General features: G+C 38.9%; 2 protein-coding genes across 2 annotated transcripts; one reads left to right on the forward strand and one right to left on the reverse strand.

The window, feature by feature from the left end:
* Nucleotides 1-3767: 3767 nt before the first annotated feature.
* On the forward strand, nt 3768-28625 carry LOC122439642 (hepatitis A virus cellular receptor 1-like). The gene is made up of 8 exons (XM_043464866.1): nt 3768-4060; nt 6081-6413; nt 13813-13992; nt 16670-16768; nt 22320-22375; nt 24884-24992; nt 25862-25898; nt 28137-28625. Exons 1-8 carry the CDS (start codon nt 4015-4017, stop codon nt 28237-28239), a joined length of 963 nt encoding a protein of 320 aa, XP_043320801.1. The 5' UTR covers nt 3768-4014; the 3' UTR covers nt 28240-28625.
* LOC122439643 (40S ribosomal protein S15a-like) lies at nt 18749-19181 on the reverse strand. Its single transcript, XM_043464868.1, has one exon. It carries the CDS (start codon nt 19169-19171, stop codon nt 18779-18781), a length of 393 nt encoding a protein of 130 aa, XP_043320803.1. The 5' UTR covers nt 19172-19181; the 3' UTR covers nt 18749-18778.
* Nucleotides 28626-68483: the final 39858 nt, after the last annotated feature.

Consider the following 68483-nt stretch of genomic DNA (forward strand, 5'->3'; position numbering starts at 1 on the left):
ACAAAAAAAAAATTCTCATGGTAGTCATACTTGACTCACTATTACAATAAATCTGAGTTTCTGAAAGCTCCACTGACTCCTTTTTACATGGCTCTACAGAACTCTCGGTTTTGTTTCTCTCTAGGTTTTATTCCTCCGGATGGACATCTTTAATCATCTGATGCCCTTCAGTTGTTTTGTCCTTCTCACATCACTCAATAGAGAGGCTCCATTCTATAATTTAGGCTCAGAAACTGGTTTGTTTGTTTTGTTTTGTTTTAAGAGCTATGGTCAAGTATGCCATGCAAGGGCTTCCTGACTTGTATTATTTATTTTATAAGACATCTCAAAGATGGATCTCCTGCTACAGGGCCCTTCTCTACTCTGAATGTGTTTGGTCTGCAGACACCATCTGAAGAAGCCCTACCCAGGCTGGCAAATCCTTACCTCCGCTCTGTGGCTGCCTAGAAATGGAGCTCAGAGACATGGTGTGACTTTCCCAAGATCACACAGCAAAGCAGAGGGAGAGCTGACTCATTCCTCGGTTTCAGATGGTTTAAATTTGGGCCCATAGACCCCTGGGGGTGATGTTGTCAGTAGGAAACTGATATTAAATTGAGGCCCAGAAAAGGCCAGTGAGGTGAGAGAGGGCTTGCAGTGAATTAGGGAGACTGCTGAGACCAGAGGCCAGTTCTTCTGATCCCATGTACAATTACTGTTTGTCCTATGACTGGCAGCAACTATCTCTCAGGAGAGCTCCCTGAGGGCAGGTTTTCCTATCTGCTCCTCAAGTATCAGTATTCACTTTTTCTCAGCCCTGAATTGGATCTTCATGCTCATCAACAGTATGAAGTCCAAGCAGTTTTTAATGCACCCCAAACGTGCATGACTTGGCTGTCAATCTAGGAAAACTGGAAATAAAGTGAACACTGCTCTGATAATAGTCACATTTTTCTTTCCTTGAGGTTCTTACAATAGGTTTTTCTTGGTCTCAGGGTTGGATGGTGGAGAAGTGGGCATGGGGAACTTTTAGGAGCATTTGTTCTCTTACATGTCTCTCTGTTTTACAAAACCAGCCGAAAATCCACAGTTTGAGCAAGCTGGCCTTTCCAGCAGATCAAGGGATTCTTAGAGGGAAAAGTGGTTGGAGATGAGATTTTATATCTTTTTCTTGGGACTTCATTTGGATAAATAGAAATATGTAGCATGATACTTGGTAAACACCTTTCAAATCTATGATGCATTAAACATGGCTTACCTGGTTGCTTCTCTATGCAGGGACCACAACATGTCAAATGAGGAAATCTTGACCTCTGTCCATAAAGGTGTGGAATACACAGTCTGGGGTGAGCAAATAACCAGTCAGTGGGCTTTGTTTGGGGGTAGAAGTATGAAGAAGTGCCCTGGGAACCCAAAGAAAGGCGAGAAGGATTCTTTTTTTTTTTTTCCCTCTGACTCTTCGCCAGGACTAAGGAGGTCACTGCTTATCTGCAACTCTCTACTGAAGGGCCTTTTTCCAGCTTGGGAGCACTTTGGGACCATAGTCAAGGCAAGTCCAAACCCCTGGATTCAACCTTCAACTGGTGATGGATGGGGAGCTGGGAGATAAATGCCCCAGTGCCTTTGTCTGTGAGTTGGAACAATTCTGTCTCCCACCACTCTAAGCAGCCAAGGTGCCTAAGCAGTAACTTGTTAACACAGTTTTCATTGGCTTCCTTCCCTCTCTGTCTCACTTCTTCACTATTTTCCTGGGATGACTTATAAAATAAACTCCTTCCACTCAAATCCTTCTCAGAGTCTGCTACCAGGGAATCTAAACTATGACACTTACCAGAAACATCCTTCTAATTACTGAAAAATATATTTACTCCCTGGAAATGGCAACCCACTCCAGTATTCTTGCCTGAAGAATCTTCATTGACAGAGGAGCCTGGCGAGCTACAGTCCATGGTGTCACAAAAAGTTGGACACAGCTGAAGTGACTTAGTATGCATGAACCCATAAAATTCCTAGCTAATACTATAAACCCTGGATTACCCCATATGGTAGCACTATCTACATGCATGACAATTTTGAGGACTTGAAATACATCTGGTCCAAATTTGAGATGTGCCATAACTATAAGATAAGATACACAATAGATTTCAAAGACAGCAAAAAACATCATTTGTCTCATTAATGATTTTTATATTGTTTACATGTTAATATAGTATTTTGGACACACTTGTGTAAAAATGTCTTACTGATATTATCTTCCTTTTAAAACGGCTACTACAAATTTACCTTTACAGATGTGGTTCACTTTACATTTCTATGGACAGGACTGCTATAACCAACGGCTCTGGCACCACAAATCTCTCACATTCAAGAAAGTGAAAGGTTGTTGCTGAACGATAAGACGCGGGATTCTTGGCCTCCGGAGGAGATGAATTCAATCCAGGGCCAGAGACGAGGCTGGATCGCTCAGAGCTTTTGTGTAATAAAGTTTTATTAAAGTATAAGGGAGATAGAGAAAGCTTCTGAGATAGGCATCAGAAGGGGGCAAAAGAGTACCCTGAGAAGGATTTTAATTGAGATAGGAGGGCCGGGATAATTTCTCTCAAAGATCCTTGAATTGGTTCTTCATGGATGAGAGCATTTCATTGAGCAGAGTGAACAGGAGGGGTAACAGTCTGAGCAGAGATAGGGGGACTTATAGGAGCATGGAATCTCTGTGATTGTTTAAGAGTCTAGTTTAATCTAATGGGGACAGGAAACTAGGAGTAGCCTAGGTTCTTAAAGGCTTTGATTGATGGACTGAGGAATTTAGATTTGACCCCAGGGTCCTAAGAAACTGTTCATGTGTTTGGAGAAGGGAATGGCACTTTCAGGTCTGTTTTTGGAGGTATTGTGCTGGCAAGACTGTGGAAGCTGTATTGGAGAGGAGGAGGCCTGGAGGCAGAGAGGCTCCCCAGGAGGCTCCTGCTGTTACTCAGACAGGAGAGGAGTTTACAAGCTAGAGTGACAGCAGCAGTAACAGCAGAGAAGGGACAGAGCCAGAGCCATTAGGACTTGGAATTGAGATGAGCTGGTGACTGGAGTAAGAAGGAAGGATGACTGATTCTCTGCACTTGGGATTGTAGGTGATGTGATGGTTTCACTGGTAAAGGAACCCCAGAAGGAAGAATGAAAAATATTTGGGTGATCTTGAGTTTGAAGTGCCCCTGGGTGACGTCTAACAGGAAGTTGGAAATGTGGGGCTGGGTGGATCTACAGATGCCTTGGTGGGGATTGGTGTCTGATGACTGGCACCTCCCTCTGATCAAATAATCATTACTGTGATGATACAGTATAAGTGCTGAATAGGGACTTGCCACTATACAGAAGCTTTTGTATGTAACATCTCATAGGGGGGCATTCCGGACTATCAATATTATTCTTGGAGTTGTTGATAATAAACAATAGTTACTGGGTGCTTATTATAGGAAAGGACTGCGTTTGATGCTTTCAGAGCATTATCTTATTGTGAACCCTTGTGCAGATGTTTGGGGTGATTCTATTATTACATTCATAATAAAGGAGAAGAAACCGATATTTGTAGAGATTAAAACATTTGCCAGAGTTGGATATGTGACATTTCAAACTGAACAACCGTCATTGTCCTGAGACCTGGAATAATTTTTCCATAGTGCCATGACAGTGCCGGATGCACCATCCAGGATCAAACATTCTCCGATCCAAGAAGACTAGCAGTGAAAAGGAAGCTGGTCTTCTCCCCTCTCTTTCTTCCTTCGGTTATACAAATGTAACCCAAAGTCCTTGAGGCAGCACAGTGGTCACCTGTCTCCTTGTAAGTCTTACAAGCATCCTATTTTAATGGATCACTTCTCATCTATCATCCCTCAGGCTCTGGCTCAATTGTTTCTGTGCTGAGGCATAAGGAACCTGAGCTATTTGGAACCCCTGGAAAGGCACCTAGTGGTGTCCAATCTGATACCATCTGCCTGGGAGCGTACAAACCAGACAGCCTTCACTCTCCTTCAGGCCAGTAGCATCATGCACCCTTGGGTAGCCATCCTGGGCCTCCTACTCCTTCTGACAGGTAGGTGAACAGGTGGGCTGTGCTTTGGAAGCCCTGAGGATGGGGGAATGTAGAGGGTATGTAGGTATGGTCAAGCAGGGTAGATTTCTAGGGCATTGTTTAAAAATAACGGGGTCAACTAGTGAGCAAAGAACAAGGCTGAAACCTTAAGCCAAAGAAATTGCTTAAACACTAAGAATTATAAAATCTAGAGCTAGATGAACAAGGCATGATACAGTGCATATGCTGCCATTTGTGTTGTTCATGAGTATGCATGAGCTACTCATGTGTATGTAGTAAACAGTAACCATTGTTATGGAATGGAAGCGAATGGGAAGAAGAAATGGGGATGGATGGGAAGGAGACGAGTCCTTTATTGTACCATTCTGTGCTTTTTGATTTTTTTTAACCATATGCAACCATTTCTTTAAAAAGAAAATATTTTACCTTCCCTCTTTTCCAGTGGCTTAAGACTCCATGCTTCCAATGTAGTGCGTGTGGGTTCCATCCCTCACTGGGGAACTAAGATTCCCCATCTGTGCTATATGGGAATTTTTTTTTAATAGATAAAATATTTTAATTCAAAACATTCTATGAGAGAAGGGAGAAAATTAGTGATAGATATATCCTAAAATTTAAAAACAATCTTTAGAGGTGGAATATGAGTAAAAGTGCAATTTAAAATTATACTTCTATAACAAACTTTTAAAATCAATATGTATTAGCTGTGTGATCCCAAAATGATATTAAGCAAAATTGAATATTATCAGAATTCCAGTGAAGAAAATACTCTTATACTATATAACAATGAGTGTCTTATTCCCAACGCACTTCCCAGATTCAGCCTAGTCCTAACTATGAAAAGTGAAAGTGAAGTTGCTCAGTCGTGTTGGACTCTTTGCAACCCCATGGACTGTAGCCTACCAGGCTCCTCCATCCATCCATGGGATTTTCCAGGCAAGAGTACTGGAGTGGGGTGCCATCGCCTTCTCCAGGGGATCTTCCTGACCCAGGGATTGAACCCAGGTCTCCCACATTGTAGGCAGACGCTTTTTTTACCATCTGAGCCACCAGGGAAGTCCTGACTGTGATTAGCTGCTAAATCTCATATTTCTTTTAGGAACTTTTTGCCAATGCAGGGTTTTTAAGCCACTGCCACAGGTGAGACTTTTCCTGCCTGTTTGTTTCTAAGAGGCAAAATTTAGTATTTTACTGAATATTCTCCAATTTTTTGGTTTTGCTTCAGTAAGTGGACTGTGATTCATTGTACATAGCTCAAGAAGGATACTTGCTTGAATATTTTGGGATGACCCTAAAGCGTATAAGACTCAATTTCTCCTGAAAGTATTATAAACCCATTTTCCTAAAAACTGACTTCTAAAGAGTTTACAAGACTTCTGCCCTGTAGTCAATGATTTTTAATGAAATATTAGACCTGTTTTTTAAAATTTAAATAAGAGAGGGTATTATGAAGTGACTATGTTCAATGGCCATTGGAAAATTCAAATAAAAACTGAAAATCAAAACTTTGAATGCAATAGAGTTTTTAAACCAGATTTTAGTTAAGACAGTGATTAAATCTAGGAGAAAGGAAAAGCCACCAGTGTGTTTTGCATATTTAATAAACAGATACCTGTCAAATACAGGATGAATATCCACATACTCTTACATTACTAGATGTCATTTGTTTCAATCAAATCTTTTGGAGAAAAGTTTGATCATATTCACCAAAAAGGCTGAACATATGTTTGAGTTTTATCCTGATATTTCTCTAGAAAATCTGTCCTATTGTGAAGTATAGGATGTTTTCATCAAGCAAGAAAAATGTTTCTATGATCTTTCATCTTCAATCACGTCTAGTAAATAGTGATGCTGCTGAAGAACATGTTAACATGGAAATTTGCTTATACTAAATTCTAAAAACTCAAGATACAGTCACATAATTTCAAACCAAATAAGCTATATGAAAAAAATTAAACTTATTAAAATTAAAATATTGAGACCGCATGTTCTCAATGCTCTGGTTTCTCTTTATTTACAGATGGTGTAACCTCTTACCATCGAGTGACTGGAGTAAAGGGTCAGTCTGTCAGGCTACCCTGCTCATATACTGGAGAAATCACAACCGCATGCTGGGGCCGAGGGGCATGTTCTTTGCTGAGCTGCGGAAGTAACATCATCTGGACTGATGGATACAAAGTCAGTTTTCAGAAGGACAGACGTTATCAACTAAAAGGAAATATTGGTGAAAGGGATTTGTCTTTGACCATAGAGAATGCTGTCCCATCTGACAGTGGCTTGTATTGCTGCCGTATTGAGAAAAGAGGGTGGTTCAATGATATAAAAATCATTCAAGAGTTGAGTATAAGGCCAGGTGAGTTTGTGTTCCTACTTCCTTTGATCACTTTCTGTAGGTTCCCAGAGATAAGAGTTTTCTGTTTGATATTAACTCCCTCTTCCTTTAATAGAGAAACAGGAGGTTCTTATAGTTTTGTTTTCTAATAAATCTTCAGTAGAATAACTTGTATTTGTGTGGAGTGAAATATTAAGACTAATCTTGATTCAGGATCATAGGCTAGAGGACCTTTCTAGTCAGCGTCTCCTAAAGCCGTTCTTCAGGAGCTCTAGTTGCTTAATGAAAATGCATTCACTGTTCCACATTGAGGTATAGTGAACATTTCTATGGAGCTAAATTTATTCCACTTGAAGAACTGCCCTTTTCTCTAGATCATATCTTAAAAGAATTTTTAAATGTTCTTTCTTAACATTTTAAGACTTACAGAGAATTTCACATATATAAAATAGATATTTTGAAAACAGTCAACACAGTCTTATTGTATATACATTGTTCAGTTCAGTTCAGTCGCTCAGTCGTGTCCAACTCTTTGCCACCCCATGGACTGCAGCACGCCAGGCCTCCCTGTTTAACACCAACTATAGGAGTTTACTCAAACTCCTGTCCATTGACTAGGTGATGCCATCCAACCATCTCATCCTCTGTCGTCCCCTTTTCCTCCCACCTTCAATACTTCCCAGCATCAGGGTCTTTTCAAATGAATCAGCTCTTCGCATCAGGTGGCCAAAGTATTGAAGTTTCAGCTCCAGCATCAGTCCTTCCAATGAATATTCAGGATTGATTTCTTTTAGGATGGACTGGTTGGATCTCCTTGAAGTCCAAGGGATTCTCTAGAGTCTTTGCCAATACCACAGTTCAAAAGCATCAATTCTTCAGTGCTCAGCTTTCTTATTAGTCCAACTCTCATATCCATACATGACTACTGGAAAAACCATAGCTTTGACTAGACAGATCTTTGTTGGCAAAGTAATGTCTCTGCTTTTTAATATGCTGTCTTGGTTGGTCATAAATTTTCTTCCAAGGAGCAAGCGTCTTGTAATTTCATGAATGACTGCAGTCACCATCTGCAGTGATTTTGGAGCCCCCCAAAATAAAGTCTGCCACTGTTTCCACTGTTTCCCCATCTATTTGCCATGAAGTTATGGGATCGGATGCCTTGATCTTAGTTTTCTGAATGTTGAGTTTTAAGACAACTTTTTCACTCTCCTCTTTCAATTTCATCAAGAGGCTCTTTAGTTCTTCTTCGCTTTCTGCCATAAGGGTGGTGTTATCTGCATATCTGAGGTTATTAATATTTCTCCCAGCAATCTTGATTCCAGCTTGTGCTTCATCCAGCCCAGCATTTCTCATGATGTACTCTGCATATAAATTAAATAAACAGGGTAACAATATACAACCTTGACCTACTCCTTTTCCTATTTGGAACCAGTCTGCCTTTTCATGTCCTGTTCTAACTGTTGCTTCCTGACCTGCATATAGATTTCTCAGTAGGCAGGTAAGGTGGTCTGGTATTCCCAACTCTTGAAGAATTTTTCACAGCTTATTGTGATCCACACAGTCAAAGACTTTGGCACAGTAGCTGTTCTGTAAAAGCAGAACAGCTTTGCCATGGGGTGGCAAAGAGTTGGACACGACTGAGCGACTGAACTGAACTGAACAATGTATATACAATAAGACTGTGTTGACTGTTTTCAAAATATCTATTTTATATATGTGAAATTCTCTGTAAGTCTTAAAATGTTAAGAAAGAACATTTAAAAATTCTTTTAAGATATGATCTAGAGAAAAGGGCAGTTCTTCAAGTGGAATAAATTTAGCTCCATAGAAATGTTCACTATACCTCAATGTGGAACAGTGAATGCATTTTCATTAAGCAACTAGAGCTCCTGAAGAACGGCTTTAGATGTTTTTCTGGAACTCTCTTGCTTTTTTGATGATCCAAAGGATGTTGGCAATTTGATCTCTTGTTCCTCTGCCTTTTCTAAATCCGGCTTGAACATCTGGAAGTTCACAGTTCATGTACTGTTGAAGCCTGGCTTGGAGAATTTTGAGCGTTACTTTACGAGTGTGTGAGATGAGTGCAATTGTGCATTGAGTTTGGGCATTCTTTGGCATTGCCTTTCTTTGGGATTGGAATGAAAACTGACCTTTTCCAGTCCTGTGGACACTGCTGTATTTTCCAAATTTGCTGGCATGTTGAGTGCAGCACTTTCACAGAATCACCTTTTGGATTCGAAATAGCTCAACTGGAATTCTATCACCTCCACTAGCTTTGTTTGCAGTGATGCTTCCTAAGGCCCACTTGACTTCGCATTCCATATGTCTGGCTCTAGGTGAGTGATCATACCATCGTGGTTATCTGGGTCATGAAGATCTTTTTCGTATATTCTGTGTATTCTTGCCATCTCTTCTTAATATCTTCTTCTTCTGTTAGGTCCATACCATTTCTGTCCTTTATTGTGCCCATCTTTGCATGAAATGTTCCCTTGGTATCTCTACTTTACTTGAAGAGATCTCTAGTCTTTCCTATTCTATTGTTTGCCTCTATTTCTTTGCTTTGATCACGGAGGAAGGCTTTCTTATCTCTCCTTGCTATTCTTTGGAACTGTGAATTCAAATGGGTATATCTTTCCTTTTCTCCTTTGCTTTTTGCTTCTCTTCTTTTCTCAGCTATTTGTAAGGTCTCCTAAGACAATCATTTTACCTTTTTGAATTTTTTTCCCTTCAGAATGGTCTTGATCCCTGCCTCCTGTATAATGTCACAAACTTCCATCCATAGTTCTTCAGGCACTCTGTCTATCAGATCTAATCCCTTGAATCTATTTCTCACTGCCACTGTATAATCATAAGGATTTGATTTAGGTCATACCTGAATGGTCTAGTTGTTTTCCTTAATTTATTCATTTTAAATCTTAACTTGGCAATAAGGAGTTCATGATCTGAGCCACAGTCAGCTCCCAGTCTTGTTTTTGCCAACTGTATAGAGTTTCTCCATCTTTGGCTGCAAGAATATAATCAATCTGATTTCAGTATTGACCATCTGGTGATGTCCATGTGTAGAGTCTTCTCTTGTGTTGTTGGAAGAGGGTGTTTGCTATGACCAGTGCATTCTCTTGGCAAAACTCAATTAGCTTTTGCCCTGCTTAATTCTGTATTCCAAGGCCAAATTTGCCTGTTATTCCAGGTATTTCTTGACTTCCTACTTTTGCATTCCAGTCCCCTATAATGAAAAGGACATCTTTTGGGGGTGTTAGGTCTAGAAGGTCTTGTCAAATTTCATAGAACCATTCAACTTCACCTTCTTCAGCATTACTGGTCAGGGCATAGACTTGGATTACTGTGATATTGAATGGTTTGCTTTGGAAATAACAGAGATCATTCTGTTGTTTTTGAATTGCATCCAAGTACTGCATTTTGGACTCGGTTGTTGACTATGATGGCTACTCCATTTCTTCTAAGGGATTTCTGCCCACAGTAGTAGATACAATGGTCATCTGAGTTAAATTCACCCATTGTAGTCCATTTTAGTTCACTGATTCCTAAAATGTTGATGTTCACTTGTGCCATCTCCTGTTTGACCACTTCTAATTTGCCTTGATTCATGGACCTATCTTTCCAGGTTCCTATGCAATATTGCTATTTACAGCATCAGACTTTACTTCCATCACCAGTCACATCCACAGCTGGGTGTTGTTTTTGCTTTGGCTCCATCTCTTCATTCTTTCTGGAGCTATTTCTCCACTTTCTCCAGTAGCATATTGGGCACCTACTGACCTGGGGAATTCCTCTTTAAGTGTCTTATCTTTTTGCCTTTTCATTCTGTTCATGGGGTTCTCATGGAAAGAATACTGAAGTGGTTTGCCATTCCCTCCTCCAGTGGATCACGTTTTGTCAGAAGTCTCCATCATGACCCGTCCATCTTGGGTGGCCCTACATGGCATGGCTCATAGTTTCATTGAGTTAGATAAGGTTGTGGTCCATGTGATCAGATTGGTTAATTTTCTGTGATGGTGGTTTTGTGGTTTTCAGTCTGCCTGCCCTCTGATGGAGAAGGCTAAGAGGCTTATGGAAGCTTCCTGATGGGAGAGACTGACTGAGGTGGAAACTGGGTCTTGTTCTGATGGGCGAGGCCATGTTCCGTAAATCTTTAATCCAATTTTCTGTTGATGTTGTGGGGCTGTGTTCCCTCCCTGTTAATAACCTGGGGCAAACTAGGTGGAGGTAATGAAGATAATGGTGACCTCCTTCAAAAGGTCCCGTGCACGCACTGCTCTGCCCAGTGCCCCCAAGCCTGCAGCAGGCCACTGCCAACCCACGCCTCCCCTGGAGACTCCTGGACGCTCACAGGCAAGTCTGGGTCAGTCTCTTGTGGGCTCACTGCTCCTTTCTCCTGGGTCCTGGTGTGCACAAGGTTCTGTGTGGGCCCTCCAAACAACAGTCTATTTCCCAGTCCTGTGTAAGTTCTGGCAGCTCTATGGTGGGGTTAATGGCGACCTCCTCCAAGAGGGCTTATGCCATACCCAAGTCTGCTGCCCCCAGAGTCCCTGCCCCTGCGGCAGTCCACTGCTGACCCTTACCTCTGTAGGAGACACTCAGACACAGTTTTGTCTCAGTTTCTGTAGGGTCTCTGGGTCCTGGTGCACACAAGGTTTGTTTGAGCCCTCTGAGCATCTCTGGCAGGTATGGGGTTTGATTCTAAATGAGATTTCACCCCTCCTACCATCTTGCTCGGGCTTATCCTTTGCCCTTGAACATGGGGTATCTCCTCAAAGTCGTTCCAGTGCCATGCAGCTGCTGCTCCAGCACCCACCATCTTGCTGGGACTTCTCTGCCCTTGGAAGTGGCGTGTCTCCTCGAAGTCACTCCAGCGCTGCGCAGCCGCCGCTCTACTGGAGTGGGTAGCCTTTCCCTTCTCCAGGGGATCTTCCCAACTCAGGGATCAAACCCAGGTCTCCCACATTGCAGGCGGATTCTTTACCAGCTGAGCCACAATGTAAGAGCCTATATAGTTTCACCCCTTCCCTCTGCTCTGTCTTGGATTTTTTGAAACAGGTTTCACACCTTATTGTTAAATCACTAGTTTTAAATTTAAAATAGCCTTATTGCTCTATGAGAACATTTGCATCTCAATAGCTGTTGACTTGTGGCTTTTAAAAATTTTGTGAAATTCAAGAAACTAGGAAGTTTACATTTTTCCATCTTGAGGCAGACATTCTAGTTTTCCTTACTGTTTGATGAAAGGATCAAGTTCTTCAGGATTTCCTAGTTTCTGGTGCTCTTTCCTAATAAATGTTCTCCCACTAAGATCTTCCATTGACAACAGAACCCAATGCCCCTAGCCTTCTTGAGCTATGTCTCTTGTTTAATTTAAATGAGCTTGATATTACATTACAATCTCCCATCTTTTGTACTTGGCTTGTGTCCTTGAAGGAAAGTAAAATAAGGTCAAGTTTGATACAGTAAATAGCTGACTCTGAGGAAAGTACATCTAGGAGGTAATTTAAGGAAAATAGGCTGGTGCTAGAGACATAGTTAAGGAGGTAGCATATGGAGAAGAGATTATTTTTAGAGTTGTAAAATTCTATGATTTGTCTGGCTGAATATTTTTTCAATGATACAGAAAAAAATTAGTAGGGGACTTTTATAATGTTTAGATATTCTTTAATAGATGAATATTTAAAGTCATTGCCTTGTACAGCAGGAAACTGGTCTATAACTGAGCCAAAGTGACTCCATCTCCAATCCAATTCTTTGCTTAAGTTTTCTTGCACTTTTCACAGAATGAGCTTACTTTCCAAACTTCTGTTAACGCTGTTCCTCAGCATCTTCTTCTACCCTTAGCTTCCTAGCTTCTTCCTCAGGAAATATTTACAACCAAGGAAGCGACATAGTTAAACAAGCCAATTCAATTTCCTCCTTGTTACAGTCCTTTATCAGATTTTTTGCTTACTTCCTTTTTTTGTCTAGATTTGATTTCAGACTGAACGGAAGGGATTGAGATTGCTCTTTTCGTCAAAACCTCTGACTACACTGTTAGACCAGAGTCAGCAAACTCTAGCTCCAGGGTCAGGTCAGATTATAAAACAGGCTCACCAACAGCTTTACAAATAAAGTTTTATTGGAACATAGCCACATCCATTTGTTTATATTGTGTCTATGGTGGTTTTCACACTGACATATTAGAGCAATTACCACCAAGATCTCAGGACCCCCCAAAGCCTAAAATATTTACTAATGCCTTATACATAATAGGACTCACAAATACCTATTGAAAACATTTTTCTTTTTTAAGGCAAAAATTAGCTAGTGTGCAAATTAAGTTGGCTTGAATCCCTCAAAATAGTTTTCACACCAATTTTCCCCTATTTAAGTGACTTGAGGTTCCAATTCATAGTTAGTAGAGTTGAAATTTAAGAATACTTCTGTGCAAAAAGATGCCTGGTAAGAAAAAAAAGTACTTATTTTTTATTCAACCCTACAATTTCTGCTTTTGTATCAGGCACTGTGTTTTGGCTTAATTCTAGTTCCAGTTCTTTCTCTGGGTAACTCTGAGGACTTCAGTAAGTGGTTTGGAATCCTATACCATTTCAGACTCTGGAAAGAGTCAAAGTTATTACCTACTGTTATTATCTCTTAGGTAGAAAGGAACTTTAAAATATCTAGTCTCTCTTCTAACCAGATTCAAAATGCATTTGTGTTATTGAGTATATGTGAATGGTTTAAAGTAATCTGCATTTAAGATATGGTTCTGTTGGGAGAGTACCCCTAAGACTAACCAAACTGAATGCTGTTTATCTGGTAAATATTTTGGTTCTCAGGAACTACTATTTAGGTCCTCGGTGTACACCACTGAGAGGGTAAAGATGGTTTCAGGTTCTAGACATTTTCTCTTTCTCACAGATGTTTTTGAAGATACATAGATTTGGTATGCACAACTAGTCTTTACAAAGTGCTTCAATACAAATCCCGTATGTCAGTTTTTTTTCTTTCAGCACCTTCTGAAATTTCATCCTTTCAATGCAGCTGTTTCCTTGCTGTGACCATGTCTTCACTCCCTTCTTGTCACAGATTTTAGCTGACCAATGATGAGAATTTGGAGTTCATGGGAAATAAATACTGAGTACTACCTGGGGACAGTCTCCTTGGTCATGTTGTTGCACAGGCCCAGCACACTGCTCTTGTTACCTGCAGCTTATTCAATCCTTGCTTTCATGTTCATTTCTAGCTCCAACTACAACTACAACAACCACAACAACCACTACTCCAACAACTACCACCACTACCACTACTCAAAGAACAGGAACCACCATTACTCACAGAAAAATGACCATGACTACTACACCTCGAAGAGAAACAACCAAGGCTATTATTCCAACAACGACCGAAACTAATCAAACAAAAACTACTATTCCAACAGCCACCATGACCAGTACTCCAATGACAACCACCACTATTCCAAAAACGACTACCACTACGACTCCAGTAACAACTACCACCACTACTTCAACAATCATGACAACGACCCCTGTTCCACCGACAGCGAAGGCTCCTACCTCTGCTCTTCCAATGGCAACACCCACAGAGGACTTCCAGCCAGGTAAACAGATGTGCCTCTGATCCTAGAAGGCTTTAAAGGAGAGGAGATTTAAAGGAGAGGAGGATGTCAGAACAGGTCCTGGTGAATGAGATTCTGCCCTTTCAAGGAGCTCTGAATAGAGACCTTTTAATCCATTCTGAAGCCTAACCCAACACATGAGGATAAGATTTCAGTGAAGTTAATGCTTACTCTATTTCCTGTGTCAGGAAACATGCTAACTGATTTACAACTATTAAGCCACTTAATTTTTATGACAACCCTACCCATTGTCAGTGTGATTCAATCCTACTTTATATTCCTGAGGACTGAGGCACAGAGTCTGGGTTCATTGTTGTTTCTGTTCAGTCATATGAATAGAAAATGGTTGAGTCTAGATTGTGCCCATTAATTTGAATGTTGGCCTTTGCTGCATTCTATACTGAACATAGACTTTATGTTTGGATGAGTTTGTTCTGATCTGACATCCTCACTGGAAAAGTTTTCATACAATTACTCTCCTTTTTTCAGGGTGTCAGTGACTTACACATTTTGCTTCTAACCGCCTTTGTTCATGTATCAGAGAAATGCCATTTATACTGATGACAAAGTAAATATCAGATTTAAGTATTATGCAATTTAAAATGCATATATTTGTTTTTTTCAATTCAGGCTACAGTGTTCATACTTCAAATTTCTGTTAGATAATAGTTTAGGTTTAATATAAATGGAGAATATTTTTGAATTATAGGTGGGGAAATAACTTCTCCTTCTGAGGACATGTTTGGGTTCAAAGTTTCTCTTTTTAGGATTAAAAAGATAACTTTTATATGGAGATTCTCAAAGCCTCCACAACCCTTTGGCACTTTGAAGTGGCTCTGGAACTGAAGAGTAACAGAAATATCACAAACTCTTAGCCAAAATATCTGAGGGAACACATTGATTTCCCTTCACCCCTGTTGATCCATGTGTGTATTCAGTGAGGAGGGATCTGAAGGATTTTCAAGTTGAATTTGGAAAGAGGTCTTTAGGTTGAAAGTGGGATTTTTACAGCCATAAAAGTTTGCAAGAAAAATACACTAGAGCATCTGTTGACTTTTTCAACATTGATTTAGCTTAATAGTTTGTGCCTGCTGAGGTGGCTGGAATAGAGCTCCTGTTTTGAGGGCATGTGTAAGTTATGGCCTTTGTTTAAAGCAGAAGTTCAAAAGGAAAGTGTTGGTGCATATGTTCATGTGACCTCCTAGAGGGAGTATTAGTTGAGTCTTATACATGTCTTGATAGCTTCCTAGTGAGTTTGAGTTTAGAGTTGAACTTTACAGTATAGAAAGGATGTTAGCACTGGAACAGATCTGTAGCAGGGGCATTTGTATTTGCATTCATTCCCTCTCTGTCCTCCTCGCCCCTGTCCATGCTAGTTGCCTAGAATACTCCTGAACTGATTGGAAGTAAGGTCCTAGGAGAACAGGAGAACAGGAAAATGCCCACAAGGACCAAAACTACAGAAAGAAGTTAAGAACAACAGGTCTTCTGCACAGATTTAAGTTGAATGAAGACTGTGATCATTTGATTTTCTTTTATTGTCCTGTTCTTAATTCCTGAAGAGAGCCATATCCTGCTACAAATTTGAGCATTAGACAAAAGCAAAACCAAAAAAAAAAAAAAAGAAATCTACCATCAACAACAGTGACCAAAAAAATCCCATAAAAACAAAAATTTTAACAGAAAACAAAAGATAGCTCAGAACAAGAGAACAGGTAATGCTGAAATGTGAAGTCCATGGTGAGAAAGTGGAAAGAAGACCAATGAGAGGCAATAGGGAAAGTCTAGGTTTGGGAACTCTTGCTCAGCCAGTGCCACTGCCTTGCTCTAAAGTTCTGTGATGCTCTCAGAGGAAGGGATGTAGAAATCTTATTAAGAGGCAACTGGTCAACTCTGCAGGTCAGGTGAGATGTTTGATAGAAAATAAAGGAGAGATTTCAGGAAAGGAAAAAGGAAACATAGCCCTGAGAATTCTCAGGAAAGCTTTCTGGTGAGAAATAGAAGATGAGTCAGATAACATAGGAAATCAGTCTTATGAAAGGACTGACCAGAACACAACTGCAGAAGGAGCCAGGGTACCAGGAACATTGCTTTGAGGCTTATTACCAAGACTCAGACAGTGGACAGTACTGTCTCCATAAAGTGACTTCAAGAAATTGAATAATCTCAGTATGTTTTCTGTGCTGGTCAATGTGTACATCTCCCTGGAAAGATGTAGATGGATAATTAGAAACTTTAATGAGGTCAGCAAATCAAGATCAGGGTTGTTGTGAACAAGGTGAATTAGTGCCAGCCCCAAGGCCATGCTCCACAGAACTGAAATGTCATTAGTATGAATAAAAGTTTGGTATGAATAAAAGCTTAATTGAGTGTCCTATATAAGATGCTCTGTTGATAGGTTTTAAGAGGATACTAAGAGTATAAAAGGAGAAATGATTCTGTCTATTGATAAGCTCTTCAGATCATTATCTAGGTAATATTTATTCATGATAATGAAATACATAAATGGCAGGGTAATGTCTCAAGGGCATCCTTGAATATTTCTCTAAGAAAGAGTTAAAGGGTAATTCCTAATTTTAGTTTTGTTTGCTATTTTTTGCTGGAGTTGGAAATTTTCCTCCATGAATTGAACAACATTCTTCCATTCTTATCATTTCAGTACCTTGTTTATCTTCCCCAACGCAGGCTGCAGAAACCAAGCCTACCACCCCATATGAAACAAATAAAACTTGCTCACCATCGTACTCTTGCTCAACAGGTAACTTTGTTTTCTTTCCTGAAAGCCTGGGAGCTTTCAAATTTTGATAAATATTAGCACACTGTTAAAAGCACATATTCTATAGTAACACAGGTCTGACTTGAGTACCTACAAAGGCTACTCCAATTAGCTATACAACTTGAACAAATGTCTTACCCTCTTTGAATCTGTGTTTATCCTTTGTAAAATGGATGGAATTTTACTGATGTAGAATTCTTTCAAGGATTTAAATTAGATAAAGATTGGAACATAGTTAAAAGGTAAGTGATATATAGACTGGCAACTATGACTGTCATTTAGCATGTCCAGAAATATGCACACCTGAGCAACATAGATAGCTTGTAAGATTTAGGAACATCCACATGTGTGACTGCATTTCTCTAAATTAAATGAATCAGCCTTTTCTTTAAATGTATTAGTAGGTTTAATCACCTGGACAGAGCCTTAAAAAGCTTAAATCCAAATTAATCTGGTCTAGACCAGACTAGTCACTTGTTGATGTTTCCCCTAAGCTCCAGAAACTACATAGAGCCACAAGGCCCTCCTGCTGCCTTGTTAAGCTTTCATTTCACATGGACACTTTGAGATGGGTTGAGAACATGGGCAGGAGAACCAAAGAGGCATGCCCTACTAGGATTGGGCTATTCCACCAGAAAAGTCTCCCTGCTCTCCCCAATTTTGGAAAATCCATATTCTTTTCAGATGTAAGATAAGTCTTGTCTTTCCTGTGATGGTGAAAGGTGATGCTGAATCCTGTCATCTTTCCCAGCTAACTTGCTACCTGTGGTGGTAAATGTGGGGGTGTGGCACATGCTGAACTCCTTTGCAATAAAGAGCTGGCTTATGTGTCCTTGTGCCTGTGAAGCATTCAAACAAGGTCAGGCTTTTCAAGACCCCTCATGCAAATGACTCATCATGCTCAGGAGCTGCCAATCTGTAGCACACCCCCAGTATGGCCTACCTTTTGCCAGTCATCCCTGGAAGCTGGTTAATAGAAAATGGGCCTGCAGTAGGATGCACAGAGGGACCAATTCATTTGCGAATCAATCTCTAAAATATGTCATTAAAACCTGGTCAAGGTAGAGATTTTCAGAATGGAACAGACATTGGAAGAGCTGTGTCCCCACAACTTCTGTGACTGCTGCCATCTTGGCAGTGTCTCTGAGGTTCTCCAGCCAAATCCTCACAATGCCCAAGTCAGACTTCAGTGGGTTAAAGCCTCACAAAACAAAGAATTTTAGTATGGAAGGAATTTTGGTCATCATACGGCCTGCCACCCATCTTTTGACAGACAGATGTACCAGGAAACTATCACTTATCATTCATTAGCTACGTCATGTCTGATTCTTTGTGGCCCCATAGTCTGCAACATGCCAGGCTTCCCTGTCCTTCACTATCTCCTGGAGTTTGCTCAAATTCATGTTCAATGAATTAGTGATGCCATCTAACCATCTCATCCTTTATCACTCTTTTCCTTTTGCCTTCAGTCTTTATCAGCCTCAGGGCCTTTTCCAGTGAGCCGGCTCTTCACATCATGTGGCCAAAGTATTTGAGTTTCAGTCCTTCCAATGAATAATCAAGATTGATTTCCTTTAGGATTGTCTGGTTTGACCTCCTTGTAATCCAAGGGACTCTCATGAGTCTTCTCCAGCACCACAGTTCAAAAGCATTGATTCTTCAGTGCTAGTCTTTATGGCCCAATTGTCACATGCATACATGACTACTGAAAAAAACCAAAGCTTTGACTCTACTCACCTTTGTCAGCAAAGAGATGTTCTGCTTTTTAATATGCTGTCTAGGTTGGTCATAGCTTTTCTTCCAAGGAGCAAATATCTTTTAATTTCATGGCTGCAGTCACCATGCACAGTGATTTTGGAGCCCAAGAAAATAAAATCTGTCATTGCTTCCCTTTTTTCCCCTTCTATTTGCCATTAGGTAATGGAACTGTATGCCATGAGCTTAGTTTTTTTTTTCCCCCTCTAAGGCATTGTATTTGTACGTATTACATCCCTAGAAAAAGAATCCAAGGATTTTCCCTCCTGTATGTTTTCGTCTTGCTTCTTCATGGTCCATGATACCAACTGAGGTTGTCAGTACAATGAAACCAAACTGACGGGATGGGAACAGGTTATTTTGCCATTTTTCTAGATCTTTGAGTTGCACATCAAATCTGGGGCTGATCACTCCACACTTATTTAGCCTGCCTGTGAGGTTCACAACAATTTTCCCAGCCCTGTGATCATCAATGATTTCAAATTCGCCAATGTAACCATGCTTAATCATCACTGTTAGAAACCTGACGATGACCTTGGAGCACGGCCGAATAAGGACCTGGCGTTTGCCTCTCTTTTCGGCATTGTTGATGCTCTTGAGAGCATCAGCCAGGACATTCATGCACACCATTCTGGCGGCACGGAAAGATGGGAGCTTAGTTTTTCAAGTGTTGAATTTCAAGCCACCTTTTCAATCTCCTCCTTCAGCCTTATCAAGAGACTCTTTAGTTCCTTTTCAGTTTCTGCCATTAGAGTGGTATCACCTACATATCCGAGGTTGTTGCATTTCCCCTGGCAATCTTGATTCCAACTTGTGATTCATCCAGTCTGGCAGTTTACATGATTTACTCTGCACGCAAGTCAAATAAGCAGGATGACAATATGTAGCCTTGTCATACTCCTTCCCCAATTTTGAACCAGTCAGTTGTTCAATGTCCAGTTCTAACTGTTGCTTCTTAACCAGCATACACATTTCTCAGGAGACAGATAAGATAGTCTAGTACTCCTGTCTCTTTAAGAATTTTTCACAATTTGTTGTGATCTACACGATCAAAGAAGTCAAGATCAAACCAATCAATCCTAAAGGAAATCAACCATGAATATTCATTGGAAGGATGGATGCTAAAGCTGAAGCTCCAGTACTTTGGCCACCTGATGTGAAAAGCCGACTCATTGGAAAAGACCCTGATGCTGGGAAAGATTGAGGGTGAGATGAGAAGGAGACAACAGAGGGTGAGATGGTTGGATGGCATCACTGACTTAATGGACATGAGTTTGAGCAAGCTCTGGGAGGTGGTGAATGACAGGGAAGCCTGGCATGCTGCAGTCCATGGGGTCACAAAGAGTCAGACATGACTTAGTGACTGAACAATAACAACATAATCAAAGGCTTAGCATAGTCAATGAAGCAGAAATAGTTTTTCTGGAATTCCTTTGCTTTCTCCATGATCCACCTAATGTTGGCAATTTGATCTCTGGTTCCTCTGCCTTTTCTAAACCTAGCTTGGAACGTCTGGAAGTTCTCAGTTCATGTATGGCTGAAGCCTAGCTTGAGGATTTTGAGCATAACCTTGTTAGCATGTGAAAGGGTTATCCAAGTCATTAAGACTTTTTTGTATCATTCTTCTTTTGTATCATTCATCATTCTTGCCAACTCTTTTTAATCTCTTCTGCTTCTGTCAGGTCCTTACTATTTCTGTCCTCTATCATGCCCATTCTTGAATGAAATGGAGAAAGGGAAGATATACCCAACTGAAAGGGAAAGCTATATCCAACTGAATGTAGATTTCCAGAGAATAGCAAGGAGAGATAAGAAGGCCTTCTTAAACAAACAATGCAAAGAAAACATCATCTCGTTTAATTATTTCAGGGCAGGTTTATTTCTTGCCATTGCCAGACTAAGGAGCCTGTTGAGTTCTGTTTTGGAGACAGACAGCCTTCAGTTCAACTGCCAGTTACTAGCTGTGTACCCATGGGCAAGATGTTGCATTCCTCACTGCAAGTTTGTGAGGAATGAAAAATAAGATGTTTGAAAAGTCCATTGCATGGTGTCTCTCCCCACATTGTTCCTATTGTTATATAATAACATAATAGTAATAGCTGATATTTGTCTAACATGGTGTTAAGCACCTTATATGCATCATCTAATATGACTGCTTTATGAGATGGGTGCTATCAACAGCTTGTAGTTCTAACTCTTACCCTAGCTAGAAACATAAATATATACATTTATGTGCATGCATACATAAATGTGTATGCAAAGGACCTCGATCAAGGTCACATTGTTGAGGGACATTGTCAACATTGAAGTCAAGTTTTATCTTACTCAAGCCCATGCTGCTTTTAGAAATCACCCATTCTATACCTGAAACACTTACCTAAGGTTATAATACAAGTCATGCACAAAGCCTAGACTGTAGATATTGTCTTTGGCTCTCTAAGAAGTACTGTCAGAATAATTAAAATGTAAACACAGTAATGTAATGTGTAAAACTTTAGAGTGGATATGGTGGATTCATTTTCACTGCCATTGCAAAATGACATGCAAAAGTTTTGTTAGTAGTTAAGGATTTTCTAAGACCTTCAGTATTTTCATTGGATGAGAATGTAACTTGTGTAGTGGTTATAAACTGAAGCTCTTGTCCCGTTCTATAGTTGGAAACTTCAACCATATCAGGACTACTTCCTCGGCTGTAAAATAGGATTAAGAAAATTGGTATAAGAATATAAAGGTCTTGGTATATAATAGATACTCAGTAAAGAAAGAATCCTGTGTCTGACCTATATGTCAGATAGGTTGATTAGGAAGGTCAACAGTATATGTTCTGTGTAACAAAAGGCATATTTCAAAACACTATTAAAATTTGAACATTCAAAACTTTAAAGCATAATATTCTTTTACATCAAGATTTTAGGTACATAGCATCCTTGTGTGTGTCTGTATGTGTTAGTTGCTCAGTTGTGTCCAGCTCTTTGTGACACCACGGACTGTACCACCAGGATCCTGTGTCTGTGGAACTCTCCAGGCAAGAATACTGGAGTGGGTTGCCATTCCCTTCTCCCGGGGATTATCCTGACCTGGGGGTTGAATCCGGGTCTCCTGCACTGCAGGCAGATTCTTTATTATGAGCCATCAGGGAAGCCCATATAGTATCCTTAGAAATTCTGCATATATTGGATATGAGGATATTACATTAGTTTTGGGGCTGATGTAGCATATTTTCTAAAGCTCTTTTGGATCAACATCTGGGCACACTGGCACATAATGTAGGAGTTGGATGATACCTGTTTGGGATATCTTAATGCATTTCACTCACATTTTAAATTTAAAGCCAATGTAACATCTGTTTTGAAAAGTGTGGTTCTGCTGTTTGGTGTGCAGTGGCCTCTGAGCACTCACCGGCAGTTTCATAGCTGTCATGAAAAAACTGGTTACCTACTTTAAGTGGTAATCTTTAACCTAGTTCTGAGAATGGGCCACTATAACTTCTAAAAAATTGTAGGTAAACATTCTGTGAACATATACTTGTTCCCATAGATGGAAAAAAGGGGGTCCATTTTGGAAGGGTGGGTGATGAAAATGGTTAAGAAGCTTGGTTTACAGGTTAAATTAAATAATGTTAGTTATTTGATTTAACTCCTGCAGTGCCTACAGCATTTGGCCATATGATTATTCAAGTTTTTATTCATTACCATAAAGCAATGTGAATATATTTGGTGTTTGCAGTGAAAATTCAGTATTTTTATAATTCTAATAAATTTTCCTTCTTGTTGAGCAGATGGGAATGACATTGTGACAGAGTCTCCAGATCCCCTTTGGCGTTGCTATCAAGTTGTAAGCATACTCCTTCCTACTTTCTTAGCCTGATTCACTTGTATGTTTCCTTGGAGGCAAGTTACATTAGAAAGTATTATTATAAGTCTTGTTCAGAGTTGATTATTTCTAATTCATAAAATAAAGGAAGAAAAGAATTTGACTCTTAAATAGGGATGCTTTAATTAATTAAAAAACTTATATAGATGCACTATTTTGTTAGAAATATCCAAAAAGTGATATTTTACTCCACACAATCACTCTACAAAATGTCTCCTGGCCATAAAATTAGAAAAAAGAGTGAATTAATTCAAGGATAGTGAATTAACATTACATATCAAGGAAGACTTCGATCATCATTAGAGAAATGGCATGCCTTGAATTGACATGGTGGAATGGGGGCCTTCCCAACCAAAAATATTATGCAAATCAAAGTGTGCTTGCTTAAACTTAGGCCTCCTAATATCTTTTTCCAACCCAATTGTATCCTCCTATTGAGAAGTTTTGAGGCCACTACTGAGTCTTTCTACATGTAATCCTCCCCATTTGTTACTGGTGTTTAGCCACTAAGTCTTGTCCAATTCTTTGTAACCCTATGGATGGTAACCTGCAGGCTCCTCTGTCCATGAAATTTTCCAAGCAAGAATACTGGGGTGGGTTGCCATTTCCTTCTCCGGGGAATCTTCCACACCCAGAGATCAAACCCATGTCTTCTGCTTGGCAGGCAGATTCTTTACCAATGAGCCACTTATGAAGCCCTGATCCTCCCCATATGATGACTTTTTAAGGTCCTAAGGTCTTGAACAACATTGTGGTTCTGTAGGATATTCTTATACATAGTTTGAGAAAAAATATAAGGAGCTGTAGTCTCATGATGTTCATTAAAGTCTGATCTCTGTGAGTAAGTTCGAAGAATTTACCAATAGAATATTTTCTTTTGGCTCACTTGGTTAAAAAACTTTTCCTTTTACTATGTTCAAGTAACTGTTAGAAGCAACAAACAAAAAAAGTTTAGGTATGAGAGTAGTCCTGATTGCAAGTGGTGAGAAATTGCAACACGACCACTGTAAGGGAAAGTCAAGCTCAGGAGACGTGTAGTTATTTAGTGTGAGATCAAATGGCTTTATGTTGCATATCTTAGTGACAATGATAACACTACCATACAGGAATGATATAAAAGATTTTAGCCACTCTCACCAATCAGCTATGGGCACTGATTAATCTGATGAATATGGATAGAATTTGTTTATATCTATTCAATAGCAGAACTGCCACTGTGTAAATGACTCTAATATTGTTATACAGCTAGATTTATGCTGGATTTATAAAAAAAGAAACAAATATTCTGAAAGGTAGGATTTTTTTTTTTACCTCTAGGACAGGTATGTTTAACAACAAGTAGACTCATTACAGAAGCAAGTCCACAATAGGCAGTAGCAAAATTGTGGGCTTTTTGTGTCTTGACTCTGAAGATGTCAGTGTCTCCCAGGTATCCTGAAAACCAAGGAGCATATATTTTGTCCTAGTAGTAAATCAATTTCCTGAACTCCACCTTAAAGAGAGAATTGAACAAATACATGAAGATGTATAAGAAAAGGTGTTCCTTTGAGATGGGGAATACATGTAAATCCATGGCTGATCATGTCAATGTATGACAAAAACCACTACAATATTGTAAAGTAATTAGCCTCCAATAATAAAAATAAATGGAAAAATAAATAAATAAATAAATTAAATTAAATTTAATTTAAAAAAAGAAAAGAAAAGATGTTCTTTGCTGCTATTTATAATCATAAAAATGTTTCAAATAACCTTAATACTCAATAATAGGGATTAATTAATTAGTCAATTAAACATGCCCACTTATTGCTATTAACAATTGTTGGCACCACAGTGTACTTACTGACATGAAAAGACAGTGTCAATTGATAAGTGAAAAACTAACTTTTAAAATAATGTAGGGACTTCCCTGGAAGCCCAGTGGGTAAGACTCCACACTTCCAATGCAGGGGTTCGCAGGTTCCATCCCTGGCTGGGGAACTAAGATCTCACGGGTTGTGCAGTACAGCCAAACGTGTATATATATTTTTAAAAACATCAGAACTAAAAAATGTGTCAAACTTACATGAGAAAATTTTTTTTTGTTTTACTATCATCAGAATAGTACATATGGGAATAACTTATTCATTTTTAAAAGTATTTATAATTTATATATTATAAAACAGGCTCATTTGAAATGTACAGTTTGAGTTTTGACAATTGTATACACCACTATAAATACCATCACAAGCAAGATATACATTTCCACCATCCCCAAATATATTTGAATTTTAAATTGTCTTAGAATTTCACCATATGATTATAACTTCAGATCATTTGGTCTCACCCCTCATGATAAAGAACTAGCCAAATGTTAATAAATGTATCTGGGTAATTTATTTTAGGAAGTGTGTTCTACCCATAATTCTAATAATATGGTTTTATTCTGTCGTTTTTTATTTTGTTTTTGATCTGCTGATGCTTCTTTAGGGGCTGGTAAAAGGTCCTTGGATGAGCACCAACCAGGGAGTCTCCATTGGAATCTCTTTTGCTCTCTTGGTAGTATTGCTCATGTTTGTGGTATTCTGGATTAAAAAAAGTAAGTCACCTCAGGACTGTGCCCACAGGAGTATTCTTGTGCCAAACTACCTGTAGCCCTACATTCCATATGATTTTGGTTTCACATAACTTCCTTGGTTCTTACCTTGTTCTTTTTTATTTTTATTTATCTTAAAATTATCTTCCCAGTGAAGAGAAACATGATACTTAAGTTCTCCATAGGAGAAACTAAATATGGAGAATTAAGGATTGGTTAGGTAGAGTTGGGATTTGGATATCAACAAACCAGTGTAATATATAAGATTTGTTCACTCCTCCTTTTCCCCTTCCTTCAATAACCAATTTTTGTTCCTATAGAGGGTGAAATTGCTGAGAGTTTTACAATACCCACTTAACAGAGGAACCAAATGAGCCATTAGAAGGATGCATGATTTCAGGACTAAGAAGAGAACAAAGGGTTTCACAAGGCAGCCACCCAGGGCCTCCTGGTGTCCTTCCACCAGTGTGTGTGTGTGTGTGTGTGTGTGTGTAAAACCTGTCATCTATAGGAGAAGCACAACCTCCCATTTTTTTGCAATGAAATATGATTATATTAAAGTAAGCTAGGTCATGTGGGTGAATGCATTAAACTTAATAATCACAAGATACTTTCCACTAAGGGGTTTATTTGACTCCTAGAGATTCAAGAAAAGTTATCTGGAGTTATCAGGGTAGAGCCCAGATTGATTTGTTTCTCCTTCATTTTAAAAATACTCTTTCCTCGTAATTAATTTTTTCAGTGTCTGATATCTGTACCTATTTTTCTCATATTAAGGTAATAACAATAATAATATACTTATTGGGGAAAAAAATCTCATGAACTCTTTAGCTTATATGTTTAATTTTCTCTTCACTTCTTATCCAATGTAGAATATCTTTGCCTGGGTAACAAGGTGGAGCTACTACGGTAAGTTTGAAAGAGTTAGTGTCAATGCCTTTTGATATTCTTATTCTATTAAAAATAAGGAAAATGCCTCTGCCTCTCTCCTTTTTCCTTCCGAGTTCTCCATTTTGTACTCTGGATTCTGAAAAATCTAGCATATAGAGGATCTCCATTGCTGTCCAACCTTCCAGTGATGATTTTAGTGATGTGATGAGAACACAGGTCTGTGTTTACTGCAAATGTCCTAGAACTGTACAGAAACAGCACCTGAAACCAGACCTTTTAGAGCAAGAGAACTAAACCAGATACTGTTTCATGGGCCATTTGAGTGGATTGTTTGGTTTGTTATTTGATTTCATTCATTGCTTTGTTTATTGCATGTCTATTGAATCCCTATTATATTCCAAAGAGATGAGCAGAACGGACTGAAAACATATAAATGAATAAGCAGGGCACTTATAGAACTTCCAGAGAAATACCATAGGGAATACAGAGCAGGGCTATAGGCTATGTGAGTGAGCCCCAAAGGAGCAGAAGGCAGCTCTGCAAAGATCTGGAGGAGGACACCTCCAGGCTGAAGACCCACAAAGCTGGGATGTGCTTCCAGTTCTCCACAGTCCCACCATCCCATATTGTTCCATACCCAGCCTGCTGTGCTCAATTACATTAGTTGTGTGGCCTCAAAAGCATTTGAATTTACAGCAGTGTAAAGCTACCCCACTGCCCAATAAAAAGTTAAATCCTCTTTGTATGAATCCCTGTAGTCATTTGCCCAAACACCTGCAAAGGTGGGAAAACACTACCTACTTCCAAATCCAAATAACCTACTTCATCTGGTCCAGCTTGGGCTTTAGGCAAAGTCTTTCTTTGATAAAACCTATCCCTCTTAAGCCACCATCCATTATTCCTAGTTCTCTTTCATTGGATGTTTGTACACAGTCTTTCCTATACCTAAGTTAATCACATGAGCCAGTCCACAGAACATGCCTTGAACAATGACCAACATATTGCAACTGTTCCATAAATGTTGACATTTATTATTGTAGGCATGCCCTTCACGTCAATAAACCTGTGAGACAGGCACTAGTATTAGTCTTAGTTTACAGTTTGGAAAACAGATTTAGAGATGTTAAGTGATATCGAAAGTCACATCACACAGCAGCTAAAAGACTCCAAGTGTAGGTCTCCGAGAGTCCAAAACTCAGACTTATAGTTTTTGACTATCTGCTTCCAAAAATGGAAGAAAAATAAATACTCCCTATAGGCAGAAAAGAATGGAAAATAGCATCCTCTTAGTCCTTTCACTGTTTAAATTTTTTAAATTTTCACTTTTTATCCCCTAATTAGAAAAGAAAATATTTATTGTACAAAATACCTTATAACACACACAAAAAAACCAAAATAAAGCAAAGCTGAGCATTTCCTCATCATGTAATTTTGAGGGTAGCTATTAATTTATCACATTGACTTATTTTGAACCACAGACACCTAAACTGTTTCCATACATATGTGACTAATCTGTTTAAAGATCAGAGCTGAGTGAAGATTCAGTGCATTTAATACCATTTCTGGGCAGGCTTAGGTAATGAAAATAGTGACTGCATACAAGTTCTAAGAAAGTAGCTGTATCAAAGCCCCACAAAGTACCTTTTTGTACCCTTGATGTGTGAGTGTACAAGCTATAAAAGCCACCTAATGCATAGCTTTCCAATTTTGACCATTAAGACACAGTAAGATTTTTGACTCCATGATCTAGTACACACTCAGATGAAGCAATGCTATTTTATTATATCCAGTATGCTCTGATATTTTGTATGCTGATATATATTTATCTTAAATATAGGACATAGACCACTAAATAGATTTAATTTAGCCTTCTCTAAAGGGTCACAGTTTTCATTCAGGAAAAACCAACCAAACCATTCCCTGGCCATCTTTGTGAATGTGCATCCTGGTTTAGTACTTCATCTTGATGTCTGATATTTGTCTTCTTACATTTTCAATTTTTGTTTTCTGTTACATAAGTCTCTTGAAGGAGACCAGTCTGAGATTTTGAAATGACTGCTGAGGATTTCTATCACTTTATTAAACAGACTTTCTTAAAACATCATATTCAGAAAATCTGGAAGCTTCTATTGACTTCATAGGCTGTCTGAATGATGCTCTAGGAAATGCAAATACCCAGTATTGCCTGAACATAAAGAACTGTGCTGCTCATCCTTGAGAAGTGCTTTTCTCTTAATCGTGTTATTCTTTCTGCAGTGTGATTCCCTTGAAGGAGTCTCATGTTGGAGCTTTGAAACATGCAGCTCTGAAGCCTGTCCAAGCAGAAGATAATGCCTACACTATTGATGACTCTCACTAAGTCGAGGGCCCAGATTCCAAGGCATTATGTAGAAGACAGTGCCCAGATATCACCATGTCAGAATCCCTCAAGTAGCAGGAGAATTTTTCCATCAGTTTCTGATGACATTCCACGGAGTCAAGAACATTGGGTAGAGTGAGTCTAGATCATCTGTGCACAATCAACCTCTGTCACACAGTCCTAATTTTTTATACTAAAACTGAGTCAATCTTTCTGGTCATTGCAGAAATCTCTCCAAAACATGAAAGGTACACTTTAGAATTGTACATTCTCTTTAGATCCTATGAATCCTGTTATCCATCAAGAATTCTCATTGGGGAGACAGAAAACACACTTCGACCTTGGTTAATAAAGCTGTGGAGAGGAGCTGACCACAACTTAAAATCAGCAAATTTAATTTGGTACTTAAAGGACTTAACATGGAAGCATTTCATGATTTTTTTAAATTGACTCCAAATGTTATATTCCTTAGGACATCAAGGGTTTCAAATCATGGGAGTGTACAGGTTTCTATTTACCCATTGGGAAAATAGAAGTGAATGTGATTTTGCCATTATAGGTAGATCCGGTTTCTCAGGGCTCTGGAGATAGAAGGCGTTAAGTGCTTTCCCTGGGACCAGAATGGTATTTTAGCAGTTAGAAGAAGGTAGGGTAGTGAGTGGTCCTTGGAGACACCAGGGTAAAAAAATCAATTGTCATGTGATTTACACTGTTTCTGCTGCATTGTTGCTACAATTCTAGGTGTTTATGTAGACAATTGGTAGGCTCTGATGGAATTTTTAGAATGAGGCAAGGCAGAAATAAATACAAGGAAAGAAAAGAGGGAGGGAGTAATAAAAGAGGCTTTCTGTTTTGGAAAAGCCAGTTTGCAAATATAATAGTCTTCTTTGATCATGTTACCAGTTTCCACCAAAAGACTAAACGTCCTCAAACCACTTCAGTTCTTAAAATTATATTGGAAAGATAAAGGGTCTTTTCCATATATAATCAATTCCTGTGTTATATCTTTTGCACAACTCAATTAAATTTTTGTTTTTTCCAGAAGAGTTAGTCAAAGACAAAAAGTAAGGCTGGTTTTAGTCACTTTGAAGTATTTTTGCATGAACAGTTAAGAAGGCTGGAAATTAATTTCACTTTGCATAAACCCTGAAATAACATATTCTTGAGGTTTTTGTTTTTGTTTTTGGTGGGGGGAAGGGTAGTGGTGTTCAGAGCTGCTCACACCAAAGTGGTCCATGAGGGCTGGAAGGTTGTTTTTGAAGGCAATGTTTTTTAAACTTCTGCAGAGTTGTAGAAAATTAATAGGACCTCTGAATAAAGGTTACGTGGGCAATGAAGAGGTGATGCTAGTGGTAAAGAACCTATCTGCCAATGCAGACGACATAAGAGACGTGGGTTCAATCCCTGGGTTGGGAACATACTCTGGAAGAAGGCATGGCAATCAACTCCGGTATTCTTGCCAGGAGAATCCCATGGACAGAGGAGCCTGGCGGGCTAGAGTCCATAGGGTTGCAAAGAGTCAGACATGACTGAAGTAACTTAACAACATGTGTGCATGGGCAATGAAGATGGCTAAACATTGCATACTAGTTTTCGTAAATGGAACCACACTGATCTCGTTTAAAAAATAATGTTCCAACTACGATGTTTGTTTGTTTTTTAATTCAAGACAACATGCACAAACATGGAGATGTCAAATTAAAGCCCAGATTTGTAACTTGTCTGGAAACATTGGGCAACATCCCTATGCAGCCAGGGCCCCATTAGATGGCACCACATCCCTCAGGCCTTGCCTCGCCTACAGCCTCATGCTTGTTACCTGCTTTGTTACTTGTGGGGCTTTGAATTTATGATTTGTGCTCTCTTCTCCAAGTCCTTCCTAAAGTTTGTGATGGCACATTACAAGTTCTGGAAATCTGCTTAAGTTTGTTTAATCCAGCATTTCCAAACTTTGTTGGAATGCCCTGAGCACAGTGACTACTGGCATACCCAGTAGCATTCTGGGAAACAAGACCTGGGGCAGGGGAGAAGGCAGGCAGTACTCAGAATTAGAGACAGGCCCTGGGCTCTCATCCTAAAGTGCACCAGGAACGTTGGATGACATTAGAGTAAATCACTCCTTATGCCTAATTTTTAATATATTTAAAAATGAAGTATAGTTGATTTACGATGTTGTGTTGATTTTTTTTTTTTCATCTATGAGAGTTATTCCCACACTTACATGGGTGTACAGTGGTAATTTCAATGACATGATATTTGTGAAAAAAATGAAAGTGAAAATCACTTCAGAAATACAATGGTTTTTCTTCTGTTTATAGAGTTTCTTGTGATAGGAAATCTAGCATCGTGCTCAATAAAGAATTTCAATGGTATTGCATTCACAGGTTTCTCATTATATGGTCCCTCTTATTATTTTTCTGAATAACAGTTCTGTTTTAGAAAAATTCATATGGGTAATTTGGCTATCATTTTATGCTATAGAAAAATTAGTCAATAACTCTCTCCTCCTCTCCGAGGGGGAGAATGGATTAGAGGGAAGGAAGGGGAGGTATTTAACACTAAGTTAACATTAACTTCTTTCCTTTAAAAATGCCAATTAAATAGAATGTATTGAATTTTTTTTTTTTTTTTGAGACCATTGAAATTCCATTTTCTCCTGTTGGTCTAGGGACATTAAGACACTGGTATAATTAAAACCATATATTTGAACTTAGGAAATTTTGCTCTTCTTTAAAAGCAGAAGAACCAGTCTTTCACTGATGACTGTGAAGAAACTTTTGTCAGTCCTTGAAAGCATGAGGGACTCCTCATCACAAGTTTCATTTGTATGCACTCTCATTAATTGAACACATTTTTGTTTTCATTTTCTAAAGTGACATATTTTCTTATCCTCACCATTTACTTGAGGCCAGGCATCTTCAACTTGCTGTGGGCTCTCAGGACAAGGGCAAATGAGTCCAGATTTGAGAGTCAAGGTGCCTGACACTCCTCTAGGTACTGAGGTGGAGCAGGGTACAGCCCTGAACTCCAGTTCCCAAGGAGCTCCATTCAGTAGGAAAGAAACCCCAACACCATCAGCTCTGGTACTGATGATGAGAAGGAAAAAGCATAACACTGCTGCTGCTGCTAAGTCGCTTCAGTCGTGTCCGACTCTGTGCGACCCCATAGACGGCACCCACCAGGCTCCCCCGTCCCTGGATTCTCCAGGCAAGAACACTGGAGTGGGTTGCCATTTCCTTCTCCAATGCATGAAAGTGAAAAGTGAAAGTGAAGTTGCTCAGTCGTGTCCAACTCTTAGCGACCCCATGAACTGCAGCCTACTAGGCTCCTCCATCCATGGGATTTTCCACTGACAGAGCTGAATTTCTCAAACATGGCATTTGGGTCCAAATAATGCATTGTGGGAGGGCACTGTGCAAGCATTATAGGATTGCTTATCAACATACCTGGCCTCTATTTGCTGGAGAATATTTGTGCGCCGCCTCCCCCCAACCCCCCCAACATAGTGACACCTGCAAATGTCTGTAGACGTTACCAATGTCTCCTTAGAGGAAATAACACCCTTGGTTAAAAACTGCTGTGACAGAGGATCCTTGGAGGGCATGGGGATATGGGGAATTGCTGTAGCTTTAACTGGGTTGGTCAGGAGCTGCCTCTCAGAAAGTAGGGATTTTGAGTTGAAACCCAAGTAATGTGTGGGTGGCAGACATGTGGAAGAAATCCAGCAAGTGCAAAGGTCCTGAGGTAGGAAGAGCTTGTATATTAAGAGGGAGAAAGTAAGGTACGCTCCAGTGTGGCTGAGGCAGAGTGAGTGAGGAAGACTGAAAAGAAATGAAGCTGCAGAAATGTGCACTGTTTCAGGTGCTGACGCAAAGAGCTGTGTGAATGTATATGAGGAGAATCCCATTCTTGAAAATGAAAGCATTTTTGCTATCAAGGGTTAAACCAGCAGATTATACTTTAACATTTATTAACGTGCTCTAGTGATACTGTCCTAAGTTCAGATATAAAAATCCAGTTTGGTTGGGGTGATGGGAGAGAGTGTGTGTGGAAAGAGAGGGTAGGGTTCTGGCAGTGAGGTGCTTTCCATAGAGCTGTGTGAGGGCATCCAGGCCTAGGTAGGTGGGTCCCGAAATAAGAAGGCCAAAGTTGGGACCACAGAGACCCAGAAGCAGTAAACCTGCTCTTCCCAAAACAGCTTTAAATCAGTGGAGTGGACCATGTACTATCTTCAGTTAGCCCACAATGGACTTTAAAATAGTTATGTCTTTTAACATGCAATTTTAGAAAACAGTGCTTCAAAACTCTGATTTAGTGGACATCACTGAGGATGACTACAATTTTCAAGTTAACCTAAAACAACTTGAGTGAACAAAGGCAAAAGGACAATGTGAGTATGGCAAAAGTTATGTAGATGTCTGAAGTCAGAGAGGCAATGAGTTAGATCAACTGGGAGCTCATTAACATACAGATTCCTGGTCTCTGCTCCTAGAGATTCTGATTCAGTAAGAGAGATGAGACCTAGACATTGTTTTTGTTTGTTTAAATTACAGAATATAAGTGTCTACAAATTATTTTACATTTTTACATAAACATTCAGATTTCATGAAAGAATATACAGAAGTAGAGCATGCAATAATCCTTTATTTCTACTTTATTTGAACAGTAAATTTCAGGAAATGGATATTAACCCTTTATATTTAGACTGAGTGGGTATTCTGATGGACTTTAGAAGGTAAAAGAAATTGCTCTGAGTCCCTAAAATTTAGGAACACCCTAACAATGTAGGGGAAGCGTATTTTCTCTCTGGTTTTCATAGCCTAGCTTTGCAGAATTATTTCTTCTAGGTTCCTAGTACTCTCTAGAAGGAATAACAGTTTACCCTTTGTTCTCTGTCTGATCAAAGTCTTTTTGCAGTTGGTTGTGGGCAGCTTTGAGGGAGGAAGTCTTAGGATACAAAACTTCTCTAGACTTTGTTTCTTCTTTGACTCTTGATTACATCAGAAGATCTGAAGAAGTAAGACAAAGTCATTGCTGCACCTACTGCAAAGGTAGTGACAGCTGAGAAAAATTCAAAATTTACTAGCATTGGTGTAGAATGTGAGCAGGGTGGATATGGGGCTGCAAGAGGAATAATCTAACACTAGAATTCCCAAGGATCTAACTGTAAACTTCCCTTGGCAATTCTCAAAGAACCTAAGAAGCTTTGCAACTCTGTTGGTGTTTTTGATGATCCCAATATCCCCTAATTTTTTTTGCACACAGCCACCAGTGTAATCGAAGGAACCAGGATCTGATTGTGCTATGTGAGTTGAAAATCCTCCCACTGGTCCCCAGTGGGTACAAGTCCCTACTCCATCACAAGCCCCTCGAAGTTTCTCCCTTGTCCACTTCATGCAGCCCCTCCATGCGGCACTCCGGCAGATAGAAATGCCTCAATACCCACTCTCCACTCTGTAGGTCAACATGTCTTGGGGAGATGCTTGTCACCTGTCTCTCCACCAGGCATGCCCTCCCTCAAGGTTCATCTCAGCCTTAGCCTCTTTACACTTTCTCACCTCATCCCTGTAGACAGAATGCATCCCCTCCCCTGAGCCCTTCTGTGCAGCCCATTGTAGTCTCTCCGTGAATAATATGGAGCAACTCCCATGTGCCAGGCATGGTGCCAGCACCTAGCTCAGGTCCCTCTGCAGGAGGCCGGCACCCCACCTAGCTTGTGTGGCACCTAGGGGTGAATTACAGAGAGGCCCCCTCCTCCTTCTGGCTGACAGAGCCCTGGAGCCAAGGCAGAGATGTGTCAAATAGAGTCTCGACAAACTGTCACCATAAATAGTGACCCTGTAACCTAGTCCTGTGTATGGGAGGTGTTCAGATTGATGACACTTTTTATTTTTTTATTTATTTATTTATTTATTTTTTTTAATTTTTTTTTTTAGTGGAATGCAGTTTATTACATCGGCGGGCCCAAGGCAGAGTCTCCTCTTAGCCAAGGACCCCGACCAGCATTTGTGAAAATCTTTTATACCCCATGTGTCCAAACCCACTACCCCAATTCCCTTGAGACTTACATAAACAAAGGAAGGGTAAATACAACTACAATAACCCCATCATTCACGTGTTATGTGTTCAAACAGTCAATAATCAATAAGCCCGCAGTTACATTCCAAATAGTTAATAACTGATAAGCCTGTGCTTACATTCTGATAGATAGTGTCCGGAGGCAGGGGTGATTAGTGTCTGTTCTTCAAGATTCCCCTGCCCAGAGGGGGGTCTTATCCTTCCATTGTCATTCCCACAGGCACTAAGCACAGAGTTCAGAGTCCACTGGAGAGGTGGCCGCGCACGATCAGCACAGACAGGCCTGAGATGGAGTCCAGGCCCTATGAATTCCTTCTTCATTCCCCCCTCTTGATGCTCTTAGTTTCCATAACGAGCATCATTTATTGAGATATATTGTACCTTAGCCCTCCTGCCACCCACATGAGAGAATGCTATCAACCTCTGGGTTACAAAATTCACAAGGCATTGTAGGAAGCAGGGCCCACAAAGCAGTATGATCAAGATTACTATAACAACAGTTCATTAGACATGGCTTTCACTTGATTTTGCATATCCTCCAAGGCAGCAGATACATCTTCAGACAGGTCAGGGATGTACACACCATTCGCCAAAGTCCCTCCTTGGGCTGCTGTGAGTATGTCTAATGCCATCCTATTTTGAATTACTGCCTTCCTCATCTGAATCTGTTCTTCATTCAAAGCTTGAATGGCTTTCGTACTGTGATGACACTTTTTATACTGAGCTTTTTGAGGGAAGTGTATGTAGTTTCCCAGCATCCAGTTTACACAATACTTATTCATAACAATTAGTGAATAGGATAGAATAGACTGAAATAATGTTCCCTAGAGGCTTTTTGTGTGTGCTGGGGCTGAGATGAGAGCGGAAGAGTGTCTCAAAACTAGAAACTAGCCCTCTTTATGACCGACTGGGGTGTAGGAATTTGTGTGAATTCCACTGGACTCTGAGACTAGTCATTTTCAACCTTGATTGCACATTAGAATCACCTGGGAAGCCATGCCCTGACCAGACAAATTAGGATCTCAGCAGGGGGGGCCCAGGTAGTATTAGTCTTTTCAGTCTCCCCAGATGATTTCAACGTGTAGTTGAGGTTGACTGGAAAAAGGAGATGACAGCATATTTTCTTATTGTGTGTGTGAAGCCCTCTAGAAAAGCCTGAAAGATACAAACTAAACAGGAACACATCAACACCGTCCGGTCCGGGGCAGGTGAGCCATCAAATGGGGAGAGGGCAGGACGCCGGCGACAGCAGGTCTGTCCTCCATCTGGCTTCCTTGGCAATGGCGTGATGCTGGTGCAGCCCCGGGACCAAAAGTCTGGATGCCGCCACCCTTTTGTAAGCCTTCTCAGGAAGCTGGCCCACAGCTGTCTCCTTTGACCGTCCCTGGGCCTCCGAAGAACTAAATGTTTTCTTCCAGCAGTTGTAAAAATAAGCAAAGAAGAAAGTCCCTTTGGCCTGTGAGGAAGTGCTCTAAGGTAACCCTCTGGGTTTTGTGCTGTCGACTGCTGAGATGGCGTGTGCTCTGTCTGGCAGTTTCTGCACCTGCTGGAGCCTAAAAATACTTGGGTAGTGAACGATTCACATATTTCTCAATAGACTTTATTTTTTAGAGCAGTTTCAAGGTCACAGCAAAACTGAGCGGGAAGTCCAGGGAGTTCCCATATGTCTGCCTCCCTCTCCCCAAAATACACAGCCTCCCCACCATCTGCGTCTCTCCCAAGCCTTGTACGTTTGGTACAATTGATGAACCAATATTGACACATCATTATCAACTGAAGTCCACCGTTTACATTGGGGTTCACTTTGTGAGATGTATTCTACAGGTTTGGACAAGTGTATCATTACATGTATCCACCATTACAATATCATGCAGAATGGTTTAACTACCCTAAAAATCCTCTAGGCTCCACTCATTCATTTGTTCCTCACCACAAACCTGTGATAATAACTGACCTTTTAATTGTCTCTATTGTTTTACCTTTCCAAGATTTTGTGTAGTTGGAATTATAGAGTATAAAGCCTTTTCAGGTTGACTTCTTTCACTTAGCCATATGCTTTTCAGTTTCCTTTGTTTCTTTTTGGGGCTTCATAGCACATTTCTTTTTTGTGTGAATAATATTTTATAGCTTAAATATACCACAGTTTATTCTTTGACCTATTGAAGGATATTTTGGTGGCTTCCAATCTTGGTCACTATGAATAAAGCTGCTATTAACATTCATGCTCAGGTTAATGAGCATGTTTGAGGGACTGTATGGAAAGTGTTTAGTGTTGTAAAAAATTACAAACATGTCTTCCAAAATCGCTAAATAGCAAAATAGCATTTTTTCTTCCTACAAACAATGAATGAGAGCTCCTGTTGCTTCACATCCTTGCCAGCAATTGGTGGTAGATTATAATGATTCTAATAGGTTCCGTCACCTGATATGAAGAGCCTACTCATAGGAAAAGACCCTGATGCTGGGATAGACTGAAGCCAGGAGGAGAAGGGAGCAACAGAGGATGAGATGGTTGGATGGCATCACCGACTCACTGGACATGAGTTTGAGCAAACTGGGAGATAGTGAAGGACAGGGAAATGTGGCATGCTGCAGTCCATGTGGTCACAAAAAGTCGGACATGACTTGGCGGCTGAATAACAACAATAGGTATGTAGTGGTGTCTCGTTTTTGTTGTTGTTGTTGTTTTGTTTGTTTATTAGCTGTGCTGGGTCTTTGTTGCTGTGTGCAGGCTTTTCCTAGTTGCAGCGAGCAGGGACTATGCTCTAGCTGCTGTTCATGAACTCCTCATCGTGGTGACTTCTTGTTGCAGAGCATGGCCTCTACGCATGCAGACTTCAGTAGTTGTGGACATGAGTTTAGTGCCCCATAGCTTGTGGAATCTTTCTGGACCAAGGATCAAACCTGTGTCCCTACACTGGCAGGTGAATTCTTCACCACTGGACCCTCAAGAATGCCCTCTCATTGTTTTAACTAGCATTCCCAGTAACACATGATATTAAACATGTTTTTCTGTGTTTCTTTGCCTTCTTTTTATCTTCTTTGGTGACATTTCTATTTTGATCTTTTGACCATTTTTTAATGAGGTTGTTCATTTTCTTATTGTTGAGTTTTAAGCATTCTTGTATATTTTACATTAGAGAGAGAGAAACATGTGTGCTCAGTCATGTCTGATTCTTTGCAACCCCAGGGACTATATAGCCTGCTAGGCTTCTCTATCTATGGAATTTTCCAGGCAATAATAATGGAGTGGGGTGCCATTTCATGCTCCAAGGATCTTCTCGACCCAAAGATCGAAACCAAACTCTCTTGTATCTTGGAAATTGGCAGGTGGGTTCTTTACCACTGGCACTGCCTAGGAAGCCCAATATTTTACATTATAGTCCTTTATCAGATATGTTTTTTGCAAAGTGTTTTCTCCCAATCTTCAGCTTGTCTTCTCATTCTCTTGACAGTGTCTTTCACAGAGTAGAAGTCTTTAATTTTAATGAAGTCCAGCTTACCATTTTTTCTTTCATAGGTCATGTCTTTGGTATTGTACCTAAAAATCCATTGTCATATACAAGGTCATCTAGATTTTCTCCTGTGTTATAATCTAGGTTTTACATTTGGGAGTGTGATCTATGTCAGGTATAGGGTCTGCATCTAGATTGTTTTTTTTTTTTTTTTTTTTATGTAGAGATCCAGTTATTCCAGCACCATTTATTGAAAAAAGTAATTTTTTTCATTTTCATTTGTCCATTGAATTCCTTTTGCTCCTTTGTTAAAGATAATTTGACTTTATTTGTGTTTTTCTCTTTCTTGGCTCTCTATTCTGTCCCAATGATGTATTTTTCTATTCTCTGGCCAGCAGCATACTGTCTTGATTCCTATAGCTTTATAATAAATCTTGAAGTTGGGCAAATTCAATCTTCTGACTTTGTTCTTCAATATTGTTTTGTCATAATAAAGGATAGAAATAGTATAGACCTAACAGAAGCAGAGATATTAAGAAGAGATGGCAACAGTACACAGAACTATACGAAAAAGGTCTTTAGGACCCAGATAACCACAATGGTGTGATCACTTACCTAGAGCCAGACATCCTGGAATGCGAAGTCAAGGGGACCTTACGAAGCATCACTACAAACAAAGCTAGTGGAGGTGATGGAATTCCAGTTGAGCTATTTCAAATCCTAAAAGATGATGCTGTGAAAATGCTGCACTCAATATGCCAGCAAATTTGGAAAACTCAACAGTGGCCACAGGACTGGAAAAGGTCAGTTTTCATTCCAATCCCAAAGAAAGGCAATGCCAAAGATTGCTCAACTACCACACAATTGCACTCATCTCACATGCTAACAAACTAATGCTCAAAACTCCCCAAGTCAGGCTTCAACAGTACATGAACCACAAACTTCGAGATGTTCAAGCTGGGTTTAGAAAAGGCAGAGGAACCAGAGATCAAATTGCCAACATCCATTGGATCATCGAAAAAGTAAAAGAGTTTCAGAAAAGCATCTTCTTCTGCTTTATTGACTATGCCAAAGCCTTTGACTGTGTATATCACAACAAACTGTGGAAAGCTCTTCAAGAGATGGGCATACCAGACCACCTTACCCGCATCCTGAGAAATCTGTATAAAGGTCAAGAAGCAACAGTTAGAACTGGACATGGAACAATAGACTGGTTCCAAATCGGGAAAGGAGTACATCAAGGCTATATATTGTCACCTTGCTTATTTAACTTATTTGCAGAGTACATCATGAGAAATGCTGGAATGGATGAAGCACAAGGTGGAATCAAGATTGCTGGGAGAAATATCAGAAACCTCAGATATGCAGATGACACCACTCTTATGGCAAAAAGCCAAGAAGAACTAAAGAGCCTCTTGATGAAAATGAAATAGGAGAGTGAAAAAGTTGCCTTAAAACTCAACAGTCAGAAAACTAAGATCATGGCATCTGGTCCCATCATGTCATGGCAAATAGATGGGGAAACAGTGGAAACAGTGGCAGACTTTCTTTTGGGGGGCTCCAAAATCACTGCAGATGGTGACTGCAACCGTGAAATTAAAAGACACTTACTCCTTGGAAGAAAAGTTACGACCAACCTAGACAGCATATTAAAAAGCAGAGACATTACTTTGCCAACAAAGGTCCATCTAGTCAAGGCTATGGTTTTTCCAGTAGTCATGTATGGATGTGAGAGTTGGACTATAAAGAAAACTGAGCACTGAAGAATTGATGGTTTTGAACTGTGGTATTGGAGAAGACTCTTGAGAGTCCCTTGGACTGCAAGGAGATCCAACTGGTCCATCCTAAAAGAAATCAGTCCTGAATATTCATTGGAAGGACTGATGTTGAAGCTGAAGCTCCAATACCTTGGCCACCTGATGTGATGAACTGACTCATTTGAAAAGACCCTGATGCTGGGAATGATTGAAGGTGGGAGGAGAAGGGGACGACAGAGAATGAGATGGTTCGTTGACATCACTGACTCAATGGACATGAGTCTGAGTGAGCTCCAGGAGTTGGTGATGGACAGGGAAGCCTGGCGTGCTGCAGTTCATGGGATCGCAAAGAGTCAGACACGACTGAGCAACTGAACTGATCCTGAGTCTTTTACATTTCCATATACACTTTGGATTCAGTTTGTTATTATCAATAAAATAACTTTCTGGGATTTTTATTGAAATTGCATTGAGTCTAAATCAAGTTGAGAGGAACTGACATCTTAAGAGTATTGGGCTTCCTGATCCATGAACATGCAACAGATCTCTGTTTATATAATTCTTTCTTTTCAGAGTATTGTAGCATCCTCATATTGATCTTATACATATCTTGTTAGGCTTATGCCTAAGTATTTCTGTGTTTGTTAATATAAGTGGTGTTTTATTTTTGATTTCAATTCTTAATTTTTCATTGCAGTTATATAAGAAAGCAACGGACTTTGGATATTAATGTTGTATCCTATAACCTTGATTTAATTGCTTATTAGTTTCAGGAATTATTTGATCACTTCTTTGGAATTTTCTATGTGGGCTATCACATTATATGTGAACAAAGAGAGATTTGCTTTTCTTCTGAATCTGTATACCCTTTATTTTCTCTTTTTGTCTTTCTGCATTAGCATGAATATCCAGTATAATGTTGAAAAGAAGAGCAGATAACCTTACCTTGTTTCTTATCTTAATGGAAAAGCACCACGTTCAAGTTTTGAACAAAAGCCATGACTATGAGAACTTTATAAGATATATTCATATGTGCACAATGCCAGTCTCATGTATATCTCTAGCCTTCCGCTTTTTATTGGAATTATCTCCTCTGCCTGTGAGTGTGACAAAAGCTCTTAACAGTTTTCCCTTGACCATTTGATGCTTTAACCATATCTAGCTAACCCCCTTCCTCTTTCCTTTATATCTGAGCCAGCTTTTCTGGTCCAAATGTCCACTTTCCTGCCTCCCATTTACTTTTAAGCTAATGCACCTGGCTTCTGGCTCTACTCCTCCATTGAAGCCATCAAGCAAAAGTTCATTGTGAGTGCAGTGGTTATTTCTCAACTCTTACCACTTCTGACCCCTTTGTAGCATTTGACCCCACTGACCAAGCCATGCTTCTCACAAGTCTCTCTTCCCTTTTGCTTTCAGGAAGTGGTGCCATTTATCCTGATTTTCTTCCTACCCTTATGCATTTGTTGTTACTACCTGTGGCTGGATCCTCTTTCTCTAATTTGCAAAATGTTAGTACCCCCAGAACTCAATCCACTGCTTGCTTCTTTCTTGTTACCTTCTCCCTCTTTACTGGAGATCTCTGAATCTCTATTACAGTCGTATCTCTCTCCTGAGTTTTAGGCCCAGTTGTGAACTGCTGACTGGGCTTTTCCAGCTCTATTGGGCTTATCTGTGTGTGTCTATTTCTGGGTCTTCTATTTTTTAATTGAGATAATGTTAACATATCATTATATTAACTTCAGGTGTACAAGATAATGACTCAATATTTCTATATATTGCAAAATGGCATACACAGAAAAGATTTTTTTCTTGTGATGAGGACTTTTAGGGTCTACTCTCTTAACAGTTTTCAAATATGCTGTACAATATTATTAACTGCAGCCACCGTGCTTTACTTTATATCCCCAGAGCTTAATTATTTTGTAACTGGAAGTGTGTATTGCATCTTTTTCACTTTTACCCCTTTCTTCTGTCCCCTAACCCCCATGTCGGGTAACCACCAATCTTCTCTGTATCTATGAGCTTTTCTGTTGTTTAATTTGACGTATAAGTGAGATCATACTTTGTCTTTCTCTGTCTGACTTATTTCACTTATCATAATACCTCTAAGTTCTATCCATATTGTTCTAAATGGCAAGATTTATTTCTTTTTTATGGTTGAATAGTATTCCAGTGTGTTTCTGTGTGTATGTGTGTGTGTAGTGTAAATTACAAATATATATATAGATAGATAGATAGAGCACTTATTTTTAGGTGACTTTATTTATCTAATATTTATTTATTTGGTTGCACATGGTCTTAGTTGTGGCATATGGACTCTTTGATCATTGCAGCATATATGTTCTTTTAGTTGTGGAATGAGAACTCAAAGTTGCTGCATGTGGGATCTAGTTCCTAGGCCATGCCTTGGGAGCATGGATTCTTAGCCACTGGATCATATCTTTTTATACATTCTTCCACAGATAGACTCTTAGGTTGTTCCATACTTTAGCTATTGAAAATAATGCTGCAGTGATCACCGGGCTGCATATATCTTTTCAAATTGGTGTTTTCATTTTCTTCAGATAATTTCCCAGAGTGGAATTGCTGGATCATATGATAGTTTTATTATTTTTAATTTATTTGAGGAACCTCCATAGTGTTTTCCATAGTGGCTATACCAACTTACATTCCCACAAATGGTACTCAAGATTTTCCTTTTCTCCACATCCAGTCCAAGACTTGTTATTTCTTATCTTTTCCATAATAAGGTGTGATGAGATTTTGATTTGCATTACTCTGACAATCAGTAATGTTAATATTGCTCTACTTGTTGGCCATTTGTGTGTTTTTGAAAAAAATGTCTGACAACATCCTCTGCCATTTAAAAATTTGTTTTTTTGCTATTGAGTTTTATGTGTCCTTTATCTGTTTAGGATATTAACCCCTTATCAGACATCTGAGGCCTCTGTTTGGTCCCAGTGGTCTGTTTTTCTATCCCTCTGTCAACATTGCACAATCTTGATCACTGTAGCTTTGAAATTAATCTTGAGATTGGATAGGCTGATTCCACCAACTTTGTTCTACTTTTCCTAAATTGTTTCAACTATTCTAGTTCCTGTGTCTTTCCATGTAAATTTTAGAATAATCTTCATTTTTTTGCTTTTTATTTATTGATTTTAATTGGAGTCTAATTACCTTACAATATTATATTGGTTAATACAGAGTGAAGTAAGTCAGAAAGAGAAACACTAATACAGTATATTAACGCATATATATGGAATTTAGAAAGATGGTAATGATGACCCTATGTGTGGAACAGCAAAAGAGACAGATGTAGAGAACAGTCTTTTGGATTCTGGGAGAAGGTAAGGGTGGAATGATTTGAGAGAATAGAATAATCTTCATTTTTACAAAAATTTTGCTGAGATATTGATAAGAATTACATTAAACATACCAATTTGGGGAAAAATAATTAACATCTTTACTGTGTTGTCCAACTCATTAACACAGTATGTCTCAATATAATTAAATCTTTGATTACTTTGATTACTTTTGATTACTTTGATTACTTTGATTACTTTCCTCAGCATTACCTGTAGCTTTCAGCATACAAGTACTATATATATATACATATATATATAATTCAACCCTCATGTATGAATAAAGTTTCATCATATATATATGTATATATAATATTTGCCCCATTCCTTTTTTTTTTTTAGCAATTTTAAAGTTTGATGTCTCTGTGTTCCTTGCTAGTATATAGAAATAAAATAATACATAGAAATAAACCAATTTTTGTATATTTTTTATCTTGTATTTTGCATTTAGTTGAACTCACTTCTGAGTTCTAGGAGGTTTCTTTTTTAAGATTCCTTGGGATTTTCTACATAGACAATCATGTAATCCACAAATAGGGACAGTTTTAATTCTTCCTTTCGGATCTGTACATCGTTTGTTTCCTTGTCTTGCTTTATTGCCTGGATGGAACTTTAGCTCTGTGTAGCGTTGGACACAACTGAAGTGATTTAGCAGCAGCAGCAGCAGCATAGGAATGGGGAGGGCAGGCATCTTTCCCTCCGTCCCACCCTTTGTGGGGAGTATTTATTTACTCCTTCCCCATTACTGTGATGCTATTTGCAGGGACGTTTTTCCTTTGTGATGTTTTTCACTATGTTGAGTAAGTTCTCCTCTATTCCTACCTGTCTGAGAGCTTTATTCATAAATGGGTGTTGAATTTTATCAAATGTTTCTTCTGAATCAATTGATGTGATTTTATGATTTTTGTTCTTTAGCCTTTTAATATGATGGGTTACACCAATTGATTTTTTTTGTTGAAGCAGCCTTGCACCCTTGAAATAAACTCCATTTGGTCATAGTGCATAATTCCTTTTATATGTTGCTGAATTCTATTTTCTAATATTTTATTAAGAATTTGTGTATCTATAATGTTGAGTGTGTTCTTTTTTGTACTCTTTATCTGGCTTTGGCATCAGGGTAATACCAACTTCATGAAATGGAGATGCTCTCTCCACTTTCATTTTTTAGAAAAGCTCATGTAGAATTAATGTTACTGTTTTTTTAAGTGTTTGATAGAATTCTCTATTGAAGAGACAGAAAGTAAAGAAAATTTAAAAAAAGAGTGGAAAAAAAAAGAATTCTCCAGTGAAATCAGCTATGCCTATAGATCTTCTGGAGGCATTTTTTAATTATGAATTCAATTTCCATAATAACTGGAGATATTCAAATTACTATTCCAATTTGGGTGAGTTGTGATAGTATGTTTTTTGAGGAATTTGTCCATTTCATGTAATGTCCAGTTTATCTGTGTAAAGTTATTCTTCAGTTCAGTTCAGTCGGTTGGTCGTGTTCGACCCCATGTACTGCAGCATGCCAGGCCTCCCTGTCCATCACCAACTCCTGGAGCTTACTTAAACTTATGTCCATTGAGTCGCTGATGCCATCCAGCCATCTCATCCTCTGTTGTCCCCTTCTCCTCCCACCTTCAATCATTCCCAGCATCAGGGTCTTTTCAAATGAGTCAGTTCTTCACATCAGGTCATCAGTCCTTCCAATGAACATTCAGGACTGATTTCCTTTAGGATGGACTGGTTGGATCTCTTTGCAATCCAAAGGACTCAAAATCTCAAGAGTCTTCTCCAACACCACACTTCAAAAGCATCAATTTTTTGGCACTCAGCTTTCTTTATAGTCCAGCTGTCACATCCATGCATGACCACTGGAAAAACCATAGCTTTGACTAGATGGACCTTTGTTGGCAAAGTAATGTCTCTGCTTTTTATTATGCTGTCTAGGTTGGTCATAGCTTTTCTTCCAAGGAGGAAACGTCTTTTAATTTCATGGCTGCAGTCACCATCTGCAGTGATTTTGGAGCCCCCCAAAATAAAGTCTGCCACTGTTTCCACTGTTTCCCCATCTATTTGCCATGAAGTGATGGCATTGGCTGCCATGATCTTAGTTTTCTGACTATTGAGTTTTAAGACAACTTTTTCACTCTCCTATTTCACTTTCATCAAGAGGCTCTTTAGTTCGTTGCTTTTTGCCATAAAGGTGGTGTCATCTGCATATCTGAGGTTATTGGTATTTCTCCCAGCAATTTTGATTCCACCTTGTGCTTCATCATACTAAAGTTATTCTTAGTATTTTCTTATTATCATTTTGGTGGCATTAGGGTCTATAGTGACATCCCTGGTTTCATTTGTGTTATTGGTAATTTGTCTTTTATGTTATTTATTTGTTTATTTTGGTTAGTCTTACTAGAAGTTTATCAATTTTGTTGATCTTTCAAAAACACAACTCTTTGTTTCCTTGATTTCCTATATTGTTTTTCTGTTTTAAATTTCATTGATTTCAACTCCTATCTTTATTATTTTCTTCCTTCTTTTGGCATGGTTTCCTTCTGCTTCCTTTGGGTTTTTTTTTCTCAACTTTTTTTAAGGTTCTTGAGGTTAGAGTTTAGATTACCAATCTGAGTATTTTTCCTCTTTTCTAATGTATGCGTAAAATTCCTATAGATTCCCATCTCCTTGTAGCTTTAGCTGTTTTCCACAAATTCTGACATAATTTTTATTCAGCTCAATATATTTTGTAATGTCTTTGATCCATGAATTATTTAGGAGTGTGTTGTTTAATTTCTGTGTTTGAAGATTTTCCTGTTATTTTTGGCTTAGGGCATTTTCTGTCTTGATGTGTGTTTTGTGGTAACTTGATGAGAATGTGTATTCTGCTAGTTATGGGTTTTATAAATGCTGATTACATCCTCTTGGATGATAGTGTTGTTGAATTCTGTTATATCCTTAATGATTTTATGTCTAGACATCCTTTCAGTTATTGAGAGGTGATGTTGAAGTTTCCAACTAGTATTGTGAAATTTTCTTTTTCTTTTCTTTTCAGTCAGTTTTTGCTTCACGTATTTTACAGCTCTGTTATTTGATGCATATGCATTTAGGATTTTTATGTCTTCCTGGGCTGGTCTTCTCATCTTTGGATAGTGTCCTTTTTGTGTGTCTGGTAATATTCATTGATCAAAAGTCTACTTATATAATGGTAATATAAGCATTCGTGCTTTCTGTCTTGATTGATATTTAGATTGGTGTTTGCTTGATACATATCTTTATTCATTTGCTAGAGCTGTCATAACAAAATGCCATAGAGCTGGGTGGCTTAAAAAATATAAATTTATTTATTTTTTCACAATTCTGGAGTCTAGAAGTCTAGGACAAGACATCACCAGCTTTGCTTTTTCTGAGGTCTCTCCTGATTACAGATAGCTGCCAAATCTCACTGCGTCTTCACTCCATCTCCCCTCTGTGAATTTTTGTGTCTTAATTCCTCCTTTTGGGATATCAGCCATATTGGGTGAGGGTCAATCCTAAGGATCCTCTTAACTTAGTTTTCTTCTTTAATGGACTTATCTCCAAATACTGTTACGTTCTGAGATTCTGGGGATTAAAACATCAACATTAACTTGGGTGGTAATACAATGCAGCAAATAACAGTGTATTTTTCCTATCCTTTTGTTTTCAACCTGCTTATATTTGTACATTTGAAGTATAAACAGCATATAAAAAGAAGACCTTTTGGAGGGGGCTATGTTGGGTTGTATCATGTGGGATCTTTTCATGTGGTGCGTGGACTCTGATTGTGGCACATGGGCTCAGTACTTCTGCTGCTCAGGCTTAGTTCTTCCTTGGCATGTGGTCTCCTAGTTCCCTGACCAGGGAATCTAACCCATGTCCCTTGCATTGCAAGGCAGATTCTTAACCCCTAGACCACCAGGGAAGTCTTCAAACTGGTCTTGCTTTTTAAATCTACTCCCTTCTCACCTTTCTTTTTAAAAACATGTATTTAGGCCATTTTTACTTAGTGTTATTATTGATATGTTAAAGCCTAAATCTCCCATTTTGTTTTTGTTTTCCTTCTCTTCTCTTTTTTTCTATTTTCTTTTTTTTTCCTTCTTGTGGATTACTTGAACATGGTCTAGAATTGATTTATCTATAGCATTTTTGAGTGTATCTCTTTGTATAAAGTTTTACTGGTTTCTCTATCTATTGCATTATGCATGCATAACTTATGGCAGTCTACTGTTGTCTTATTTTATCAATAGTGTAGAAACCTGAACTTCCTTAACCTTCTATTTCTGTTTGTCTGAAATATTTCCTTTACGTTAGCTAAGAACCTCAGCAGATAGTGTTATAAATTTGATTCAATAAATTGTTAAGCAACAGAATATTCATCAATATTTTTGGTTAACTTCTTTCTTCTCTCTGATTTTCCTTCATTTATTACTTCCTTTATGCTTAGATAACTTCCTAAGTCATTCTGTTAAAGTAGATCTGCTAGCAACAGATTTTCTTTCATTTTAGAGTGTATTTCTTTTCCCCTTTGTTCCCATAAGTATTTTTTCCAGACACCGAATTCATGTTTGACAGTTGTTTTTTTATCACTTCAAAATGTCTCACTTTTTTTGGTCTCCATGGTATCAGATGAGAAATTCACTGTCACTAAAATTTGTGTTTCCCCATAAATAAACATATCTCTTTAGCTGCTTTCCAGATCTTTTCTTCATAATTTCAGAAATTTGAGTTGATTTTTCTTGGTGTGGAATTATTTTTTTTATTTCCCTCCTTTCAGGCTTTCTCAGTTATTGGAATCTGCAAGGTTATGTTTTTGCCCAGTTGGACCATTCCTTTTTTTTTTTTTTTTTTTTTTGGCTGCTATGGGTCTTTGTTGCAGCACACAGACTTTCTCTAGCTGTGGCCCTCAGTCTCTAGGGCACACAGGCTTAGTAATTTCAGCACACAGGCTCCTCTAGTTGCAGCAAGTGGACCTAGTTCCCTAGGCATATAGGATCCTAGTTCCTGGACCAGGGATAGAACCCTTGCACTGGAAGACAGATTCTTAACTGCTGGACCACCAGGGAAGTCACTGGGCCTTTACTTCTGCCCATTATTTCAGTTCCGCCCCTTCTGTCCTATCCTTTTGAAATTCCACAGAAGTGATTGTTGTGATCAATCAGGCCACTGAGACTCTGTTATTTTTCAATCTATTTTCTCTGTGTTACTTGGACTGGGTACATTAATCTATCCTCAAGTTCTCTGCTTCTCTATTATCTCCACTCTCATATTGAGTTCATCCATGTGGCTTTTATTTCAGCTATTTTATGTGTCATATTTTTCAATCCCCTGGTTGTCATTTGGTTCATTTATGTAATTTCCATTTATTTGTTCTTAATTCTAGACATTTTTAGGGACAAGGATACTTCTTTAAATGATGGCATTTACTTCTTATTAGGCATTTCAGTACACATCTCTAAAATATTAAATAAAATTTGTGTGCAGTTACCACTATTGCACCTAAAATATATAGTGGTAAAACTTTAATATCAGCCCATATTTCTTTATTTCTCCCAACTATCTGTTTATGATTGAGTGATTCAAATCAGTACTCAAGTAAGACCCTCAGATTGCAGATCTTTTAAGTTTCTTGTCATCGAGAGCAGGGACTCTCCCTTTATTTATGCCTCTGATCTGTTGAAAAACGAGATGAGCTCTTCTGCAAAATGTCCTACGTGGTGGGCTCTTCAGACTGTTTCATTCCCTTTAAATTGTAAGTTAGAGCTAAATGCTTGATTAGATCCAATTTCAATATTTTTGTTAAAAGTATTTCAAAAGTGGTGTTACTAAAATGTTATATCTAATAACTAAATATTTGAAGGCATTGACTAACTATCCAGTAAATAAGGCTTATTTGTTATGTAAATAAGTTATAACATATCCTTACAGTGTGCAACTAATCCTGAAGATATTAAAAATATAACGTAAAAGATGATTTAAAATTAAAATTTGAGACCATGAAACATGTTCATAGTGCAGTAAATTTTAAAAGCTGGTCACTAGAGCATAGGTGGTGAGGTGGTGATTATGACTGGCAGGATCTGCATCACAGCACTATCAGTCAGTGGTGGGATCATTAGCTATTTGTCCTGTATTCCTTTGTAGGAAATAAAACAGAGAGACATAATGATCATACATTACCTTATAATAATCCCGATATTATACCAATGCAAATTATGTTTAAACCACATCCCCAGAAACAGAATGGTATAAAGAAAGTGTAAACCTTGGCTTCCTGCAGGTTCCTCAGCTCCTCCAGAACAACTTCTTCAAATGCAGAATGTCTGGCTTGCTTTAGCGTGTTCTAACATTAGGAGCCCATAAACCTGGGAAAGGAGACAAAAGATGAATGAGAAATGACATGTAAAACAACACGTAACTGCTCCTTTTAACCCAGAGATTTAGGGAGCCTTCAGCACACAAATGCCCACCTCTCCCCACCATGATTGAGACATGCTAGGTGGTCCCTGCACCCTAGGCACCATTCAGACTGTGTCACATGGGCACCGCCCTCATGCCTACGGTAAGGGGCATACATGGCCAGCCAAGACACAGCTGTGAAAGGAGGACCTGACTTCTGGAGCCTTGCCATTTTCCCTCTGGGCTTCTTTTCCTTGTGTGGCAACCCCACCTTTCCAACTTCTTATTTCCAAAGAACTTCCTTCTCACCATCCCCTTATTGGTTCTTTGTCAATGTTGTTGTTCAGTCACTAAGCTGTGTCCGACTCTTTGTGACCCTATGAACTGTGGCCTGCCAGCTTCCTCTTTCCTCCACTATTTCCCAGAGTTTGCTCAAATTCATGTCCATTGAGTTGGTGATGACATTCAACCATCTCATCCTCTGTCACCCTCTTCTCCTCTTACCCTCAATCTTTCCCCACATCAGGGTCTTTTCCAACAAGTCAGCTCTTTGCATCAGGTAGTCAAACTTTTGGAGCTTCAGTTTCAGCATCAGTTCGTCCAATAAATACTCAGGGTTGATTTCCTTTGGGATTGATTAATTTGATTTCCTTGCAGTCCAAGAGATTCCCAAGAGTCTTCTCCAACACCACAATTTGAAAAGTATCAATTCTTTGATGCTCAGCCTTCTTTATGGTCCAACTCTCACATCTATACATGACTACAGCAAAAACTATGGCTTTGATGGCAGAGTGATATCTCTGCTTTTTAATATGGTCTTTAGGTTTGTCATAGTTTTCCTTCCAAGCAGTAAGGGTCTTTTAATTTCATGGCTGCAGTCACTGTTCACAGTGATTTTGGAGCCCAGGAAAATAAAATCTGCCACTGTTTCCACTTTATCCCTATCTAGTTGCCATAAAGTAGTGGGACCAGATGACATGATCTTAGTTTTTTGAATGTTGGTTTTTAAACCAGGTTTTTCACTCTCCTCTTTCACCCTCAACAAGGGTTTCTTTAATTACTCTTCACTTTCTGCCCTTAGAGTGGTATCATCTGCATATCTGAGGTTGTTGCTATTTCTCCTGGCAATCTTGATTTCAGCTGTTTCATCCAATCCAACATTTCACATGATGTACTCCACATTGAGGTTAAATAAGCAGGGTGACAATATACAATCTTGACCAATTTTGAACTAGTCATTTGTTCCATGTCTGGTTCTGTTGCTTCTTGATCTGCTGTTTTTCAGGAGACAGGTAAGGTGGTGTGGTACTCTCATCTCTTTAAGGATTTTCCGCAATTTGTTGTGAACCACACAATCAGAGAAGGAAATGGCAACCCACTCCAGTATTCTTGCCTGGAAAATCTCATGGAAGGAGGAGCCTGGTAGGCTACAGTTCATGGGGTCGCAAAGAGTCGGACACGACTGAGCGACTTCACTTTCACTTTCACACAATCAGAGGCTTTAGTGGAGTCAATGAAGCAGAAGTAGATGCTTTTCTGGAATTCCCTTGATTTCTCCATGGTCCAAGGAAAGTTGGAAGTTTGATCTCTGGTTCCTCTGCCTCTTCTGCCTCTTGGAAACCCAGCTTGTACATCTGGAAGTTCTCAGTTCATGTACTGCTAAAGCCTAGCTTGAAGGATTTTGAAAATGACCTTAATAGCATGTGAAATGAGTGAAATTGTGTGGTAGTTTGAACATTCTTTGGCATTGCCTTTCTTTGAGATTGGAATGAAAACTGATGTTTTCTAGTCCTGTGGCCATTACTGAGCTTTCCAAATTTGCTGGCATATTGAGTGCAGCACTTTAACAACATCATCTTTTGGGCCTTAGCTAAATCCTCAAATAGCTCAGATGGAGTTCCATCATCTCCACTAGCTTTGCTCATAGTGATGCTTCCTAAGGCTCACTTGACTTCACTCTCCGGGATATTTGGCTCTAGGTAAGTGATCACATCATTGTGGTTATCTGGATCATTAAGACCTTTCTTGTATAGTTTTTCTTTATATTCTTGCCACTTCTTTTTAATATCCTCTGCTTCTATTATATCCTTACCACTTCTTTCCTTTATTGTGCCCATCTGTGGCTCAGCTGGTAAAGAATCCACCTGCAATGCAGGAGACCTGGGTTCTATCCCTGAGTTGGGAAGATCCCCTGGAGAAGGGAAAGGCTACCCACTCCAGTATTCTGGCCTGGAGAATTCCATGGACTGTATAGTCCATGGTGTTGCAAACAGTTAGACATGACTGAGTGACTTTCACTTCACTTCATTTAGCATGAAATATTCCCTTGATACCTCCAGTTTACTTGGAGAGATCACCAGTGTTTCTAAAAATATTGTTGTTTCCCTCTAGTTCTTTGCATTGTTCATTTAAAAAGACTGTGTCATGGGGCTACCCTCCCCCACCGAAGGACACCAAAGGCCAGTCATGATACAGCTGTGAAAGGAGGACCTGACTTCTGGCTCCTTGCCTTTTGCCATTTGAGTTCTCCTTGTGTGGCCATCCCACCTTTCCCATTTCTTATTTCCGAAGGACTTCCTCCTCACCATCCCCTCATTGGTTCTAACTGTATATTTATTTGGAGCATTGGTTTGAGGTGGGATGGAATAGTGACCAAGTGTCCAGGCTATAACCAGACAGTAAAGTCTAGCTCTATCATTTGTTGGCATGTGTCTTAAGGCAAGTAATTAATTCTCAGACTCAGTTTCTCCAAAGTATCATTAGAAATGGAAAATATGGACTTAAAAGCTTTCTAAATATTTAATATGCTAGTTTCCAATGGTAGGATTTGGGGTTGAAACTGATTAATTTTTTTCTCCTCTCCTTTCTCCTCTCTACTCTCCAAGAATTTAGCAGAGAACTGTATTAGAGTAATTTATAAGGTATATGTTTTCCTTAAACTGCTATGTAAAGTTTAACACAGCTAAAAGAAATCAAAGAATAAATAGCAGTTCTTTTTGTCTTTGCTTACACCCAATCCCCAAATTATCCAAGGGAAATTCTCATTAGCTGAATGCATTCCAAGGCTGTTTCTTTGTACTTTGTTTCATTTTAAAAGAAATGCCTTTAAGAAATATTTCTTACATTTCTATAAAACTTTACATTTTAAAATATATTTTCACAAACTTTATTAGATAGTGATTATTTTAAGTTCGCTGTTTGCTTTATTGCAGTAAAATTTGCATACAATAAGATTCACCAATTTTAAGCGTTGGTCATATTGGCAAAATGCATACAATTATGTAAACACCACATTCAAAATGCAGACATGCCAGCACTCCAGCAAGTTCCCTTGTCCCTCTATGCAGACAATCCCCACCCCCTCCCCTTACTTCCATCCTCAACTAAGCCACTACCGACCTAATAAACTTCTGTCTCTGCTGTCACATGATTTTGCAATCTGGGTTTTTCACCCAGCATAATATTTTTGAGATTCATGTTGCACATATTGGTAATTTGTTCTCTTTTACTTTATTGATGATTAGAATTTTAGAATATGTGAACAATCCAGCTTTGGGCTACTGAGAATAATGGTACAGACATTGATGTATTCATGGACATGTTTGTGGACATGTCTGTGGATATGTTTTCATTTCTGTTGGGTAAATACCTAAGAGTGGAATTGCTGAACCTCACAGCAAGTGTATGTTTAACTTATTACTAACTGTTCATGGGAGAATGTTTTGACATCATGAAAACTCTGTGCCAGAGGAAAGCAGCTCTTCCAATTTTACAGAAAAGGAAACTGAGGCATGAAAAAAAAGTGGTTATTTACTCAGACTTTTCCACTCAGAATTGTGACATGCTAAGACTGGGCCATTTGAAAGATATACCCATTTGAATGCAGAGTTCCAAAGAATAGCAAGGAGAGATAAGAAAGCCTTCCTCAGTGATCAATCTAAAAAAATAGAGGGAAAAAATAGAATGGGTAAGACCAGAGATTTGTACAAAAAAATTAGAGATACCAAGGGACATTTTCATGCAAAGATGGGCACAATAAAGGACAGAAATGGTATGGACCTAACAGAAGCAGAAGATATTAAGAAGAGGTGGCAAGAATACACATAAGAACTATAAGAAAAAGATCTTCATGACCCAGATAACAATGATGGTGTGATTACTCACCTAGAGACAGACATCTTGGAATGTGAGTCAAGTGGGCCTTAGGAAGCATCATTATGAACAAAGTTAGTGGAGGTGATGGAATTCCAGTTGAGCTATTTCAAATCCTAAAAAACAATGCTGTTAAAGTGCTGCACTCAATATGCCAGCAAATTTGGAAAACAGTGTCCACAAGACTGGAGAAGATCGGTTTTCATTCCAATCCCCAAGAAAGGCAATGCCAAAGAATGCTTAAACTACCGTACAATTGTCCTCATCTCATACACTAGCAAAGTAATGCACAACATTCTCCAAACCAGGCTTCAAGAGTACATGAACCATGAACTTCCAGATGTTCAAGTTGGATTTAGAAAAGCCAGAGGAACCAGAGATCAAATTGCCAACATCTGCTGGATCATAGAAAAAGCAAGAGAGTTCCAGAAAAACATCTACTTCTGCTTTATTGACTACACCAAAGCCTTTGACTGTGTGTATCACAACAAACTGTGGAAAATTCTTCAAGATATGGGAATACTAGACCACCTTACCTGCCTTTTCTGGGAAATCTGTAGGCAGGTCAAGAAGCAACAGTTAGAACTGAACATGGAACAACAGTCTGTTTCCAAATCAGGAAAGGAGTACATCAAGGCTGTGTATTGTCAGCCTGCTTATTTAACTTATATGCAGAGACATCATGAGAAATGCCCGGCAGAACAAAGCACAAGGTGGAATCAACATTGCCGGGAGGAAATATCAGTAACCTCAGATATGCAGATGACACCACTCTCATGGCAGAAAGTAAAGAAGAACTAAGGAATCTCCTGATGAAAGTGAAAGAGGAGAGTGAAAAAGTTGCCTTAAAACTCAATACTCAGAAAACTAAGATCATAGCATCTGGTCCCATCATTTCATTGCAAATAGATGGGGAAACAGTGACAGACTTTATTTTCTTGAGCTCCAAAATCACTGTAGATGGTGATTGCAGCCATGAAATTAAAAAACGCTTGCACCTTGGAAGAAAAGCTATGATCAACCTAGACAGCATATTAAAAATCAGAGACATTACTTTGCAAACAAAGGTCCATCTAGTCAAAGCTATGGTTTTTCCAGTAGTCATGTATGGATGTGAGAGTTGGACTATAAAGAAAGTTGAGTGCCAAAGAATTGATGTTTTTGAACTGTGGTATTGGAGAATACTCTTGAGAGTTCCTTGAACTGCAGAGATCCAAGCAGTCCATCCTAAAGGAAATAAGTTCTGAATATTCATTGGAAGGACCCATGCTGAAGTTGAAGTTCCAATACTTTGGCTACCTGATGCAAAGAACTGACTCATTGGAAGAGACCCTAATGCTGGGAAAGATTGAAGGTGGGAGAAGAGGGGGGCAACAGAGGATGAGATGGTTGGATGGCATCACAAACTCGATGGACATGAGTTTGAGTAAGCACCGGGAGTTGGTGATGGACAGGGAAGCCTAGCCTGCTGCAGTGCAGTCCATGAGGTCGCGAAGAGTTGGACATGACTGAGCAACTGAACTGAACTGAAGGCTGGGCCAGTAGTTCTAGTATTCATTTGGCTTCAGTTTATTTTCTGTTTTCTTTAAAATATTTTGCTAATGTAAGAATATAAGCTAAATGTTACAGAAAATTTTTAAAATATAGATTTATAATGGAATAAGGAACCACAAATCACCTTTTCTCTGCTCATAGAAGAGCATTGTTAACATCTTTTATACTACATTGCCTGGGAAATCTCATGGACAGAGGAGCCTTGCAGAATACAGTCTATGGGGCTGCAAAGAGTTGGACATGACTGAGCAACTAATACTTTATGACTTCAGGCTTATGTCTGGGTGTGTGTTTTTCTTCTTACAAAATGTGCACAATCATTTGTATCTTTAATGTCATACTCAATCACAAATCATTTTTCTCACTTCTTTCAAGGAAATCTTTTTACCTCAATAAGGGTACACCTGTAACATCCTTTTAAATGGTTGCTGAATCTCTATATAGATGATTCAGTCTAACTCTTCATATCTATGGCACATGACACACATTATTTTCAGTTTTGTGATGTTATTAGCAATAGTCTTGTATTTGTTTTTAATAATTTATTTGTATCACCACCTTTTTCTAAACCATACTTTTGTGTTTTGAAATGGTTATTTGATTGAAGAGTTACTGTTCTTCAAAAGTGTAACTTTGGTTTCTTCCCAAGTTACCCTGGAGATGTTGGTAAAGGGGTTAGATCTGCTATTTTAGATGGACTAATGAAAAGATGGGGCTCATTTAATGGAAAATATATTTATCTGTTATTTAAGACACTCCCAGTGATGGGTTTTGTACTTGTCACAAATATTTTTTTAACTTGGATATGAATAAAAAGTTTTGCCTCACAAAAGAGGAACTTTGAGTGAAAACTTGGCAGCCAAGTTCTGAAAGAACAAGCTTTCTTTAGCAATGCAACTCCAGAAGTTTCACTTCTTCCTCTTCCTCTTCTCTTCCCAAAGTAGAAAACTCTTAACATATAAGGTCCCTGTTGAAAAGACCTTCAGTATTAGAGTGAGGGTAGAGCTGACGACAGGGAAGGAGCCAGTTCAGTAACCAGTCACAATGACAGTGATAAAAATAATCCAGTTCCTCTCCCAAAGCATCCATTCTCAATTGTCTCTGTGAGGTCATGTGCACTAAACTTACTCTTCTTGAGTTCCCACAAAGAATAACTCCTCTCAAAGCCTCTTTGCTAAAAATTCAATAGAACTGGAAAGTCAATGGAAGAGATTAATTTACACTTAGAATTTTTTTTCACTCCCACTTTTTAATTTTCTAAAAGGAATATCTTCAGAGACTTGAAGTAGAAGGAAGTTTAGATAACATTTAGTACAGTCTCCTCATTTTATAGATGAGGAAGCAGGTGGAGAATATATTATTTAGGTTTCATTATGATCTTTGTTTTCTTTTTTGCTCTTAAGTTTTAGTTTTTCAGTTCTTGCATTATATATCTCTTCTTGAAAGGAGTTGTTGCCCTAGTAACTCTGACTCACAATTACTGACCTGGGTTTTTCTAATAGAAAAGCATTTTCATTCTCAAGAGATGATGTTCAAACCCATCATAAATTTTCATAAAATTTTTAAAGAAATATAATCCATTTTAATTGAATGCAAAATATAAAGTAGCTAAGATTCCAACAGCAATCGCTCTCTCAGCAATAATTGTCGAGAAAATATAAGATAGAAATCATGTTGGTTATACAAAACATAAAATATGTAGTAAGTAACCTAAGCGAGGAGACACAAAACCTTTATGAAGAAAAAATTTAAAATATATTATAGAACAGAGGAAAACATGATGTATAAGTTCATAGACTGAATGACAACATTTGTAAAGATATCATTTCTTTCTTAATCCATCAGACTTAGCATTTGTAAATATATCAGCTTCCTTAATCAATCAGGTCACGAAAGCTAATTTAATAGAAACATAACAGGATGTTTTTTCCTCCAATATTATTGAGAGATAGTTAACATATAATATTATATCTAGATATTTACATACAATGTAAAATGATTACCACAATAAGTCTAGCTAACATTCATCATCTTACACTGTTACAATTTATCCTTGTGATGAGGACTTTTTAAGATTACTCTCTTATAGAAACTTTCACATATACAACATGGTATGGTTAACTTTTGTCACCATGTTGTACATTATATCCTCAGAACTGATTTATCTTATAACTGAAAGTTTTGACCTTCTGACCACCTTTACAGATTTTGCCTACCTTCTGTCCTAACGGGATCTTTTAAAGCACTTAACAATTGAATCTAGAATTTTCATAAAATTATAAAATATAAAATAGCTTTACTTTTTTTTTAAAGAGAACCAAAGGAAGTGGAAGAGTTTAGAGTCACCCTTCTTAATATTAAGTCCTGATGCAAAGCTGTTATAATAAACAATGTACAAGAACAACCAGAGTCCCGAGTGCACCAGAGTAAACAGCATAGAGCACACATAGACTCACAAACATCATCTGTCTAATATTTTACACAGCATATGTTAGAGATGGTGTAACCAATGAGTGAAGAAAGAATGGACTTTTAGCAAAAAGTAGTAAGAAAACTAGCTTCAGTTCACTTAAGTTCAGTCGCTCAGTCATGTCCAACTCTTTGCAACCCCATGGACTGCAGCATACCAGGCTTCCCTGCCCATCACCAACTCCTGAAACTTGCTCAAATTCATGTCCATCGAATCAGTGATGCCATCCAGTCGTCTCATCCTCTGTCATCCCCTTCTTCTCCTGCCTTCTATTTTCTCCAGCATCAGGATCTTCTCCTATAAGTCAGTTCTTTTCATTAGGTGGCCAAAGTATTGGAGCTTCAGCTTTAGCATCAGTCCTTCCAATGAATATACAGGGCTGATTTCTTTTAGAATTGACTAAAACTAGCTTACTATATATAAAAAATAAACTTTAATCCTTACCTCATACCATATATATGATGAAATCCAGAGGAATTAAAGACAAATTTCAAAAGTAAAACTACAAACTTATTAGAAAAAAACAGGCAAATATTGTAATAACTTTGGAAAAGGAACTCTCAAATAAGATCTTCAAAGCAGAAGTCTTGAGGATAAAGTTTGGTGGATTTTAATAAACAGTTATTAAGTATTTAAGTTCATTGAAGTAGGTAATGGGCAATGCTGGCAGAGGACTGATGTAGCAGAAGATATTACTTGTAAATTTCAGATATGACATTACAAACACACACACTCAGATTGAGAGACAGAAAGGAAACAATTTGAAAAATGGGCAAAGAGAAGAGAAATAAGTTCACTGAAGGGGAAACACAAGCAGATGCCAGTAGGTGAAGAGACTATTAAAGTTAATAGTAGGCAGAGAAATCCAAATGGAACAAATACATTTGTCAGCTTGGCAATAATTACAGAGGGATCATATTGTTAGCAAGGTAATAGAGAAACAACTCTCATATACAGCTGGTATAAGTGAAACTATGAGTCATTCTGGAGAGAGCTTCATCAATACATGTTGAAATGAAGTGTGTGACTAGTCTATAATTTAACAATTCTTTGTCTGGATATCTACCTCTAAGAAGCTATTTCTCAAGTCCAAGTCAGGCCATATATGAGGTTGTTTATTGAAATTTTTTTTGTGTTTCAGGGAGTTGGAGATAAACTGTGTGTTCTGTCATTAAGAGAACTGATGGCTATAATATGGAACATACTATAATAATATACAGCAGTTAGAAACAATGAGAAAAATGTACATATGATAACATAGTTATAGCTCAAGAACATCAGACTAAGTAAACAAGCTGAATGAGATCTATGGCAAAATATTTTGTGGGTTTAAAATATAATATACAAAGAAATACTATATATCTTTCATGGATACTTATATATCCAATGACATTTACACAATTCATTAAAGAAAAATTGGGATCCATGTGGAGATTAAAGGGAAGAGCTGACTCATTGCCTAAGATCCTGATGCTGGGAAAGATTGAAAGGCAGGAGGAGGAGTGGGCGACAAAGTATGAATGATTGGATGGCATCACTGCCTCAATGGAGATGAGTGTGAACAAATTCTGGGAGAAGCCTGGTGTGCTGCAATCCATGGGATCACAAAGAGTTGTACACGACTTAGCAACTGAACAATAACAAGAACAGACCTGAGATGATATTATGCCTTAACCTGTACTATGAAATCAACTCTGTGCCTGTGGAAAACATACACACATTTACTTACACAGAGAACATTTATTCGTTCAACAACACTTATTGAGCATTTGAAAACAAAAAAATCACCAAATCTCACCACATAAAAGTAACCATGTTTAACATTTTGTATATCTGTGCTTTTTTCTCCACCTCCTTCTCTTATTTCTGAATTCTTGACTAACAACAATTATACAATTCTGCTGAAACACATTTTTTCCTATTGAATGATATCATTCCCAATGCTACAAAACTAGCTTTATTCCTACCCTGAAAAATGACCCATTCTCTTGACCACCATCATCTGCCTTTCTACTTCTGGTACCAAGACAACATTTTCAAATAACTTACTTTCACATTCACTTTTCAAGTTAGAACGGTTGCCCCTTCTTCCAAACTTCCACGAAAGTTGTTTTTTCAGAAGTTGACAATGTTTTTTTTAAATTTTAATAAAGTAGTATTTTCTTTGTTTAAATAAATAAGCATAGTTTATATATACCCTGATACGTAGCATGTTGCCAGGATCTAGGTACTAGGGCTACTGGAAGATTTTAGTACAGTCCTTGTGTTCTGGGAGATCACACTCTGATTGGAAAGTAGACATGGAAATGGATACTTCTATGTGATGTTCTAATTAGAGAAATCAAATGTGACAAGGTTGCTACTGTAAGTCACCTGGTAACTTTGGATTCAGGAGGACATTTTGGAGAAGATTCAGTCTGAGTGTTGAAGGTGAACCCCTTAAATAATATTTAAAAATTCTAGACAAGGAGCTTTCAAACTTAGTTGCATATCTGGTTTAAAAAATATGAATACCTAGGCCCTACCCAAGACCAATGAAATCACAATGTCTGGGATAGAACCTGGGCATGTATTTGAAATTCCCCTTGAGATTCGAAGGTGCAGCCAGATCTGAGAATCACAGATCTAGGCTGATAGACAAATATGAGTGAGGTTAAAGGGTGCAGATGGTAAGCCATGTGGATAGTAAGTGTCAGAGCCTCCAATCCTGGACTTTCTTATTTCAAAAATGTTTTCAACCCCTCCTGTTGCTGCTTCCACACGACTGCCGTGTTTTTAGGACACGTGACATTATGTTGAAGTGAAGCAGTTTAGTGGTTTAGAACAATACAACGTTGTTTGTGTTTCTGTTTGCTAAGGGTCATAGTGGAGGGATTCATGCTTGATGTCATTCTCGCAATGGGACCCAGACTTGTGGAGCTTCCACTGTTTGGAGCCAGTTCCTCTGTCAGCAGAGGGAGAATAGTGAATTGTACACCAGTTCTCATACTTCTACCTGCATGTGACTCATGATGCTTCTGCCCACATGCACAGGCCAGATCAAGCCTGGTGGCCACATCTGACATCATGAGGGTGGGGAATGCTCTTTCAGCATGAGCCTAAAGTTAGCTGAAATATTTGTAAAAGTAACTATCACTAAGTTCTCTGATATCAAATTGTGCTCAATTGCCACAGGAAACCAGTTACATTCATCTGCCATTCCACAATTTAATATACCCTGGAAGTAGTGACCTCACTATATTTGGGCCAACTAGGATATCCCCAGGGGAACTGAATGCTGTACTTTTTCTTTCTTACATCTAATACTTGCACTTTCAATTTTTTAATCCAAGTTACGAACTTGCCAGAGTCGTGTTTCCAAAATTTCAGCACTTCCTGTATTATTCAGATGGAAACCATCTTAAATCTACAGAGGGTAAGTTCAGAGTAACAGTGACTTTGAACTAATCAGAACATGTATCCACATAGGCTCCATTTCTGCTTTTCTATTTGTGGATTGCTCCCACCCGCCAACCCATCTCAGCCAAGGACAATTTCCAAGGCCTGTTGACTCATGCCTATTTCCCCGTATCTTTATTTCCTTTGCTTGTAAATTGAAACAGTATTTCCTAATTCTTTATGGTTTCAAATAATTTACCTACTAGTAGTTTCATTTCATCCCCAAGTCAAATCTATAGTGAATGGATTCTTCTTCTTCTTTTTTTTTTTTTTTACAGATGAAAAAATGAGGTTTAGAGAGGTGAGATAAGATCTCAGGAGATTAGTTTCTCTTTTTCATGAGCCAAAACATTCTTTCATTCATTCACTCAACAAGAAATTATTATCTATTAGAAGTGTTTGGCCAGCTGCAGAGGGAGCGTATTCAGGGTCTCTTGTCTTAGAAGAGTGCTCTACTAAAGAAAGTGTTGTGTATATTCTGCATAGTGGGGTCTTTCTTCTCATGGTCATGACTGATCCTAAGGTTCTAACCAGAGACCTGCTAGTGAACTACAACCTAAGATCTGACATGGGAAATAAGAACAGGAGGGACTGGAGTCCTCCTTCAGGGCTATGGAATTTATAATTCAGAGAATGGGCCACTGAGCTTGGAGAGCTGAGGTGAGGTTCACAGAGAGGGGCTGGAATGTGTGATGTGGACCAGGAGCAAGCTGAGGTTATGAGGAAACTGAGGAGGAGGAGTGGTTCAGAGAGGAGCAGGAAGAGCAGAGCAGAGCAAGTGATGCCTTGAAGATTCCTGATGGGGTAGTGATTCCTGACCATGGGCCCTCGTCGGGAGTCACCTTTTTCCTGGGACAGTGTGAGTGACCCACTGTCCTTGTCCTCAAGTAAGCTCTAACTAATACACTAGAGAGCAAAAGCTATATTGTGAGTTATATTTTTACCATATCCGACCCCCCTTTCTTTGCAAACATAGTGTAAAAGGTAATACTTCTGTACAGGTTTGTAGTTGGGATTATATGTGAACAACATAGTACTTGGCACATAGTGGCAGCTGAGTATTACTTCCTTCCCATTTCTCTAACAAGCAGGGCTCTATGGAGCTAGAAAAGACTACTTGAAAGAAAGATGTAATAGAGGCTTGACCATAGGTATCAGGCTTCGGATGGATGGTAAATTAGTGATCTTTCTCTTGACTTTCATTTCCAAGATTCATGATTCTCCGTGTGTCTGAACTAGCCTCTCCCAGTTAACCAATTTTCTTTACCTTGTACCAGTCTCTACAAAAGAATGATTTAAATGACTGGTTGTACCCATGAACTCAGATGCTGGACTGGATCCACACAGGCAGGGATGGCTCCACAAAGGAAAGGCTGTTGAGTAGGCAGTGATGAGACACACAGTGCAAGAGGTCATCATGTCTTCTGTTCTCAACACTACCTGAATAGCAGCTACTTGAATGATAATTAACATTTGTTAGGTGTTCACTGTTTACCTGGTACTCTGCCAAATGGTTTCCATGGATCATGTTGTTTAATACTCACAGCAATCCAAGATGTAGCTACTATTATCTCCATTTTACAGAGATGTAGTTGTGCTAGGGACTTCCCTGTAGCTCAAACGGTTAAGAATCTGCCTGTAATGAAGGAGCTCAGGGTTCGATCCCTGAGTCGGGAAGATCCTCTGGGAGAAGGAAATGGCAGTCCACTCCAGTATTCTTGCCTGGAGAATTCCAGGGACAGAGCAGCCTGGCGGGCTACAGTCCATGGGGTCGCAAAAAATCAGACACGACTGAGCGACTAACGCATCCACATTCATCATTCACAGTTGTGCACAGAGAGGTTAAGTAAATTGCTCACAGCCACACAGCTGGTTGCAGTTGAGAAGGGATCCAGGCAGTCTGATTTCCCATCCCACAGGAAATCACAGAAAGTATGGAGGCTAATGCAAGGGTGATAAATGAGAGGAAGCTTCCTGAGGAGATCCTCATTGTTGACAATAAGCAGAAGCTACCCTTCTCCTCCCACTAAGAGAGTCCATAAAAACAGCTCCCTTTTCAGGCTAAAATCATTTCCTGATCTCAAGAGTTATAGACTGTATAAGTTAGAGGAAATTTAGAGATTTTACAACTAGTTAGCTCTTGAAAATATTTCCCAGTTATGAATTTTGAATTTTTTTATAAGTTTTACTTTCAGGTTCCATGATCATACACAAAAATTAGAAATCAACTATATTTCAGTTAAAAAAAAAAAAAAGACAATGAGTTCCTCTTTGCTCTCATGACTCCTTCATGTGGCTTTTCAGGTCCTTAGTGATCTGACCCCAGCCTGTGTTTCAGCATCCTAACTGGTGCTTCCACTTCTTTCCTCTGACTCAAGTCCAGACATAGTGAAATACACCACCACCCCCACCACCCCCGCCAACCCCCCCAACACATATCAATAATACTTGGATCACTCCATGATCTCACTGTTAGTCTACAAAGCCCTGTGGGTTTGTTTTTTGTTTTTTTTTTTTAATCTTCTTTTAGAGAGGATGTTTAAATTCTACCTTTTCTTTAAAATATTATAATATGCATATTTAAGTGTTAGTAGCTCAGTCATGTCAACTATTTGAGACCCCATGGACTTTAGTCCGCCAGGCCCCTCTGTACATGCGATTCTCCAGGCAAGAATACTGGAGTGGACTGCCATTCCCTTCTCCAAATATTCATCTTTAGATAGCTTAAATAATATAATAAACACTTGAAAACCTGAAATTCTTTAGTTAGGCTGAAGTGCCTTGCAGCTATCACCACTGGTAGGCCCCTTCCTCTGCCTGAAATCCTTCTACCCTACCCCAGTCCTCTCCGATGTCCTTTAGGTCTAGATTTAAAAAGTGTCCTTGACTGTCTCCTTCCACCCTTGAAACTTGGGCTAGGAATCTTTTCCTAACACCCACATAGTGTCTGTCCTTTCCCGGTCACATCTCATCACGGTGAGCTCTGTTGTCTGTTAACTTGCTTGTCTCCCATTAGGCAGCACTAGCCTCTGAGCTTGTTGAGGACAAGAGTGGCTGGGCCAACATTGCAACCTGACACATAGTGAGAACTCAGTATATTAATTTAGAGGTTGACAGTTCTTTACTGTGAAGACCAGATAGTAAACATTTTTGGGTGTGTGGACCATATTATATTTGTCACATTTACTCAATTCTGCCTCTGCAGTGTGAAAGCATCCAGAGATAATAAGTAAACACATGAAACACATGAGCATGGTTGTGTTGCAATAAGACTATTTTTTTTTTTTTTTGCATGGGCTGGACCTGGACCATGGGCCATAGATTGCTGACTCCCACTATAACTGATGAAGAAATGAACACATAAAAATTAATGAGTGGGATTACATTTAAACAGAGAGGAATTATTAGCTACCAGAAGGAGCCCTGTATCAGAAAACTTAGACTCTATTTTCTTTCTGTTACTTGAAAGACTTGTATCCTCTGTGGCTTCCAAGGCCTTGTCTTAAAATGGCACCTGAAGATACCACCTCTCCTTTAATATTTGAAACTATCAGGTCCTTAGGAGTAATCTGTTTTATTTGTCCTTACTCCCAGAGCCCAGAGTCTAGCAGAATTCCCACATGCCTAGAGTAAAATAGGTGACAAACACTAGTTGGGGCAAAGCAGATGATTGGTGAAGCAGATAGTTGGACTAGATAATAGTATAAACTCCTAAAACTGGGAAAACTTTAGTCCTCCAGAGAAATAACTGCTATGCAGAGGTCCTTCTAGGTTTAAACTTGGGGTCTTTTAGTTCCAAATGATGGAAGACTCAACACAAACTGGCTGAGGCCCAAAGGGAATTTACTGGCACATTGATGTGTGTTGTTTCAGAGGGTCAAACCGTGTCAGAAATCCACTCTAGGGCTCCACTTGCCTTCTACTTGACTGGTTCTCTTATCAGACGGGCTTCATCCATTGCTGGCATGATGACTAAGATTGGCTTCATTCTCTTGCCCACACAGTTCAAAGCCAGGTGGAAAACAGGGACGTCCCTGTTCTCAGAAGCTCCAGTAAACGTGACAAGACTGTATCCTTGGCTTTGTTTGGGTTGCTGCTCCATCCTTGAGCCAATCGCCACAAATGAAATCGATGCCAGCTAGAACTTATTCTCCAGAGGCAAACTGCATGCCCATGAAGTCCATACACTGTATACACAGAGGAGGTGGCAAACACATGAAACATCTAGAACTGCACCCCTCCCCAAAATAGTATGCTTTCATAAGATGATACAAGTTGCTGCTGCTGCTAAGTCACTTCAGTCGTGTCCGACTCTATGCGACCCCATAGATAGCAGCCCACCAGGCTTCCCCATCCATGAGATTTTCCAGGCAAGAGCACTGGAGTGGGTTGCCATTTCCTTCTCCAGTGCATGAAAGTGAAAAGTGAAAGTGAATTCACTCAGTCGCATCCGACTCTTAGTGACCCCATGGACTGCAGCCCACCAGGCTCCTCCATCCATGGGATTTTCCAGGCAAGAGTACTGGAGTGGGGTACCATCGCTTTCTCCAATGATACAAGTTAACCATCCAGAATTAGGATGTTTAAGAATTCCCTGAAGTCTATCCACTGAAGCTATCTTAGGAAGAGAAAACATTCAAGCTTATTCACATTTTCTAATGTGGGCACTTCTAAATACCTAATTACTATTAACATTTTCACTTGTAAAATAAAGGTACGTGTACTTCTTTAAAAATAAACTTAATATATTTTAGAACAGCTTTAGAGTTATAGAAAAATTCTGAAGAGTGTAGAGGGAGTTCCCATATACCCAATATTGAGCTTCCTCTATTGTTAACATCTTCCATAAGTGTGGTGTATTCATGAGTTACTGAGTGAACACTGATAATTATTATTACCCAAAGTCCAAAGATTTCCTTAGTTTTTATGTAATGGCCTTTCTCTCTTCCAGGACTCTGTTCAGGATACCACATTACTTTCAATTGCCATGTCTCCAGTGGCTCCTCTTAGCTGTAAGTTTTTTTTAGACTCTCCTTATTTTTGGTGACCTTGACAGTTTACAGAACCACTTGTCAGATCCTTTGTAGAAAGTCCCTCAGTTTAATTGTGTCTGATGGTTTCCTTGTGTCTAGACTTAGCTTGTGAGTTCATGGGAGGAGACCACAGAGGTAAATTGTGTCCCATTTACCTCACATCTCTCAAACTGTCAACATAGTTTCTCTCTCTTGACATTTATCTTGACCTCCTGCCTCAGGCAGTGTTTGCCAGGTTTCTCCACTGGAAAGTTGGTCTTTTTTTTTTCCTCCCTCTCCATTCTGTATTTTTAGGGAAGAAAATCTCTATGTCCTGCCCACACTCGAGGAGGGGAGTTTTGCTTCACCTCCTTGAGGGGTGAGTATCTACATCAATTATTTGGAATTCTTCTGTGAAGATTTGTCTCTTCACCCCCACAAATGTATTGATTCGTTTATTTACTATATCAGTATGGACTCATAGGTTTTTATCATTTACTACTTTGGGTTATAACACAGTACTACTTTTGTTGTTCCAGCTTGTTGTTCCAGATTGTTCCAGCTCTGGTCATTGTGAGCTCTTTCAGTTGTCTCCTCTGTCCTTTTTTAATAAGCCAACTTTAAATTAATCGATTTTTTTTTTTTCTTGAGCATTCTCTACTTCCTAGCACTGCAAGAAGCTCCAAACTCATCTTAAATATTTCCTGCCTCACTCCCAGAATCAGCCATTTTCCCAAGATGCTTTAGTTCCTTTTGTTGGAGAGCAATGTTGAAAACTAAATTCTGGGTGCTAATTGTGCTCAATATGTACACTTAAGAAAATGTATTCTAAATACCATAGAGTATGCTAAACTATTTAGAAGAATCTAGATATTTTAAAAGACTTACTGCTAAAAATGTAGTCAATTTCATAATTCCCTTTGCATAAAATTTTAACTTCTTGAGATCTTTCTTTTCTTCTTGAAATATTGTTTTTACATCTGTATTACTATTACTATGCTTATGCTGATATTGTTTGGTTAATTTGGACATTAACTATTGACCTCATATAAGGGCAAATAATGTTTGCCTCTCTTCCACCACCACCCTACTTTCTGTCTGCCCATCTTCCCATGATGCCATATGACAATTTTCTGTCAAATCAGTAGCAAGATTTTCTGTTATTGTGACCATCATTTCCCCCTCTGACTTTTGAAAGCATTCCCGCATTATTTTCTAGATTATCTACTTAGACCAATGCCTTTCTGATACTAAACATTTGCAAAACAATATGTATTCTTTGTTTTCACTCTGGAACCTTTTAATATCTTCTCCTTATGTCTAATATTCTCATATTTCATGATAACATACTATTTTTGTGGGGCTCTTTTTTCATGAAATTTAAGATTTGGTTGGCCATCCCAATGGAGACTCCTGTTTGTTAGTTACAAAAATTAAGAAAGCTATTTCTTTAATAATTTCCTCCTCTCTGTTTTCTGTTTTAATATTCTGAAACATCCCTAACCATTAGACTTATAAATAAGTTATGTTTTCTAGAAGACTTAAGTTTGTTTTTCAAACCTTCCACAAAATTTTGGTGTGAGTATAGTCTTTTTAGTTTCTGAGATCTCTCTCTCTTCTCTGATGTTTTCCTTTTTATAGTTTCTCTGTCCTTCTCCTTTTTCCTTGAAAGATACTTGTGATTTTTTGTTTTGTTTTCTTCTGCTTTCTTTGATGTCTGTGTACCCTTTTCATATGGAAGACTTTCCTGAAATGTCTGGAGAAGGAAATGGCAACCCACTCTAGTACTCTTGCCTGGAAAATCCCATGGACGGAGGAGCCTGGTAGGCTGCAGTCCATGGGGTCGCTAAGAGTCAGACACGCTGAGCGACTTCACTTTCACTTTTCACTTTCATGCATTGGAGAAGGAAATGGCAACCCTCTCCAGTGTTCTTGCCTGGAGAATCTCAGGGACGGGGGAGCCTGGTAGGCTGCCGTCTATGGGTCAGACACGACTGAAGTGACTTAGCAGCAGCAGCTGGAGATCCTCAGTTGTCTATTCATACCTAAAAGTGACGGCCTAAACACTAATTAGGAGAGGTGCATACAGGACTTAAACTCATGCTCTGATGGATGGCTTTATTGAAGGGAGATTGGGTGATATTGTTAGGACAATGAAAATCTCAGTATCTTTGAGTGTTTTTTTTTTGGACCATTCAGTTTATTCAGATATTATATCCCCCAGGTACCTGGGAATGAGGTGAGAAAGGGTTCCCCAGTTTAGTAAGCATTCATCAGAAATGCTTTCTCTGAATCCCTGTATGTTCATCCCTTCCTCCCTGTTCTGCCTTCTCTGAGTCCAGTGCCTCACCCAATATTTGTATATTCACTAGTCCTTCAGTGTGAGAAATGTGAAGGTTTAAGGCTCATTTGGTTGGTTACAGTTAAATGAGATATTTTTTTAAAATTCCAGAACATTTGTGCATCCTTAAATTCCCTCTCTGAGGCTAGACAGGAGCTAGACACTGATATGCTTGGTCTTACGGTGTATTGCCCTAAGGGTCACAGATCAAAGGAGTGTGCAGTGATTA

The sequence above is a fragment of the Cervus canadensis genome, chromosome 4 (genome assembly GCF_019320065.1).
Source record: "Cervus canadensis isolate Bull #8, Minnesota chromosome 4, ASM1932006v1, whole genome shotgun sequence".
NCBI classification, from domain to species: Eukaryota; Metazoa; Chordata; class Mammalia; order Artiodactyla; family Cervidae; genus Cervus; species Cervus canadensis.

Excerpts from the sequence above, each read along its gene's own strand:
- LOC122439642 (XM_043464866.1), top strand. The coding sequence starts at position 4,015 with ATGCACCCTTGGGTAGCCATCCTGGGCCTCCTACTCCTTCTGACAG. Across the intron at positions 16,769-22,319 it reads ATCGTACTCTTGCTCAACAG|ATGGGAATGACATTGTGACA; the intron begins GTAACTTTGTTT and ends CTTGTTGAGCAG. Across the intron at positions 25,899-28,136 it reads AACAAGGTGGAGCTACTACG|TGTGATTCCCTTGAAGGAGT; the intron begins GTAAGTTTGAAA and ends TTCTTTCTGCAG.
- LOC122439643 (XM_043464868.1), bottom strand. The coding sequence starts at position 19,171 with ATGGTGTGCATGAATGTCCTGGCTGATGCTCTCAAGAGCATCAACAAT.